The sequence below is a fragment of the Pogona vitticeps genome, chromosome 1, assembly GCF_051106095.1.
Source record: "Pogona vitticeps strain Pit_001003342236 chromosome 1, PviZW2.1, whole genome shotgun sequence".
In the NCBI taxonomy this organism is placed as follows: Eukaryota; Metazoa; Chordata; class Lepidosauria; order Squamata; family Agamidae; genus Pogona; species Pogona vitticeps.
In genome coordinates, this window is record NC_135783.1 from 302,664,299 (window position 1) to 302,728,078 (window position 63,780).

General features: G+C 40.4%; 1 protein-coding gene across 1 annotated transcript; it reads left to right on the plus strand.

The window, feature by feature from the left end:
- The first annotated feature begins 14,192 nt into the window (after positions 1-14,192).
- On the plus strand, positions 14,193-51,835 carry RHOV (ras homolog family member V). The gene is made up of 3 exons (XM_072986264.2): positions 14,193-15,533; positions 32,074-32,132; positions 33,070-51,835. Exons 1-3 carry the CDS (start codon positions 15,305-15,307, stop codon positions 33,508-33,510), a joined length of 729 nt encoding a protein of 242 aa, XP_072842365.2. The 5' UTR covers positions 14,193-15,304; the 3' UTR covers positions 33,511-51,835.
- The last annotated feature ends 11,945 nt before the right edge of the window (positions 51,836-63,780 follow it).

Below are 63,780 nucleotides of genomic sequence, written 5' to 3' on the forward strand. Positions count from 1 at the left end.
CAGTGGTTGCTGAGGTCTCCAGGCTTAAAAGGAAGGTCCCTTCAAATTCCAGATGCAGGGAAGGGGGATCAGGAGACAGGCGTCTAGTTGTCTCTTTGCTCCCAGAAGCATCTGATGGGGCCACTGAGAGATCCAGGATGCTGGACTGAGATGGGCCCTTGGCCTAATCCAGCAGGGCTCCTCTTAGGTTCTTATGCGGTTTTACTATTTTCCCGTGTGTGCAGATATGGGGAGAAAAATGTGTCTAATTTTCTATATTTTAGACACAGACTGGGTTTTAGCAAATTAAAGTTTTGTGTAGCACAACAGCAGTTTAAGGAAACTCTTATGAGAAGCATAATTCTCTTGAATAATTGAAATATAATATCTATGTACAGCAGGGGTGAGCAACGTCTGTTGCCCCTGGTCTCAATTTTTGCTGCAAAGTCTGTAAGTTGCAAAGTCCACCTCCTTCTTCTTCCCAAAGCGGCTAGAATTCTAATTCTGGTTTTCAAAAAGAGTTATTTTGTGTGTGTGTGTGTGTGCGCGCGCGCATGCTCAGTAATGCCAAAGGGCCCTGTAGATATTTTGTAAGGTAAATCCCTACACCTGGAAGAGCAGTTGTTCACATTCTTTTCACCAGGAATCTTCTGAAGTTTTAAATTTCTGGTCAAATTCCTTTGTGTGTTGCAGTAGAAGTACAGAGATCCACAGAGCAGATGTGACAGGGTTCGTCACTAGGGTATGGCAGTTCCTTGATTTTTGATATGGGGGGAAATGGAGAGGTCGAGTTCTTTGGAATAGAAATTTGATTAACAGCTTTAATGGATTTGTCAGCAACAACTTCTGCAGGTGTGCAAAGGTGGCCTCCAGTTAACAACAAACAGAGCTATCAGTCATTTCAGGAGCAGGAAAGGGGAAGGAAGCAATTTTTACTGGTGAGCTATAGGGCGAAATTGGAGGTAAAGGAAAGATGTGTCAGTTCTCTGTCAAACTTGGTCATAAGCACTCACTGTGAGGTGTGTGTGTGTTTGTGTGTGCGTTTTTGGCACAAGCCCATGGTGAGGGTAACAGCAGTGATATGCCCAAAGAGATACAGTACAGTTATCCAGATGTCTTAATCATGTGAGAGGTAGTTGTGATAATAGGCAGTAGGGGGACCACTATGGAAGAAACCCTCATCAGATCCCACTGTCCTGGGCATTTATTTATTTATTTATTTATTTATTTATTTATTTATTTATTTATTTATTTATTTATTTATTTATCATTAGGACATAGAACCTGTTGTTAATTTATTTGAATCCCACCACTGCATATACATATATATGAGAAAAAGACCCTTTGGGGGAGAAGGAAGTCTCTGCTATCTGAGAAGGGATAACTTTACCCCATTAAAATGCTTTTTATGCAAACATGGTGGGGTGGTGATTTCTCAAGTTACTTGGCTATTATAAAAGTGACTCAAAAGAGGTTGGGAACCATTTATCAGTATCATCTGATTCTTCATTGCTAATTTTGCCCACTAGGTGGCAACATCATCATTATGTGCTGGGACGTCAATACTGTACTGAGTTTCGGTGATCCTTTTCAGGGTTTTGTTGTTGTTTTTAAGGTAGGGAGTACTCAGAAGTGATTTACCATTCCTTTCTTGGGGGCAACCTGGCTGTGCAGCTTGCCCATGGCAAGGAGGCACAGTGAGAAATCGACCTCTCAACTTCTGATTCCACAACCACTGAACTACATCTACCAAGAGAGTATCAAAGATTCCTGCCTACTTTTGGAGTAAATTTTGGCTTCCACTTGAAGCAACACAGACTTCATATGGGTGATTGTGGAAGGGGATTTAGATTTTTAAAAATTCTTCAATAAATGTTGCTTTAATTCCAGGAACAATTTATCGTTTAGCAAAGGCAATCCCAAGATAGAATACATAAATTTATATTTTAAAAAGCATAAGTAATTAAACAGAAGTATACAAATTATAAAATCAGCAAGTATCTTCCCCCATCAGTTAAAAAAAAAACAGACTATAGATTTAACACTGATGCAGGCAAACAGGACATTTGAATACCCCAGAGGCACATTATATTGAAGAATTCACTCAGAATTATATAAGAAAGGTAGGTATTTTATGACATTGCCACTTAAAGAACTATCAGCATTGGCTGCTTGACCCATTCCATGTCCAAGTAAGGGCTTACAAGTTGCTTCTTGATCTACCTTATGCCCATTTGGAAACATTCTGATCTGATCCCTGTCCAGGTTTGGGCCAGCATTTGTATGTTCCCAGAAATCCAGGGAAAATCCCATTCCTGCAAACAGCTGTGGCTTGGGTATGGGTTACACAACACCATCAGAATTGTTTCTGGTACAATTATTTGCCAATCTTAAGGCCGGAGAATACAAGAAAAAGAAAAGCAAGAGGCAGCTATCAAGCATTTTGGCAATGACACCACCATGCCAACAAGAAAAGAGGACCTAGAGTCATGGAGATCCTAGTGTCCAAACATAAATGACTCAGAATCCATGCTGGAACACAGGTACTTTGTCTGCACACACATCCTACATAGTCCTAGTAGCGTATCAAATTTGGATTTCACAAAGAAGGGGGAGGGGGATGTGAGAATGCAAAGCCCAGGTAGTATGCTCTTTTGGGGAAAGCCCATCACTTTGTGTTGCAGATGTTTTAAAAAATTATGCAGATATGGAATATTACAGCCCAGAGACCTCCTTAGTGACTGGAGTGTGCAGGATAGTCCTTGGATTTCATTGGAAGGTGAAGCCATCAGTCTCCTCATTTGGTACTAGCTCCACGCCTTCCTTATAATGTACTAGTACAGTACTTTGGTTTCCCTTTCCACAATTTGTAATCACTTGACCTATTTTTTATTTTTACATTATTAAGCTTATGAGTGCCAGAATTAACATAAGGGAATTCTCACGTTGCCACTCTGACATGTGAGTGCCCTTGGGCTCTTTACTGTGCCCTGTGGTTGCCTCAAGAACATACAAATAACCCTGATTCACTCTGTATTAACATGTTTGTCCAAAGACATTGCACATCCCTAGCTGTAAAAATTTTCCCCAGGTTTCAACCAGCTACCAAGTACACTTGTTTGTTTGTTTTTAAAGAGGAAAATTGATTGCATTTTTGCCACTTTTTGGCCCCAACTAATATAACCCCTGGGGACTGAAAAGTATCTCTGTGTATTTGTGCACATACGCATGTGTGCAACATGATGCTGAGGAGCAGAAGTGGCGTGTTGCTTATTATTTGATTGGATTGAGTTAAGCTGTGAAAGATAATGGTGTGATAAATCAGCATGAACTGCTTCCCTTTCACTAATTAGACTATAATTAAGCATCTGGCTGGCAAAGAAGATTCAATCTTATCTCAAGAAATGTGTTTCAGGTTCACCATATCCAATTATTTTGACATTTTTGCCCATTTTTTTCCAACTTGGTCATCTCCAGAAATTCCATAATCCTGCAAATGCAGTCCAACACAGCAGTTATAAGCCAATACATCTAGATGGTATCTAGAGATTGTCCATCTCTGGGTGTCCTTTTGTCCTTGGCTCCACCCACACTGGTTTCCATGCCCTCTACCCCACCAATCACAAGTAAAGGTCTGCCTTGCCTAAACTGAAGCATGAAAATGATCTTACCTATTTTTTGCCTTCAGTCAGATCATTTCAAGGAACACTCACCACTCGCCACAATGTTTAAGGAATTAAGACTTTGTTATAGGTTCAGTCTATTTGTTGTGGGGCTTAGTCAAAATCGCTTCCATTGGTGGTTTTTCAGGCCCAAATTGCCTTCTCTAGGGAGATTTCTTTAAAAGACCTCTTTCCAATGTTTATCCAATCAGTTTAGAGTGGCATATAGCATATGGTTACACTGAATGTCACAGAAGATATTTACTTTTTTGCCGTTTTATTGAGAGCAACATGGCGAGGTGCAAAGAGAGAGATGGTAGATTTAAACATATTTTTAATGGGTCATGAAAGACCTGGTTGTTCTAAGCTGCTTTTAAATTTATGTATGAGTGTTTTATTATCCAATTGGAGATAGAAAATGGAGGAAAACAGTGTTGAGTACTAGCAAATAGGGCCAGCCACACCACTGGACAGAATTTAGCCATTACGTCAGGCAGCCGGTCCGGAGAGAGGCTGCAACAACATGATGAGGATAGAGCCGTGTGGCCTGAATCCTGCCCCTGTGCTCTCCTGCCTTCAGGTGCTGTGGAAAATGCTGTCCTATGACCAGTGTTGAAGAAAAAGAATCAGTTTCCAGACCATGTTTCTGAAAAAGGAAGTGATATGTGCCTTTTTTTTTTTTTTTGGCTCAGATAGTCTCTGTTAGGGCTGGCATCTTTCCAAAAGAAACAGCTGAAGCTTCTTTGATTACTGCTAGAGAAATCATTACTTGCTGGATGGTCATCAATCATGCTAAACATACAGAATCTTTAGCATGATGTCAACATATTTAATCTTGCCTAATAAGTTGATATATAAGCAACTGTCTGCATGAACCCTTCCTATCATGTAGTTTGATGCTGGTTTGAGATACTGTTTTTTTCTGAACCTGAGAAGCATGGTTTCTTAATCTGGACATAATGGGAAATGATTTTTATTTAACTTTTATTTTTATTCAAGCCTTCTGGGATTAATCATGGTGTGCTAAAGAGAGAAAAACGGGCTCATATAGACATAAATCCAAATTATCTCTTCTGTCTGTTTCCCTTTCATCTTTGAGGCAATTATTTTCTCATTACCAGAATAGTGACTGGTATGGAATCCACCACATGCACACACTGGCCACAGGCAATGACACAACTGTTACCTGGGATTCAGGAAGCCTCTGGTCACTTCTGAAAATCAAGCTGGATTCCATCAGCATTAACTTCTTTTTATCTGTCTCCATTCTTTACTCAAAGGTTTACAAGAGGTCAATTTACAAGGCAAAATTATGTGGTCAGTCTACTCAAGAACGACAGGATTATGTCTTATCAATCATTTCCTTATACGCTGGCCAGTGGTGCAACTCCTGGTTCGTTACTTACAAATTTTTGGTCCTCTGGTTTCTCTTCTTGGTAGGTTTTAGATAATTCCAGCTGCAGAATCAGGGAACTGTGTGCATTATGTGTCATCATGTCACTTCCAAATTTGGTGACTCTAATAGGGTTTTCAAGGTTTGTGAGATGTTCAAGGAGTGGCTTACCATTGCCAACTTCAACCCTCTGTGAAGTTCCATGACCAAGTTGGGATTTAAACTGAGGTCTTTTGAGTCTTAGTTTGACACTCTATCCACTATACCACTCTGGGTCTCATCATGCAATTTCTCCACCTCATTCATGGACGTTTATGGGGAACCTAAATATCTATGGCCTTTATTTTGTATACATTTCTTTTCCTATTGCTTCCATCACTTTTTTTCCTTTCCTTTCCCTTTCTTTCCTTTTCTAGAACTAAACCCTTTAAGGAGGGAAATGCTGAACAGCCTTCTATTCTAGAAGTTCTTTTTTCAGCAAGGCCCCTGACCTCTTCCTCCCCAGTGCATGTGACCTCCAGGAACAAAAGTCACCAACATTATCTCGTATCCTTTGCAGTCCATGGCCTTTGGCCCCATATTGGTTACAAAACAAACTTTTCTCAGTGTTCACAGATTGTATGATCTGCTCAGTGCTCGGAAAAGTTATTTGTTTTTTTCCGGATTACAGCTTCCAGAATCACCCAGCCTACAAACTATGGATGTGTCATTAAATGATCTATAGTGGAAAACCAGCAGTGCCACAGTGGTTAAAGTTTTGGACTGGGGGGATTCTCAAGTCATGAGAATTACTGGATCACTTTGAACTAGCCATAACCTACTTCATAGGCTTCTTGTAAAGACAAAGTGGAGGAGGGAAAGTGAAATATAAATATAAATAAATCTACTGTAATCCTAATCCTAGTCATGGTTTGGCCACAAAAACCTATGTCACAACAAATCTCTTAGTCTTTAACATACTGCAAGCCTTTTTATTTGTTTGATGTCTGGATACGCCACTTCTCAAAAGTGGTGGACATCTCATATATATCTCCCCTTTTTATAACTCTTTGTTACTCAGTTTTATTTTTGGTTATATTTTTGGCCCATTGCCGCCATCCTGAGTGTTTAGCTGTGTAGTTCTTTTTATATTTAATATTTTTATAATTCTATATGTGTGAGTTGGATGTGGTGTGGTTATGTTCTTGATGTTTATTTTACTGTTGGAAACCACCCAGAGTAGATATAGAACTAGATGTAGCAGTATGTATGTACGTAGAAATTAATTAATTACATAATTAATTGTTTTATTTAAAAAAATTAACTTATATGCTGCCCATACCACCCAAAGGTCTCTGGGTGACTTATAACATTAAAATACAATAAAAAGACAAAACAATTAAAATGCAATTAAAATATATACTCTAAAAATTGCCATCAGGACCCATAGTTGATATTATTTCAATTAAAAGCCTTCTGGAGCAGGAAGGTTTTGACCTGGCGCTGAAAAGTCATCAGCGTTGGCGCCAGACAAATCTCAGTCAGGAGGGCATTTCATAGTCTGGGGGCAGCTGCCGAAAAGGCTCTTTCTCTATAAGCCATTACATACAGTGGTGCCTCGCTAGACGACAACCTTGTTAAAGAACGAATCCTCATGACAATGAGGTTTCGCGATCGCTATAGCGATTCGCAAAATAGTCATTCCAATGGGGGATTTTCGCTGGACGATGATTTGGTCTGTGCTTTACAGACCGTTTGTTCGCAAGACGATGATTATTACAGCTGATTTTTGGCTCCGCAAAATGGCTTCCCTGTGTTTTTGGGACCCATGCTTCGCAGGACAGCCATTTTAACAGCTGATTGGTGCTTGCAAAATGGCTTCCCTATGGGCGATCTTCACAGGATGACGAGGTATTTTCCCTATTGGAATGCATTAAATAAATAAATAAATAAATGTGGCCCTGCTGTTAGACAGGAACTCCTATCCCCCACCATTGTCTGTTCTGGCTATGACTCATATATGTTGCAGTCCAGCAACATCTGAAAGTTCATGGGTTCTCTATTCCTGTTTGACAAATATTGCCCCTGCTGTAGAGAAGTCTCAGAATTGATAGTAATTGATTTGATAAACAATAGGAAATACTTTCACTGTAGCTGTTCCCATTGTGTCGGGCAAAGGACCTGTTCTTTATGGGTAATTTCTAGTTATGTTCCACTACCAACAGTGTTGTTAATGAAAACCTAGTATCTGGCAAACTAATGCACCAGTAATATCTAAGTAGAAAGACTGCTAAACCTGTGAGGCAGCATTTTTGAAAGAGCCTATGTAGTGTAGTGAATAGAATGCTGGACTTCACAGATGGGGAAGATAGATATTGAAGGAAGTACTGAATACAGAGATGGTAAATTTGTCAGTGTAGCACGCTATCTGATATTGGGAATCCATTATGGTAGGACTTTGGGGGAGGTATACAGAGGTCTACGTTTTACCCAGAAGAACAAAGAGGAGGGCACCAAGAACTCAAGAGAGCTTGTAGTGGCCGACTACATTTCAAAGTGAACTAATACACGCTGTCATCCAAAGAGGTGTCATCCATTGTCATCAATGGAGCCTCAAATTACTTACCTGCACCACTAGTTCCTCCTTATTCTGTGGTGCACAATTCAAAATTCAGGCAAGTGAACACTGGAGTTTGATATTTCAGTGCTTTGGAGCTGAGGTCAAAATTTCAGACTTTCCATCTGCCTGGAATCCACTTTTATCTGTCTGCTAGTGTTACTCCTAGAGGCTAGTAAAAATGCCTCTCCTATTCCTATGAACATGTATATAATCAGTGGAGGGGGAATACTACAAAATGTTATAATTGACAGCCAACATAGAACATTGGGCTTATTTGGATCAAAAGCTGCTGCTCAGCCAGTGAAGATGGTTAATATGTGATTCTAGGCCAGTTGTTGCCTCTCCACTTAACATACTTCATAATGTTGTTGTTTTGTTGTTGTTTATAACTAAAAGGTGGTGTGCAAATATGGCAAATAAATAATTGTAGCTGCACATTCAGAGAGACTTGATCTGGGTGGGGCTGCAACAGTTACTAGCATATTAAGATTCTGAAAAGGATGTTGCTCATTTGCTGCAGAATTTACTGCAAGAGAATCAAGTATAGCTTTCAGCATAATTTCATATTTATTCAAGAGTAAATCTTACCAAGTTCAAGGGTGATTGCTTCTCGGGAATTATGTATACTATTACATGTTCCTTGTGAATAAGTTCCATTGCATTTAGTAAGACCTACTGTTCTTAATAAACTACTGTACATATAAGATTGCATTCTTAAGCCTTCATAGAAGGAGACTTCACAGAATGAGTATCCCACCAGATATTGTTGGAATGCAATGCCCATCAACTCCTGCTATGGTAACTAGTGTTGAAAGATGATGGGAACTGTAGTCCAACAACATCTGGAGATCCATATGTTTCCCCAACCTAGCTCCACAGTTTTCAGTTCTGATTCAGTTCCTGAAGTAGGATATTCTTGGGTTGTGAGGTTTGGAGGAACCCTGAAGGTGTTGTTTGAAAATTCTTTGTGTTCAAGTGAAACTGCACCTGCAGGTTTTAGAACCTGGGAACTCCAACTTATGGGGGTGGGGGAACTGTGGGAACAATTTTTTTATTGCTAATGAATTAATTGCTTGGATTCGGATAATTCCCACAGAAGTTAAGAACTCATTCTATTTGTTGTCAGAAATTTATAGCTTAGTAGTGTGGCAACACAGCCAACAATGTGCTCATTGCAAACCCATGCTTCAAGCAACTGAACAGGGGACATCATGATGCGATCAATACAGAAATTAAGTAGACTATGTAATTGCAAGCAGGAGATGAAGAAGCTGTCTTGACTCTCCCAAGGAAATTTAAACCTAGACTAGGAATGCTGAAAGATCAACAGGTAAGCGCAGTATCTGAACAGGAGAAAATAGAGAGAAGTTGGAAATAGTGTACAGAAGACATACAGAAGATGTAAAAGGAGAACAAATTCCCTATGTGGAGCAAGAAATACCTAGTGTTCAGGGTAGATTCCAAAAAGGAAGAATTACTCAAGGTCATATGGCAAATAGCTGCTGGCTACTGGAGTACACCAAAGAAGTTCAGAAGATCAGTCTATGCTTTATAGAGTACAGCAAAGCCTTGGACAGTATGGATCATTCAAAGCTGTGGATTGTTCTGAAAGAAATAGATGTGCCCCAGCACTTGATTGTCTTGATATGCAACCTGAATTGTGGGCAGGAAGCTACCATCAGGACAGAATACGGAGGCCTAGTGTGGTTTCCTATAGGCAAAGATGTCAGACAAGGGTGCATTTTATCTCCCTATCTGATCAATATTTACACAAAACATATCTTATAGAAAGCAGGACTAGATTCAAATGAAGTGAATATTGGTGGAAGAAACATCAATAATTTAAGATACCATCAACCGTTATATCTTTCTGGCCTGTCTCTCTGGTATGGGACTTGGAGACACTTTCTGTGGTGGCTCTGATCCTTCCTGGAGAGAGCCCAGGAAGTGGTGCTGGGATAATCCTGTTTGACATTCTGGGTGCCAGCCTGTAGGGTTCCTCAGGTTTCTATTTTGTCTCCTAAACTATTTAACACCTACATAAAACCACTGCGAGAAGTTGTCCAAAGTTTTGGGGATCGGTGTCACCAATGTGTGGATGATACCCAACTCTATCTCTCCTTGCCATCTAAATCCGAGGAGACCGTTTCAGCTCTAGATCGGTGTCTGATGTCAATAATGGACTGGATAAGGATGAATACACTGAAACTTAATCCAGACAAGTCAGAGGTGCTCCTGGTCAGTCGAAAGGCTAATCAGGGAATAGGGAAGCAGCCTGTGCTGGATGGGGTTACGCTCCACAGGTGTGCAGCTTGGGAGTGCTCCTAGAGTCATCTCTGATCCTGCATGACCAGACTTCAGCAGTTGCCACGAGTGCCTTTGCACAATTAAAACTAGTGTGTTAACTGTGCTCATTCCTGGAGATGTCTGATCTGTCCACAGAGACACATCCTTAGTTACATCCTGGCTGGATTATTGTAATGCTGTCTATGGAAAGTGTCAGGAAACTTCAGCAACTCCAAAACAGAGCAGCCAGACTGCAGATTGGGGCTGGCAACAGGGATCATATAACCCCACCCCCTTGTTGCTGCAGTTTCACTTCCAATCCATTTCTAGGCTGAATTCAAGGTGTTGGTTCTAACCTATAATGCCTTAAATGGCTTTAGCCCAAGCTATCTCAAAGACCACATTTCCCTTTATGAGCCAGCTCCAGTGTCAAGACCATCAGGGGAGGTCTTCCTCTCAGTCCACCACTTTTACAGGTGTATTTGATGGGTACACAGGAGAGGACCTGCTCTGCGCTGCTCCAAGACTTTGGAACTCCCTCCCACAGGAGGCCAGACTGGCCCCAACTTTGTTGTCCTTCCACAAGCAAGCAAAAACCTTTCTCTTCAGGCAAGCTTTCTCTCAGTTACTCACTGCCTAAGTGGCATTTTAAAACAGATTGTTGTACCCTACTGTTTTTGAATGGCAGAAAGCACCAATGACTTGAAATGACGTTTAGTGAAAATGAAAGAAGAAAGTGCCAAAGCAGTACTGCAGTTGAATGTTAAGAAGGCAAGAATCATGACTAAAGAAGAACTACATAATTTTAGCGTTGATAAAGAAGAAATTGACATTTTGCATATCTTGGTTAAATCATCAATCCAAATGGAGACGGCAGCCAAGAAATCAGAAAGAAGATTGGGACTAAGAAGGGCAGCAATGAAGGAAATGGTAAAGATCATTAAGTGTAGGCATGTGTCATTGGAGACTAAGGCCAATATCATCCACACTGTTGTACTTCTGATCACCATATATGAGTGTGAATGCTGGTCAGTAAAAAAAACTGACAACAAAAAATTGTTGCCAACAACAAAAAAATTGATTCATTTGAAATGTGGTTCTGGATGAGAGCTTAGTAGATATCCCGGACTGCCAGAAGGACAAACAACTGGCTCTTACTGCAAACCCGAACTGTCTCTGGAGGCAAAAAATGGCAAAACTGAAGCTGTGATACTTTACATTATAAGGCAAAATTCTTAAGAAAATCCAGTAATGCTGGAAAAAGTTGAAAGCAGCAGGAAAAAAAAAGGAAAACCAAATACAAGATAGACTGACTCCATCAAGGAATTAACAGGCTAGAGTTTACAAGAGCTGATTGGGGTTATCGAAGACGAGACATTTTGGAGATCACCAATTCATCATCGTTGTTGTTTAGTCATTTAGTCATGTCTGACTCTTCGTGACCCCATGGACCAGAGCACGTCAGGCCCTCCTATCTTCCACTGGCTCCGGGAGTTGTGTCAAATTCATTTTGGTTGCTTCGATGACACTGTCCAACCATCTCATCCTCGGTCGTCCCCTTCTCCTCCTGCCTTCACACTTTCCTAACATTAAGGTCTTTTCCAAGGAGTCTTCTCTTCTCATGAGATGGCCAAATTATCGGAGCCTCAGCTTCAGGATCTGTCCTTCCAGTGAGCATTCAGGGTTGATTTCCTTTAGAATTGATAGGTTTGATCTCCTTGCAGTCCAGGGGACTCTCAAGAGCCTCCTCCAGCACCACAATTCAAAAGCATCAATTCTTTGGTGGTCAGCTTTCTTTATGGTCCAGCTCTCACTTCCATACATCACTACAGGGAAAACCATAGCTTTGACTATTCGGACTTTTGTTGGCAAGGTGATGTCTCTGCTTTTTAAGATGCTGTCAAGGTTTGTCATTGCTTTCCTCCTAAGAAGCAGGCGTCTTTTAATTTCGTGGCTGCTGTCTCCATCTGCAGTTATCATGGAGCCGGGGGGGGTTGGAATCCTCTTTCGAAAGGAGTTTCATGGGCTGTGTTCATATGTCAGTCTCTTTGTCTGACAAGTTTCCTACAGTTGCAGCAATTCAGTACCTGTGATTGTGAAACTAGGAACCCCCATCAATATATTGGAACTACTCAAAGTACAGTCTTGTTATCAACATTATATAGGAGTACATTGACTTCAGTGGGTCTTACTTCTAGGTAGAAATGCATAGGATGTTGGACTGCAGTCTGGATGCACTACTATACAAGTAATGAGGATATACCAAATTAATTACTCCCGCCAGCCTAGCAGTTCGAAAGCATGTAAATACGAGTAGATAAATAGGTACCACCACGGTGGGAAGGTAACAGCATTCTGTGACTAGTCATGCTGACCATGTGACAACGGAAACTGTCTATGGACAAACGCTGACTCTACGGCTTGGAGACGGGCATGAGCACCACGCCCTAGAGTTGGACACGACTGGCCTAAATGTCAAGAGGAACCGTTACCTTTACCTATGCCAAATTAATGTCAGTGGGCCCTCATTCTGAATGTATAGATAGGATTATGTTGTTAGGCTTCATTCCTGTATCTAGTTACCCTACAGTGGTTCTCTGTGGGGCTTGATTCTGAATAGACGGTTACATGGGTTGTGCCTTTAACTTTATTCTCAAGTTATTTGGTGTTCAAGGGAGGTAGCAGAGCTTGGAAAGGTTATATTTCAGATTACAAACACCAGTATCCCCCCAGCCATACTAGGAGATTCTGGTAGTTATAATCCAAGAAGCAACTTTTTTAAGCTCTGAGAAACAGCCTGTCTCTTCTGTTGAGAAAGAAATTGGTTCTTAATGAGCCCAATATTCCTGCCTCCTCTCCTGGTATAAAAATTACAAGAGGCCATTTGAGCCTCCTTCACATATCAGACATATGAAACTCTGTAAACATTTCCTCCCTTTCATCCCCAGAATTTGTTTGTTTGTGTTTAGAGGATGTAGCATGTATGAGATATTCATTGTCCTGTTGCTATGTTCTGTTGGTTGACTGAAGCAACAGCTCCTGATCTTAAGAAATTTCTGTCAGAAATTTTTGTATCACTCTTTTTATGTGGGCCTCATTGGGTGGGGTTCTGAAGGTTAATACTTTTATATTTTGAGAAGCAAAGTTATCAGGACTCTTTTGAAGGACTGACCATTCATGAGTGGGATACTCATGATACCAAATGGTGCAAATGTGTGTGGGAATGTAAACAGCTGCCTACCTGTATTGCTTTCTTCCTTTCCTACCTGTTACCTTTCTGGCACCTTTTGTTCTTTCTCTAAGCTCCTGCTTCTTTACTGCTTCCATCCCTTGAGGGCTTCACATCTCTGCTGCTTCATCTTCATTCTTGCCTCCTGTGTCCTTTCTTCTGACATTTTGAGAGACAGGAAAAGAAAACTTCTTTTGCATAAGAACTACTAGAATCCCACAGCCACATGATAACTGCTGGCTGTGCAATTCTAAAAGTTATAATGCAAAAGCAAATTAAAAATAATAAAAACATAAATTTTCCTTTCTGTGCTCCTTCCCCTTCAGACATATTCACTTATATACCTCATCTCCAGTCATTGTGTTAGGTAAAATCTTACACCCCTCATCTGTATTATCCTCTTACCACTTGTAGTAAGATTATGGAAATGCCATTTAGCTTAGACAACACTCATTCAGAAATGTATTCTGATACAGGTAAAATGTCATTAAGTTTGAAGCAGAACTAGTACCCACAAATAGGAAAAAGTAAGTTGTATTGAAGTTGAATGGAGGACAGCTTGAATAAATTACTTTTTGAACTACTGTACAGCTCTCTGACTCCCATCCATTATGCTGCCTTGGGAGATTATAGAAGTTGTCATTAGAAAAATAAGTTTTCCAAGCTCTGAAATAGAGTTAAGAAGTTTCAGCATATTAAAAATTGCAGATTTCAGATTTTAGACACAGATCCTAAATACGACATGTCGTTGCAAAGATGTTTTCATATATTCCTGAGTAATTTTTCTTTTATTTACTGGAAGTACTTTTAGTCCTATCTGTATCTGGGAAAACCCTGAATTAAAAAAATGTCACTGATAAATATAACACTTGTGTAAATGCCTCTGGGAGCTATTTGACTGACAGGGGATAAAACAGTGAAATAAATGACTCACCTCTTCTCGTTTTGATCTCATTTCTTAATAAAGAGAGTGTATAATAAAACCTTCACCATGCAAGGCACTTGTTGTCAGAAGCAGTGTGTGCAGAAGTAACAGTTTGGGGCAGAGTAATCCCATGGCGATCATGGATTCTGACTATCATGCACAGGGGGATGTGGTGCTGGAGGACAGCTTTGCAGGTACCCAGGACCACTAAAAAGTGGAATGAGTGGGTCTAGATCAATTCAAGCCTGAACTATCTCTGGAGGGGAAAAATGATGAAACTGAGACTATCATCCTTTGGGCACGTCATGAGAAGGCAAGATTCTCAGGAAAAGGCAATAATGCTAGCAAAGGCTGAAGACAGCAGGAAAAGAGGAAGACAAAATATGAGATGGATTGATTCCATGAAATAAATCACAAGCCTTAATTTACAAGAGGTGAACAGGGCTGTTGAGGAGACAGGACATGTTGCAGATGATTCCAAAAATGTCAGACACAGAGCAACAATAAGAGTCCAATAAGGTATCTATGTAGTTCAGTTTTCCCCCCAGAGCTGATTCGAAATGTCTTATGACAGCTCGCAGAAACTTCCTCTCCAAGGTAGTCACTTCAGAAGCCAAGAGGTCAGGACCAGCCCCCTGCAGGTTTGCTGTTTTCTGCCAGAAACGTCTGCGGCCTCACACACTCAGTAACGCAGACACACAAACACACCAGAACACTAAGCCACTCAGTAGCCAGCCCTCCTTTCAAAGAAGTCTGAGGAAAAGTGTAAGTCAAGCATGGAGTTGTGCGTTTGTTTAAACAGGCGTAGTATAGCGTCAGGTTACCAGGAAAGGAGGTGGCCTTATGCAAATCTCAGTGACTGGGTTTAAACAGTAATTTTTAAAACCCCAGACAGGTCGGGGAAGTTTAAGTTAAGAGGGTGGCGTTCCCGCCTCTCTCTGTTGCAACTCTCTCTCTTCTTCCAACTTCAAGATACCTGAGGGATGTCGCTCCAGAAAGAGAGAAACGGCCACTCCTCGTGGAAAACAGGAGTTGACCCTCATTCATGTCTTCTTCCAAAATAGGCGCGTCCTGAAAGGGTGTTTGTTTTGTTTTTGGAGTTGTGGGGCCGAGGGGGCGACGGGGGGGGGAGAGATCAACAGCCAGGAGCATCATTTCTTGCTTCAGTCCCCACAACTTTTCCGAAAGAGGGACCCACTCGGTCCCCCTCTCCGCTCCCTCTCCTCCGGCCATGCCTCCGCAGGAGCGCCTGGATTACTCCCCGACCCTACGAAGAAGAGGTCGAAGAGGCGGCGGCGAGAGCGGCCGCCCCCCCAGCAGAGACCGCAGGAGCTCCGAGCTGGGCATCAAATGTGTCCTCCTCGGAGATGGGGCGGTGGGCAAAACCAGCCTGATCGTCAGCTACACCACCAATGGGTACCCAGACCACTACCAGCCGACAGCCCTGGACACCTTCTCAGGTGAGCAGAACAGAAGCTGGAGAAGTCGTCCCTTGATCGCAGGGATGGGGTCACTTCATCCAGAGCTTGGACAAGGTCCTTTTCTTAAAAGAAACAAACAAAACGAACAAACAACAACAACAACAAAATTCCTGTAATTTTCAGCGCCGGCTCAAGGAGCTATAATCCAAGAAAAGATCCTTTCCAAGCTCTGATTTTACACTAGTGGCTGGTTTGTATTTTGACACTTTGCCGGCATGTTTAACATTGTATTTTATTCTTTACTTTGGTTGTCATGATCTCATTTGCAACGAAAGGTGGGATACAAATGCTTGCATCCATAGGATGGGCAGCAAAACAGCTTGATCCTGCACATGGTTATTTGGAAGGGAAAACCTACTGTTTTTTATGGGACTTATTTCTAAACAAGGATTGCTATATTTCTTTTCCTGACTTGACTGCTTTGTTTTGCTTTGCTTTGCAACATGACAAGTGGCTGTTTAACAAGTGAAGCTTTCCCCAGCAGACTGTACCCACTGAACCCTTTCATGTGTGTGTGTAAGTGAGTGAGAGAGAAAGAGAGAGAAAGAAAGAGGGAGGGGGGAGAGAAAGAGAGAGAGAGATGGCAACCCAATGTGTAATTTCATTTTAAAATAAACCATCTTTGGGGGTCTTTTGTTCTCGGGACAATTTTGAGGTTATAAGCAAGTGTCCTGGAGGCCCCAGTGGCCATGCTGGCTGGGTGATTCTGTTTTTTTTTCCTGAAGTAACTTTGCCAATATAGACCACCAGAATTACAAAATCAACTAGTGGATTGTGAGTCTCTGCTGGATTCATATTTAGTAAAGAATAAATAAATTCATAAGCACTTTAACTCATCCCTTGCTAGTTTCTTCACTGTACAACCCTATGTATGTCTGAGTTCCTTGAAAATTTAGTGAGACCTACTCCCAGATAAATGTATTGATGCCTAACACAGTATTTCAAACAGGAGAGGTAACGTGCAGCCCTCAAAATGTTGTTGGACTACAACTCCCATCACTCCTGCCATAGACCATGATAGTTGGGACTGAGGGGATTTGGAGTTCAACAGTGACCCGTTTCCCCCTTGATGTGCTCATATGCTTTTTTTTTTCAGGATTGTACCACTAAACCCATCTGGCACTGAAATCATTCTTAATAGGTATAAGATGTTGGAGTGGTGGCATGTATACCTCTGTAAAGCATTGGGAGTCTTTACAGAGAGGTTACAGAGGAAATGGGTTTGGCCTCTTACCCGAAACATGGATGGTTTCACTCTCACTGAGCTAACTGTGCAAGCCATCTAGTCTGCTTGACTGGTTTGGGGTGTTTTAATAAGGAGAATAAAAATCAAGGGCTTAAACTGTAGAACAGGAAGATGGAAACAGATGTGTGACATTTTTAAGCAGGGTTAAAAATTCATTTATGAGGATGAAGCTCCAATAACAACGATAGCTTTATGGCTGGTCACTCCCAGAAATTGCAGGGCTGTTGTTTAAGTTACGGTTCTGTAGCTGTTATGGAACAAGATGATGCATGATTCCTGCACTCCTCTAGGTAGTGATATGTTGGGCAGAGTACAGTAATTCCCTTTTTTTTCTTTTTTCAAGTAATACAGCTTATAATAACAATTATGTGTCAACAAGTTAATTCCAGCTTACAGCAACCTTTGCCAGGGTTTCTGAGGTATAAAGTATTCAGAAGTAGTTTACTATCCCCTTCTTCTTGGAGTTGTCCTGGGACTGTGCAGCTTGCCCAAGGCTACACAGGCTGACTCTTCTCCCAAGAAGCACAGTGAGAAATCAAATGCCCAATATCTGATTCCACATCCAGGTGTTTCTGCTTACTGAGCTATAAGCCACTCAGTAGAAAATTTGCATAATAAGTTCACAGCTTTGAAAAGTTACTTTTTAAAAAACTAAAACTTCTACAACCTCTCAGACAATAAAGCCAATCAATAGATTAATCTAGGACAATGGTTCTCAACCTTGGGTAACCCAGCTGTACTTGGACTGCAGTTCCCAGAAACCTTCACCACCAGCTGTGCAGGCCAAGATTTCTGTGAGTTGTAGTTCAGGAACATCTGGAGATCCAAGGCTGGAAACCACTGACCTAGAAGGTTCTGGGAGATGTAGTCCAAAAAGTAACTTTCCTGAGTTTTAATTAGTTAGTGCCTGGTAAATGGTAATCCCCTGCCTAGCCCTTTGAGAAAAAGTAAGAAGCCCTTCAAGAAAAATTGGGGGCACTTGATAAACTGCTAATTATTGTACTTTATTTTGTACAACCTTGTGAGTTTTGTGAATTTATTGTTATGGCCATAGGATGAATTTATGGGGGAAAGTCTAAAACAAAGGTGTTTTTTATTTTAAAGTTTGCTTTATTATTTTAAAGGTAGCTATTTAAACATTAGAACAATCACTCCCAAGAAGGCACAACTTCTGTAGTCTGTCATGTAGTGGTGACTGAACTTCAGTCGTCATTGTCTCCTAGTGTTCTTCAAAGCTTATTAGTCAAAATTTCCCTGCCCCATGACAGAGTTTCTGTCAGTCTGGGTGTATTACTTCTAAGGGTAGGAGGAGAAAGGCACAGCATGAGAGAGAAGTGTGAGAGAGAGCCTCTCCCATTGTCTGTGAATTGCTATAGGGCGAAGCGATTCTCTTTAGAGACATTGGGCAGCTGGTTTATTGAATCTCTGTTGACAGGACAGATGACCATGTGGACTAGATAATCTTTTGAAATTTGGTTCTGAGAGACATTTGTCCGAGAGCTAATAAATACATGTTTAGGCTTCAATCCCATTGATAGTCTCATTGGAGTGGACTCATTGGATCAAAGAGATGGACATAACTGATTACTAACCATTCATCAGTTGAATTGGGTGTGTGTGCTCTATTTGGGACTATGACCTGGATTTAGGTCTTAAGAGTCTCAGAGATAGTACCTGGTTGTATGCTGGAAAAATGAAGAGAATGGCAAGGCAGTTTTTCCAATGTAGAAGGCTCTTGCCCTCAACAGATTTAACACACCACAGGATTGCTTGTCTTCATGGCTGTGACAAACTGTGATTTTGTACTCTGCCCTGCATCTGGAAAGAAAGAAAAATGAAGGCAAGAATGGGACTGAAAAAGACAACAAAGAACCCAGACACAAATCCTTAAAGGTACAAGGTTCCTCAACCTGGTGGAATAATGGCTAGCTTGCAATTGGGTTAGAGGCAGAGACCACTGACATCTTCTTCTCGGGAGACCTGATGGTCAACCTGCATTTCTTTCCCCCACTCCACTCCTCTCCCTCTCCTTCCTATTCATTTCAAATGTTCCCAGAAGCTTGCCTCTTTAAATTTTGGAAATACAGGTGCATCATCTTGTAATACAGCGAAGAAATTGTGAATGTGATGTATAGGGTGGAAGCAACTGGGAGAGCAGGCTATGGTAGAGCTGATGTAACATATTAGCAAAGACCCGGGCTCTGAATCAGCAAGCTCTCCCGCAGGACTAGGGCATGGATTTAGGCTCCAAGATTGGAATAATCTATGTTGTGGTTGGTTTTGGTGGGAGGGGGAGGACAAAACATGTTCTTTCCCTCAGTCGGTAAAATGTACTGGTCCAGCCCTGGGTCTATTGTTTTACTATCATGAAGGTTATAGTTCACATTGCCCCTGTCCTCCTTCCTCAACAGCAGGGTGGTTAGTCTGGGGGATTCCAGACAAGGCCTTATCCATATCCTCATCAGCAGCCATTGTATAATGTGATTTTCCTTATCTGAAGATGGCTTCTCAAGACATGGGAATGGTAGCTAGATTACTTCTTCTGCCGACACCATTTGCAAATGCCTGCTGCTCTACCTCACTGGAACAATCCTTGCAATCTCTTTTCTTAAAATGTTGTTTATTTTCAACACCACTCCAAGGACTCAGGCCAGTAGACAATGCACCCTTATCTCATGTTGTCCCTCAACCTTCTCCTGGCAGCAACCCTGGAAGATATTTACTTATCTAAGGCCACCCAATGAGTTTCATAGGTAAGAAACCATGTGATCCATTTTTCTCATGTCCCCACCCAGCACCATTCAGCATACTACTAATGAGCCCTTAGACTGGGATGTACTATGGATAGAGTCCATCAGAATGCTGTCACCCAGACCCACCTAAGTTAAATGAAAAAAAAGTCTGATTTATGAGCAGGAAGAGGTTTAATTTACAAATCTGAGCAGCTGCTAACTTGTACAAATTCTTCCTGGGCCCTTGCTATGGCCTGTTTTAGTCCACACAAATGAACTGCATAAAACATTGGCCACCAGCTTATTTTAAAATACCACACATATGCAGGAAATTGTGCAAGTATTTTGTTTTTTATACTTTTATGCTGTCTGTCATGTATCTGGGCACACTACAGGGTATGTAACTGGGTATGTCCAAGCATATGACAGCCATCTGAGATGATTGTGGACACCAGTTACACAATTTTGGGTTTACACTCTGCTAGGGTGTGGTTTTAATACTGAGGCAAGATGTAGCACAGATAGGTAAAAAGGTTAAGGTTCCCCTTGACATTTAGTCCAGTTGTGTCCGACTCTAGGGTGCTGTGCTCATCCCCGTTTCCAAGCCATAGAACCAGCGTTTGTCCAAAGACAGTTTCCGTGGTCAAGTGGCCAGCACGACTAGACACAGAACGCCATTACCTTCCCACCGTGGTGGTACCTATTTATCTACTCACATTTTTACATGCTTTCGAACTGCTAGGTTGGCAGGAGCTGGGACAAGCGACGGAAGCTCACTCTGTCATGTGGATTCAATCTTACGACTGCTTGGTCTTCTGAGCACAGAGGCTTCTGCGGTTTAATCCACAGCACCACCACATGAGGGGCTATAATGTAAGATCAGGCTGAATAACATTGATAGCAATGCCATGGAAAATCTGTCAAAATAACCATCACATACTAAAACAAGACATGCTTATAATCATAAGTGACTGGAACACAAAACTAGGGAACAAAGCAGAACCAGATGTTGCTGGATAATTTGACCTAGGGACAGAAATGACGCAGTAGCCTTAGTCATAGAGTTCTGTGGAGCCAACAACCTGTTTATACCAAATACTGTTTCAAACAACCAACCAGACAGCTTTACATGTGGACATCACCAGATGGTCAATATATAAACCAAATAGACTACATATTTGGAAGCAGGAGACGGAGAAGCTGTATTCTCTCAGCCAAAACAAGACCCAGAGCAGATTGTGGTACTGATGATGTATTAACATTAGAGTAAGGCTGAAACAGAACACTAAAATAATGATAGTGCCAACATGCAATTTAAACAACAATCTTGAGGAATTTAAAGTCCACATAAGAAACTAAACTCAACTGACCATAAACCAGGAGAATTATGGATTGAATCCAGATATATCATTAGGGAACAATGCAAAAATTCAATTTCTGGAGTAAAAAAGAAAAGAAAAATCTAGATAGATGATGGAAGAAACATTTATAATTGTAAAGGACAGTCAGGAAGCAAAGGTAAAAGGTGAAAGAAGTAGGGTCAGAATCCTAAATGCAACATTTCAGTGGCTGTCACATAGAGACCAAGAGATTATAATGCTCACTGCAATGAAATAGAAGAGAATAACAAAGGGAAGGGGGAAACAAGAGATCTCTTCCAAGATCCAAGAAATCAAAGGGAAATTTAAAACTAGGCTAGAAATGCTGAAATATCAATAGGCAAACACACTGTCTGGCCAGGAGAAAAGGTGGAAATGGTGTACAGAAGAGATCAAGGGATGACATATTCCTTTGAAGAGGAATCCTATGATGAAGAACCTGCAATTCTAGGAAGCAAAGTGCAAGCTGCTTTGAAAGCACTAGAAAGGAAGAAATATTTTGGGGCAGATGGGATGTCAATAAACTATTTCAATCCACAGAGGTTTAAACTGTCAAAATCTTAACAAGAATATGCCAACAAATATAGAAACCAAAACAATGGCCCATAGATGAGAAACATTCAATGTGAATCCCAGTCTCCAAGAAAGGAGATGCCAAGGAGTGCAGTAACTGTAGAGCCATTGCTTTAATTTTCCATGGAAGCAAAGTGATGCTCAAGATGTTTTAAGAAAGGTTTTTACCTTATATGGTGTGAGAAAAGCCTGATGTTCAGGCTAGATTCTGAAAACTAATAAGTACAGTACTTAAGATCGTATGGCAAATAGCTGCTGGCTACTGGAATGCACCAAATAATTTCACAATAATATCAGTCTGTACTGTACTTTATAGACTATAGTAAAGCCTTGGACTGTATGGATCATTAGAAGCTGTGGGTTGTTCTGAAAGAAACTGATGTTGCCCCAGCACTATATTGTCTCGATATGGAATCTGTATGCAAATCAAACCTGAATTGTATCTTGTCAAAATGGAGGCTGTCATACTTTGGGCACATCATGAGAAGGCAAAATTCACTAGAAAATCCAATAATGCTAGGAAAAGTTGAAGACAACATGAAAAGAGAAAGACCAAGTATAAGATCCTGCTTCAAAGGGCTAGTAATCTGCAAAGGTTTGTGCAGTCATTTGTTCCCTGTAACTGGCCCAAGTCAGCAGTCTTGCTGCAATTTTTTGGACCAGCTAATGTGTTGAAACAGTTTTCAAGGCCAGCCCCATGTAGCTGTGTTAAAGTAATTCAGGGTGAATGTTTCTAAGGTACATGTCACCATAACCAAAACAGCAAACCATATAAAATATTTTGTTTAAAAGAAGCTTTCATAAGCACAGAAAGTGTGTATAAGACTTATCTCCCCCTCCTCTTATAAGATGTATCCATGAATTTTTTTGTGAATATTGTACAAAAGTAGTAATGAGACATGATCTGAAAGTACATAATGCAATCCCCTTGCTGAAGCTAAGGAAGACTGCATCTGATTAGCAGACTAAATGGGAGCGCAGCCGGTGTGTTCGTATATTAATATAAGCCATAGTTTGTGTTAGTTATAGCTTGTTCCTTAAACCCATAAGTATACAATAGATGACCAAGCAAACTATTATTCGAGAATACATTAAACTATTGTTTGTTTTCCCCATTACTGTGAACATAAATGTACTTTGCGTTAATTTCTGTAAAAGAAAGGAAGGATAAAAATAAATTAAGTCAATCCAGGCTTAACTTTATTTAGTATATGTCATGACTGATGAGATGGAAAGATGTTCATTCCAGCACCATAGCATATCCCACCATAAATGATAAGGGATCAGGTAGAGGAATTGGAAAATTGTGGTATTTTCATAGCACTAAACAGCAGATATTTTTCCCACGGGTAACATGCTGAGATCAGAGCTACTGATGCCTGATTGCAGGCAAGTTTTGCTGTTGGGGTCAGTAACTTGCATAAATATTGACCATCACCCACCAAACTATCCTGTTCAGCCTGTTACACGGAAACTTCCCTGCACTGTTTATGGGAGAGGCCAAAGTAAGATTTAGACAAGACAAGCAAGACTTACCAAACTCTAGCAAGTAGAGTAGAGACAAACTTCCTCATACCAGTGCACAGCTATATGCAATTGGATTGACCATACGCCTTTGGGTGCCCTAAAAAGGATAATTCTGCAGCGTTTCACACCCCACTTCTCCCCTTCTCTCTGCTTTTGTGATTCATAATTTGATCCCAGGATATTATTTCTCTCCCAACTATTAGCTCTCTCCTTTTCATTTTTCTTTTCAAATGAACTGGAGTTAGCTAAGGGGGGAGTAAGCAAATGGTAATATATGTTTGTTTGTTTTTCCTTTCACGAGGAAGATGACACTTTGTAGTTCAGGGTAACCAGGAACCTCCTTAATCTGTATTTTCTGCTACTGGAGTAGTTTTTAACCTTCCTTTAGATGGTTGAGGTGCAAACTAGCCATGGTGCACCATGGCACAGACAGTATATTTTTTAAAATACACCAGCACAAAGTGTGCCGTGGACACATTTGTTTCTGGTCTTATCACAGCCTGAGACAGCCTCCTTAATGGTGATGTTTTATTATTATTCAAATGATCTGATTTGGTGCTGGTGGTGTCTTTCAGTGACAATATTATTGCCAAGTCACACCTCTGAGACAGAGGTCCAGAGCCTCACTTTCACTGAGTGAAGCTGTAGACCTCTTCCTCATAGTGACAATCCAGTACCCTAATAAGTAACAGGATCCGGACTAGAAACCATGGACCAGCAGGATTTAAGCTGCAAGGATTATCAAGAAGGTCTATATCTTTCAGATTTCTCACTTTGATCCTGATGCTATTTAACTTCAAAAGGTTCATGAAATGAACGTTTTCTGCCCTCCCTTTTCCATGAAGAAAATGGATTCTGTGAAAAGCCTCCGTGACGGGTCAAGCAGGGCACCTGAACAAAGTGAGGTGGGGCACAGAAGGAGGTTATGGCTACCCTTTCTTCCATGAATTTCTTTAGGTTAACTTGTCTTAGGATCTAAGTCTGTTTGGGGTGACTCTTCCCCAACCCCACCTCAGCAACATCTCCTGCCTTGTCCCACAGGGTCCAAAAAATTCCCTTGTCCCTTTCTGGAGGCTCTCGGTACATTAAGTGACTGCAGAAGAAAGGAAAGGGACATGGAGCAAAGCCTGCAGCTCTGCTGTCCATATTAGTGATACGTGGATCCAGATTCTAGTCCCCTCTAAACCTTGAAACTCTTTAGCTGACTTTGGGTCGATTACTCTCAGTTAGCCTATCTCACTGGCCATGGTGTAGTGGTAAAACTGGAAGCACAGGTGGTCATCTTGACATCCCCCGTAAGTACCTCACTCCACGAGAGAGTACCAACATACAGGCTGCAGGGTTGGCATACATGAACAATGTAGAATCAGACTTTTTGTAAAGATAATGGTTCTGAATTGCCAATTGAAGATCAAACTATAACAAATCATAACAGGAAGAGCTTGCAGCAATATGCTGTTTCTAGGAAAATCAATTTCTCTTTAAGCTAGGTAAGATGAAATGGAACTGAGATACCTGATGGGGTGGCAGACAATGTTACAGTCACTGCTACTCAGTCCTGAGGTGTGGACCCTGCACATAAGATGTTTTTGTGGATTAAAATGAGAGCAATGTATACTGCTTTGAGCTTGCTGAAGGAAAGGCAGGATGTAAACACAACAGCAACACACAAGGAACATCATGGTAAAGGGTCTGCTCTACTGGGTAAAATGCTGTGTGGGTTAGCTATGTTCTAATCATGTGGGAATGGCAAGTGCTTTTAAATGAAGCTCCAGGAGGGAAATGCCCAATTATATCTTGAAGATCAAGCCTGAATCTAAGCACCTCTTTTGATCAGCAATGGGTTTATTTTCTTTCTCTGTGGTTAAGATACAGTGGTAACAAGCTCAGTTGTTTCTCAATCACAAGGAAGAGATAACTTTCATATTCGCTGCCCCCAGTGGCTGAACAGGCATCGTAGAATCTCTCGTAGCAAGCAAAATGTTCATGGGGGTCCAAAGTATTGGGAGCTACAGTGTGCAGCCCCGCTTCCATGCTATGCATAGGAGGCAACAGTGTTTTCAGCCATTTGGTCCTGACCCCAAGATATTTGTAGCCAGAAGAAGAGTCCAACTAGCCATCTCATTCTAAAGTCTTTCAACTGGTAGAATAGGACACAAATTAAATACTGCTGTTGAAGTCAGTGGTGGTTGTTGTTTTTGTCTGTTCTTTCTTTCTTTCTTTCTTTCTTTCTTTCTTTCTTTCTTTCTTTCTTTCTTTCTTTCTTTCTTTCTTTCTTTCTTTCTTTGATGTTACATTTACTGTATGTGCTGTCTTTCCACCAAAAAGGTCAAGTTGGAATGCACAGTTTCCTTCTCCCTATTTTATCCTCACAACAACCTTGTGAAGTAGGTTAGACTGATTGAGTTTGACTGGTCCAAAGCAACATCACGCCGTTTCATGGCCAAGTGGTGACTTGAACCCAACTCCAACACCCTGGCCTCTAGACTGTGATTAGGATTGTCAAGTCTATAGCTTCCCATTTCCTGACATGACTTGAGATACCAGGGGTTTCCCGTGGGTGGAGCAGACAGTGGTTATGGGAGAGTGGAACTGTTTGGGCCAGTTTGTTGAGGGGAATCCAGATAAAATTGAGGTAAATGAGGTCTCATCACTACCCAGAGCTGGCGAAAGGAGACATTTTTGGCAGCTAGGAAAGTGGCAAAATGTATCCAGCATCTGCAGTGATTGTTTTCCTTCCTGTGGACTAGGGCTTGCATCCCCCACAGCCAAGAAAGCTCACAAGTTGTGATGCTGATCCGCCATTCTCTGTTCTGTTCCACGTGGCACAACAGATCCAAGTACATACAGTCACAAATTCTAAATCTACCCTTTTGGTGTGCCAATACAGACATCATCTTGCTGAGTGGGTGAGCTCTGCCATCATAAAGTAATGAACCAAGAATAAGTTTCTAGGCTTTAATGCGAATAAATCCTCTTCTTTCACCTGTCCTGAGATTTCTCCCCACCCTTGGAGACCCAGAGAAGCATAGCAATTCCCTAGGACTCCAGACAGGACCGTAAGACCTGTCAACCAAAGCTATAATGGCTATGTACATACAATGTTATGTTTTTCTTTGTAGTGAGACCTGTGCAGCCAGCATTATGAATGTGCAAGCACTTTATATTTATATCAGAGTTTTCATGCCACTACTATCTTGAGTTATTATGGTTCTTTGCTTCTCCTGTCAGCTGTTCTAACATCCTATCTATATTTGACAAGGCCTAGGACTGGAAATCCTAGGCACAAATCTGTCTGTAATCTTACTCTTCTTATGAGTTTTAATATCATATTTGTTTAATGCTTTTACTATTGTAACACTTTATTTGGTTTTTAACTTTGCTTCTCCTCAGGCAGGCAGGCAGGCAGGCAGATAGCTAGCTAGCTAGCTAGCTAGCTAGCTAGCTAGCTAGCTAGCTAGCTAGCTAGATAGATAGATAGCTAGCTAGCTAGCTAGCTAGCTAGCTAGCTAGATAGATAGATAGATAGATAGATAGATAGATAGATAGATAGATAGATAGATAGATAAAGCAAGCAAGCAAGCAAGCAAGCAAGCAAGCAAGCAAGCAAGCAAGCAAGCAACTGTGTGGTAGTAGTTGGACTAGGACTCAGGAGACCTGGGTGTAAATCTTTACTTGGCCTCAAAGCTCACTAGGTGACCTTCCTTGTAATGGAAAAAGTTTCCATAAATTACCTCAAGTGTAATATACAATTTAGCATAATTTGTTCCCTTCTAGTAAATGGGTTCCAACCTAGTTAGCATCCTTTATTGCCTGCCTTGACACTGTTGGAAACTAAATATCTCCTCACTGTATAGTTCCAGTGTACCTGGGCAAATTTGGTAGCTGGCTAGTCTAAATATTCTTCAGCCTTGTGCCAGGTCCTTCAGTTAATTTTTGCAGACAATTTTAGATGTAAGCAACAGGATAATACTTAGAGTAGAACATCTGAAACTATTGAGACATAATGGGTAATTGCATTGACATATATAATATTTACTTAAGATCCCTTGATTTAAATTACTCTCTTCCATTTAGATCTAATCTACTATTGTGTATTAAAACTGCAATGAGCATATAGGCTTCTTGGTTTTATACATTCTGTATACAGTATTCTTTATTTTTCCCATATTCCAGAATGCAACTCTTATATAGAAGCTTGGTCATTGCAGTAATGATCCATCTTAAAGTAAGAACAAGGCAAATATAACAAATACCAGAGATACAAAAATTGATCCTTCCTCCCTGATGATTCAGCTATGTATTGCAATTATGCCATAGCACCCAGGTTCCCAATAAAATTAGTTGTATATTTTTTCCGTCCAAGCTCTCCTATGACCAACATCTCTGTCCCTGCAGCTGAACCAACTAGTTCTTAGCATTACATGACATGAACACTGCTTTTGTGACTCTTTAAACAAGAATTTTATTTGTTTTTTTAAATTAAATGTTATTTTCCTTCTTCTAAATCACCGAGAAGAGAAGGGAAGGTTTAATGTCCAGACTGTATCAGTTATTACTGTGACAGGGCTCTGTTTTCACTGAAGAGAAACATGAGGGGGGCAGTTTGACTGATTGGGGTGGGTGGGGCCTTAATGAAAGGCCCAGAGGAAGCAAACCTTGTTTTGATCAGTAAATCACTACAAATCTTAAAGCCAGTCATTTTGTGCCCCCTCTCATTTGCCTGCTAATGACATAAATCCTGGGAAAAGATTAACCCTGCCTTCTTAGATGATAAAGATTATCTACCCCACCCCTTGAGTAAAAGGCTGAGCGGCAATATAACTTGTTGGTGTGAAGTACCCACTGCTGTTACCTTTAGCACAGGATGTCTCCTTTCCTCCATTACACACTCATGCTAATTATGCACACTCTCTTTATCTATTTATATCCCAGCCTCTCTCCTTCCATTGGTTTCTCAGTTACCCCCTAAATTTCCATAAAAGTTGAGGAAACATAATTGCTCAGTGCGCCACTCCGCAAGTGCATACTTGTCCTAGGCAAGATGGACTTTTGTTGTTGTTTTTCTCAGCTTATTCCCTGGAAAAAACAACAACAGTAATTTAAGAAATGTATATGACCAGACAGATGTTACTGGCAAAAAAAAAGGCAATGGCTTGACATGATTAATTGAGAAGGTTTAAAGAAGAAAGTGCAAAAGCAGGATTGCAGCTGAACATTAGGAAGATAAAAAATCATTATAGAATTATATTACTTTAACGTTGACAAGAAAGAAATAGAAATAGTTAAAGATTTTCGGTACCTGGCTTGAGTCATCATCAATTTAAATGAAAACTGCAGCCAAGAAAACAGAAAAAGATTCATTTTGTGTAGTTTCACCTGTATAACTCAAACTTGCACAAGTGGTCACAAAATTCTCTTCAAATTGGAAGTCATATCCAGTAAACAGTTCTGTAGCAACAGTTGTGCAACTCTACTCCATTGGGCAATCAGACATATAATACAGATTGCTTGGGTATACAGTAACTCTCTGTGAAATTCTGAAGGCACACTTTACACTATACCAAATGCAATAGCATTTTAGCTATAGACTCAGAAAGGTAGCTATGAAGGAACTAGAAAATAATTTTAAGTGTACGTACTGCTCTTTAGGTTCTATGGCACTGTTGCAAATGCAATGAACTTTAAAAAATTTGAAAAGATGCTACAAAATATACGCCCTTGAATTCCATTCACCCAATTTGCAAGATAAAGAATTGTTTTTTGAAGAAATAAAGTATGTGAATATCTCTTTAATACAAAATGGGCCAGAAACAAAGTCGCAAATTTCTTTATCACTCGAGGCTGGAGACCAAAACACAAAGAAAACAGCCCCAGAAGTACAATATTTTAAGCCCTAAATTAAGGCGATGGGTCTGTATGATATTCCAGGGGTGGAAGGTGGTATAGGTAAAGGTTCCCCTCGACATTTTTAGTTCAGTTGTGTCTGACTCTAGGGGGGCGGTGCTCATCCCATTTTTCAAGCCGTAGAGCCAGCGCTTGTCTGAAGACAGTTTCCGTTGTCACAGGGCCAGCGTGACTAGGGGACGCCTTTTTACCTTCCCACCTAGATGGTACCTATTTATCTACTCGTATTTACATGCTTTCGAACTGCTAGGTTGGCGAGGAGCTGGGGCAAAGCGACGGGAGCTCACTCCGTCACGTGGATTTGATCTTATGACTGCTGGTCTTCTGACCCTGCAGCACAGGCTTCTGCAGTTTAGCCCACACAGCCACCACGCCCCTTCTGAAGGTGGTATAGCTCTTGCCTTTTGCAGCTCGTACTGAATCACAGCCCTTTCTTAAGATTTCTGGACTGAACCAAACTCCTATGTCATAGGAGTTTCAAAAGGATATATTGCAGGAGATGAGGATCAGGATTATCTATGCTATGATATTCCCAACTGTCATGCACAGATGTAAAAACTGGATAGTGAAGAAAGCTGAAAGGAAGATCAGCTTGTTTGAAATGTAGTGTTGGAGTGCTGAAAGATCTCTTATAGATTTATTGGTTTAGAAATCTCTAATGAAAGACTGTCCACCACCTTTTGAGATTGTCTGTTGCACTGTTGAACACCTCTTACCATCAGGAAGTTTCAGATGAACATAAAAATGAGCTATCTTTTGAGAGTAAGAGGATTTTAATGATGTCATGGAGGCAACAATTTGAAAATTTGGACCATGCTGTACCAAGTCAGTCCAGGTCATGCTAGCTAGGAGATTTTTAATGGCTGGGTCCAAAAACAGAACATATCCAAGCTCTGTGAAAAACCTAGAGAGAGCCTTTTATGAGACAAGTACAGTACATAGGTCTTACCAAAGTCCTAGCCAGGTTTTTCCAGGGCTTTTCTTGCAAGCAACGAGTGTGTGCCTTTTAGCACAGCACTGCGGTTTCTCAGATGGAAATTTGTAATAGTCCATATGCTGTCTTCCAGGAAAACCCATCTCTGTTATTGACATTCTCACTGAGGAATTGCTGATAACCTTTCATGGAATTTCAGTGTTTAAGTGTAACATAGAAAACCCAGTTCTTCCTTTCCTTCCTTTGTCAGTCTCCCTTAGCCTTAAGAAATGCTTGAGACAGATGTTGTTAACAAAAATAAATTAAATTCTACCCTTGTATCTTCGTGCCCGTTCTTCTTCTTCTTCTTCTATTTGATTCCATTCCTAAAAGCATATTCGGCATCTGCTGCTGAATTTTGTTGCTCCAGATCCTACAGTAACTCAGATAGTTGGCACGTTATGTCTGCTGTCCTTCAAGTAGCCACCAATAGCCAGTGTTGGAAGGAAAAAAAAAAGGATTGTAGGGCTTGTTGCATTTAAGGCAGCTTCCGTCAATAGTAGTTTAGTCACAATTAGAGGAGCAGCATGTGAACATTACCATTGGGATGCTGGTGGCATTTGGGACACTGATGTTAATGAGATATTTGTGTAATAAGGAACTTCTGCTTTCAAATGTATTAAGTCATGGGATTTACGATCACCAATGGAATTATACTCATGTGCCAGCATTGCAGAAAATGTGAATAAAATAATGAAAGCTGTCAGACAGGGATATTTCCACTGAGGTGTTGTTTTGCCACGCCAGGAATCTTTCCTTTTCTGACACTACTGTCACCGTAGTGTTGGTGCAAACATAGTATGAATTCATTGCCAGCAGAACTGTTCCATTTTTGGCAGTGAACAACTCTGGAGATTTGCAGTAGATCTTTCCACCTCTTCATCAGCATGACAGAGAGAACTCTCGTCCTTCAGACAGCTGCTTCTTCGGAAGCGTGTCTGCGTAAGAAATAGTGAAAAACAAATACACAGATTGCCACAGCTGAGGGCTGAATGTGTATTTATTGTGTTGTATGTTATGCCACAAGCAGATCTTGGTCCAAGGATTTTGATCACTCCATGGTGCCTAGCCAGCATAAGCAAGCTTTATAAATAATAACTCTGTGTAGGTAGGAGTGCACATGTGTGTATTCCCACGCACGTGTGCCTATGTATACACATATACTGCATATATTAGCAGTAGGATCAAAGATGCACTCACACTTGAAGACTGCAGTGTATTTATCTCTTGTCTAAATATGTGGAGAGATTAATCCAAATATTTGGCATATAACTGGCAGGATTACATTTTACTAAGCATTAACAGGGAAGATGAAATCTGGATCCAAATCATTTGCAAAGACTGCCATCTCCTTTTGGGTCCCCTTCCATTATTGCACCCCTGATCACTCAAAGTATAATAAAAATGGTATTCACACAATAAAGCAAAAGCTACTTTTCATGTTTCTGTTGGTAAGTACATACCTGCTTCCTGCACAGTTCATGTGCACAGTGTATTTTCATTTTCAGATGAACAGTTCCGTAGCTACCCAGAAGCCAAGGAAGGTGTTTTGAATATCTGCTGAACCATTTTATGTGGACACCTCACAAAAAATGAACTGAAAAACCTAAGGAATCACAGTGCCTCTGGTAACTTTGTAGCCTGTGTACATGATGATCAGTACATGTACCAAAGATGGAAGTATGGAAAAAAAAATCTGGTTGATTATTATTTTTCACGTGGTGGAATCATGTCTTGCTTCGCACACTGCATGGCCTGAGATGATCCCACAATTGCCTGTTCATAATGTAAATGGGTGAGCAGAGGCAATGAACCAATAGAGGTTAAAGTTGTTGGCATGTGGAGACTGTATGGTTTTAAATCTGCCTTGGATACACACTGGATTTCCTTTCAAAGTCTGTAATGTGTTTTTTCTTAGTCTGTAGACAATCTGCTTGTTAACTAGGAAAGGGTATTATGGGTGTCAGTGACATACTAAGAGCAGGACAGGTACTAGCAGAACTAGGGGAGAAACTGCTCTCTTTTTTTACTGTAACTCCCAGAATCTCCCAGCCAGCATGCCAGCAGCCATGTTGACTGGAGAATGGTGGTGTGGTAGTCCAAGAAAGTAACTTTTCCAGGCTCTCAGTGTTAGTGAATGTACTTTATCATCCTCATCCCTCCTCTCTTTCCCTCTTTGCAGTCCAGGTCCTGGTAGATGGTGCACCAGTCCGTATCCAGTTATGGGACACTGCAGGACAGGTGAGCTCCCCATGCAGCTTTGATGAAATGCCAAAACAATGCTAGGAAGAAGGTGGTGGAAATCTAGAAATAAGAGTGAAGTGAGGGGGAAATGGGTGAGAATAAATCTTAACATAGTATACGCCAAGCACAGAAAACCATTGAAATGCATGAAGTCCATAACACTTGCAACAATTCTGTATGGTAAGCTGATCTTAACATCTTTGTATGGCATATAAGGAGTGCATCATTGCTCTCAGCATGTCTATGATGAGTTGATGCTACAGGTGGCATTTGAACTGGCTTTCTAGCAAATGAAATGTACTGAAACATACATTTTGCAGCTGGGGTCCTTAAAAATGTGATATACATCTATTCTCGGGGGCACATATTTTCCTCAAAAGAAGCCTCCTGACCATTCGTTTTCTTCCTTTGGGTCCTTCAGGAATGTTTTCTTTTTGCTTGAGGTGGTACTTCTTTTAGTGGACCTTAAAGTCTGCCCTTTTTCTTAGTCTGAGTTTGCCTGAACCTGTCATTAAAGGAAGTTACCGAAGGGCTTTATTTCCCCTTTTTAAAAAACCTATGAGGCTCAAGCACTTTGTTGGTTTCATGAAATTTGCTGGAGAAAGACTGCCAACTCCTGGTTTTATGGTGGAGATGTGCAACTGGGCCTCTTTTGAGATATTTCTGGACTGCATTTTTCAGAATTCCTTAGCTGAGGTGATGTCACCTGGGCTGCTGGGAAGAACAGGCCAGAAACATCTAGGAAGCCACAGTTGTCCTCCCCTGTTTTAGAACTTTGTGGGGAACAGAAAGTTGCTTTATTTTATAAGAAGCTGCTAGCTATGTAGAAAAAACAACAAAGAATATTAGAGTCCACTGAAGTTTATTTGGCAAAAGTTTTTTTGGGGCTGAATCTGTCCCAAACTGATATCTATATCTCTTTTTTCTTCTGCAGGAAGACTTTGACTGCCTCCGTTCGCTCTGCTATCCTGACACGGATGTCTTCCTGGTCTGCTTCAGTGTTGTAAATCCCACATCGTTCCAAAACATTATAGAAAAATGGATTCCTGAAATACGAACTCACAATCCCCAAACTCCAGTGGTGCTGGTGGGAACACAGGCTGACCTACGTGATGATGTCAACGTGCTGATCAGCTTGGACCATTACCATGTAAAGCCTGTGCCAAGAGCTCAGGCTGAAGGCCTGGCAGAGAAAATCCGGGCCCAGACTTATGTAGAGTGCTCTGCCCTAACTCAAAAGAACCTGAAGGAGGTTTTTGATACAGCCATTGTCAGTGCAGTTGAACACAAGGCACATCAGGAAAAGAAAATGACAGCCAAGGGAATCAAGACCCTCTCCAAATGCAGATGGAAGAAATTCTTCTGCTTTGTCTGAAGTTACTTTGGCCTACAAACCAGAACTGGATCTCAGAGCTTTTCCCAGAGAGGGTGAAGTGACTAAGTAACAGCTATAGCAATGAGAGCACTGAATATCAAGGTGACTTGGAATCCCAGCTCTTGTGGAGCTGTGGCAGACTTTCCTGGAAGACAGGAAGTGGAACTGTGAAGCATCAGGCCACTGAATGGTCTTGTGTAGCCTTGAAGAAACAGAGATGGTTTGCTCAGTGCTGAATGAAGACCTTTTGCTACCTGAGCCCTTGGGATTCTGTAGGGCAGGGTACGTTGTATGAAGGAGCACCAGTTGTATCTCTCTCCCCTAAAAGGGCAGAACCTTTCTGAGTGAAACTGTGTGAAAAGACCTTGGTGATTCCACAAAGTCAGTGTGATACAGAGCTGATTCTGAAGCAACATTTGAATCCCATCTGATGAATTTTTCTGAAGTGTTCCCCCAAATCTGTTTATGGAAAACATACTTAGTATTCTGAGGGGAAACAGTAAGCGGGTTTCAGGAGGAATGTAGGGCCCTACTGATGGGATAATTCCTGGATAAACTCCATGCGCAATCCATTCTGATGTAACATTTTCATACTGTTGCAAATGGCCACTTTCACCCGGGTGCTTCTGGATGATGCTTTTAATGTACAGTCCTCTTACTTCAAACAAGATGGAGGGGGAGGTGCATACACTACCAGCTCACACAAATTCTTTAGATCCGACCTGGAAGTAGAGACGGTCCTCCGAGAAACAGAACACCTGGGCCATAAGCATGTCAAAGTCAAAAGTATACTTGAATCACTTTATCATAATGTTTATTTGAAATATTATCTGCTGAAATGTTAAAAGGCATCAATTCTCAATCTTTGTCTTTGAATTCACTCCACGTAAAGAGCAGGTACAAATGTTTTCAATGGAGTATCAGGAAAAAAGAGACCAGGGATATATATAAAATAATCCCCACTGTAGAAAATGTGACTTTCAGGGCTTACAATGGAATGTTTGGTTCAGGCATGATAACCAGTCGTTGACTTAGAACCTAATCTACCTCACAGGATTGTAGCAAGGAGGGAAAAGCTTATTGTAATCCACTCTGATATCTTCAGAGAGAATAGAGGGAGGTAAAATCTGCCAGAGGGACTGAAAGCTATGGTGGCTTCCAAGGGATTTTCTAGGAAGAGAAAATAGTCCAGTAGCTGACAAAGAACTTTTTGTGTAATACTTGGCATAGTGATCTAGACCAGTGATTCCCAACCTTGGCTCCCTAGATGTTTTTGGACTATGACTCCCAGAAATCCTAGCCAGTACAGCTAGTGCTGAAGGCTTTGGGGAGTTTTAACCCAAGGACACCTGATGTAGACAGCTACCACTGAACTTAAGGAAACTCATACTTAAAAGATCATGGAAAGAAAGAGGAAATAAAAGGTTGCCATTTTCTGTCAAAAGAAATTATGTTGTAGTGGATCACTTCTGGAGTTTAAATGGCCCATTTAAGATGAATGTAGTGATGCTGAAAGAAATGTAAGAGAATTTCACCTTTGTGTAAGACAGATATTGTAAAAGGGAAGAGAAAGGCATGGAATGAAAGTGGAAAAGAGAAGAAGGCAGAAGTATGTGAAAAAAAGAAGCAGGGGAAGAAAATAAGTAAAAAAAGGCAGAAGGAAGTTAGGTAGGAAGGAGGGAAATTAAAGAAGTAAGAAGAGCAAAAAAGAAAGACAGAAGCGAGGATTAATAATATTTACATGGTTCAGATATTGCTGGCAGGTGATGTTTTGAATTCTAGGAAACCCTTAGTGAGCTTACTTATTGATTGAGTCCTACCTCAGATTTAAATGAAGGAAGATGCCCTGGAAGTAGGGATATAGAGTTGGCATGGAAAAGCAAGGAGAGACTGTACTTCGCCCTGCATTTATGAAAACACTGATCTTGTTTCCTTTGGATAAGGAAGGAAACTAGGAATTGTATCGCAGCTACCATCACAAAGGTCGCTGGACCAGCAGTAGTCCCACACAGGGGTAAGGATGGAACATTGCATCGTCACTCAAACCTGAACCCCAATATAAAAAACAAGAGTGGCTGTAAGTCCTTCAATTTGTGTGAGCTAGAGGGGAACAAAGGAAGTACACTGTATTTACGTGCATTACTATATTTTCATTAGGTTGTGTTCCAAATTATGTACAAATCTGGCATGAAGATAATATAGGGTTGTGGACACACCCTGCCCTGTAGCTCCCACAGCTCTTACTCCTGATGTTGGTGGGATTATTATTAAGTCTCTGAACTCTTATTATAAAAAACAAATTCCACTGAATGTTCTTAGGTGGCTCCCTACAATCTATAACTCTCAATTTTCAGGATTCCTGAGGGTGGGGAAGCATCTAAGCACCATCAATCGAGTACACTCAGCCATCTTCCGATAGATCCTTAAATGGAATGTGGAAAGGTTGAATGGAATAGGCAAGGCCCTATTTATGTTGTGATCCTTGAGACAGGACTGACACACATGGCCCTACATTCCCTTCTTGCATTATTTCCACAGCACAAAGTGTGAATAGGGCTTATGTGCCTTGTGAACCTAAAACTGGAAGTGTGAATATTCTGGAACTCACCAATTACTCAAATGCCAGGCTTCAGGAAGTATTGATGAGTAGCTGAAAGATGATGATCTTTGCTTGTTTGAATTATGCTATGAACTGTATGTGAATCATGAATCTTATGGCCATTTTACATGTGATGATAGAAACAACATATTCAATGTGTAGAGTAGCAGCCAAAGCAGGTGTTGATGGGCACATGTGACAAACCATGCACTCACTGATAGGTAAATGTACACACACGGAATGGTTCTTGTGCATCACTATTCCCAGATTTGACACACTTCAGTTTTGCTTTGTCATTAAAAATGTTGCATGTTGGGTCTTTATGCATTTCCATTGTGCACAGGGCAATTGTCCTGGAGCGAACCTGAACATAAAGAGAGCCTTACTGCATGTTGAGGAACAAATCTCAAAGGAAGAGCCAACAGCAGAATTTCACTTGAACTGTGCTTCCTCTTCTGTGGTACTAAATGAGGAATTAATGGATAATATGTTGCATCATTGTATGGACTGCAAGGAATTCTTTCTTGAGACCATATTCCTCCATTGCCCTAGAGACTGTGTGTTTTATTTTGTTGAAAATCAATAAATACTTGTGTTTTGTTTGTGCTTGGATGTCATTTGTGGATTATTTTCTCAATGGCACAGAACAGCCTTTCCTGTGTCATTATCACCTTTGTATAAGCATCTTTTCTTTCAGAAGATCCAGGGATGAATATGCAGGGTAACTTGCAGGAGGACAGCAACTGTGCAAAGCGGAGAGTGCATGGTTTCCCAAAATGGTGACAGAGGAAGGATGCTGCACACTGAAGGTTGCCCATATTCCTAAAATTGATGATGCTGTATAGCATCCCCAGTGCAGTTCATAGCTCTTTGTTTTCCTCATTCATGCTCCCCACCCTCACAAGTCCAGAAACACATAAATATCTGCAAAAATCCAAGAACAATTCCATCTATGCCATTTCCAAATAAGCTCGGGGTGGGGCAGTCCCGATCTCTACAGCAACTATTCAGATACAAATCAGATGGGCTGAAACTCACACACCCATAATTTCAACCTTCTAGATTTATCCGGAACGGAGTGCAAATAATAGTGAGGAAGCCACTACATGATGGTGTTGGGGGGGGGGGACATATGGGATTTCCTAAGCTTTTTAAATCCTGTAGTTGTTGAATTGTAAAAATATTTGTTTCATTACGACCATGATTTTTAACTTCTTTGTACTTGCCAGATGAGACTAGACTTTTTGGACAAAGATACATAACATCACAAACACACACTTCTCTATAGAATCTTTCTAAAATACCTCCTAAAAGTATTCAAGAATGCTTTGCTGTTTGATTTCCTTGAAGCACTAAGGAATACATGACAATTTCTTCTGGCATCTGCCCAAACATTTCCTGTGAAGATTGTTCTTTGCACTCATCAATAGTGGGGCTCATCAACAGAAACTTTAAAACAAATTTGTACTTTGAAACAAGGGTAATAAACTTCAGGCTTATGAGATCTACCTTAGGAGTTTCCTTAAACTCCAAGATCCGCCAAGCAGGGCCTTGTGCAAAAGACAAACAAACAGAATTAAACCTCATATTAGGGGTTTCTAGAATTCTTTGATTCTATAATAACTGTTATTAGGCCCTAAAGGCACAACACTTTCTCCAAGTTTTCAGGGTCACAAACTCTCATCACCACTATCCTCAGTCAGGCATTATGTTACAAAAGGTATGGATGGAAGAGGAATGGAGAAAAGCAAAAAGCTAAATGCAGAAACAGACCAGGTCTTATATTATTTTCTGATTTGTTTCTGGGAGAATGAGAACAGCAGCTAATATTCAAAAATGTCTCCCTCAGATGACGTCATCATAGCATTGAAGTGCAATAGAAAGTAGCTGCTGTCCTGGCTGAGAAGAGGGACAGGAGTGATTTGATCCTTGCTGCAGACATAAAGTCCAACTATGAATTCTAGCAAATTCTAGCCTGCCTGTTTTTGCTTTTTTGCCTCTTCCTTTCTCTCATTCCTGCCCAGCCCCTCAAACATCACATCTGGATATTCATGAGAACAGCACTGGGAATACCATTTTAGCTCAGTGATTTGGGCCTCTGACTGCAGAACCAGAGGTCGGGCATTTGATTCCCCACTGTGCTCCTTGAGAAGGGTTGGACTGGATGATCCATAGGATCCCTTCCACCTCTGCAGTTCTAAGATGTTGATGAAGATTATTCCTTTTCTCATTGGTTTAAAAAAAGGTATTACCCTAACATGAAATCTGGATTTTGAACCTTGTTTATTGGTCATATCATTGAACATATAATGGCTGCTTATATGTTCTACTGAAAATTAAAGAATCTTGAGGTCAGGTATAGCAAATAATAAAATGGGTGAAAGTATTGTGGCCCTTTAAAGATTAGCAGGTGTATTTCAGGTGCAAGCTTGTATGGCTTATAATCCACTTCCTCTATGTATAATTCATAAACATTTACATTGAAACTTCCTCTATGTATAATTCATAAAAGTTCACATTGAAAAAAGGTCTTTAAGATGCAACAATGCATTTGTTTTTGTTTTTATTATCCTTTTTATTCATAGATGTTGAAACAAATGAACATGAAAACTGCCTGCTGCTGTAAGAGTCAGGAATGGGTTCTCAGCATTCTAAATGAATAGATCTCATATCCTTCCACACACAAAAACCACTCCTGTTTATTCCCCACAGCTTTCTTCATTTCAGCTATCTGGGGTGTGGAATAGTCATTTTGTTCTTGTTAAACAATTGGGAGTCAGGAAATCCTTGCTTATAAACAGTGCCTCACACAGAGTTCTACCTGTTGAGCCATATCTACTTTACACCTGCCCTAAAAAATAACAGCAAGGTGCTGATTCTGCAAGTTTATTCCAATAATTTAAAAAGCTTGAAAAATGGTGGTTTAAAATAATATTAAAAACAGAAGTGTTCAAGCAACACTGCTTGATCCAGTATGATTACAAAGTATTCTTGCAGAAGAAACAAGTGCAACAAGAGTATTTTCTGAAACACTTGATTCAGTTAAGATATTTGTTGGTAACTATTATCCCTAGCAAGCAGGTGCAAATATATTTTAAAAAAAAGATTGCTGGGCTGGGAATGAGCATTAGCCTATTTGATCAGGCAACTAGTTAACATTAGCATCTTGTCTACCGCAAAAATAAACAGGAATCTTGTGGCACCTTAGAGAGTAAAATAGGCCTGGGAAATCTCAGCAGGGATGAACATCACTTTTTAGACCTATCAGCTTGCAGTGAGGCAGCACTTCTAAGGGGGATGGGCTAAAGGGGAGAAATGCGCTCACAGAGATTAATTTGGAACTTTATTTATTTAAATACAGCAGTTATGCTTTACAAAACTTGCTGCAATAGGGGGTTTTTTTGGCAATAAAAATTTTGTTCTTTTTTAAAAAAACACACACACACATTTTTTAAAAAACTGAAAATATTACCCTCATGGTCTTGAGTGGCTGTGTTGTCCATCCCAGGCTATACCACAGTTCACTTCATCAGATGCATGTCTGTGTTTAGAATTTTGATTATACGTGTAATCTCATAACATTAGCAGAGTAAGGAGATATTAGTTTGCATAGACACTATGACACTGAGAGAGTAAAGTATCAGCTTAGTATATTTACATTTATACAGAGAGAATAGACGTTCATCTGGCAGCATTACATGACATGATACAACACACAGCATAGGAAAAAATGATCTGACTTACAGCAAAGAAAATGTCCCCTTTACACATGACTTATGTACAGTTCTGGGACCAATCAGAAAATACATTACTTCATTTTCAGTTACACAAAGTTTTCATCATGTACCACAGCTGTACAACATTAAGTCTCAAACCTTGGTAACTACACCTGAATACAATCAGTACAATGACTCAGGTAAAAGCCATTTGACATTTAATCATGCAACATTTATATTTAATACATATTCATATCAAAATCTCAATAGTCTGTCCTTAGCTGTTGAGCATTTATTCACATCGTTGTAGAGGCAGAAGCAAGGAGCAAGGCCTTGTACAACACAGCGTACAACTAGATGGCTAAACAGTCACAGGCTGGATTGTCCTATGCAGGTTTGCTTTGAGATGCAGTGTGTCATTCAGGGCAGTTTCAAACATGCCACATTTCAAGTATCCATATTTAGTCCACTCCATCCTTTCAAAGGAAAGACAAAAAGAAAAAGCAAAAAGGAAAGATGTCCCTGCTTGTCTTCTCCTGTTCCCTCTCTGTGGGGAATTGGGAGCAATTTAAAAAAATGTATTTACCAGTAGAGTAGTGCTGAATGGGCTTGCCAAGCAACCAATTCAGTGCTGGACAACATGGGCATTTTTTAAAAGTAACTTTGCATTGTCTTCTGTCTTCCCCTCTGCGGGAGAGTGGGAGGAAGCTTTCTTAATAAATGCTTAGATCATGCAGTAGCTAAGTTGAAAGTGACAGCCACTTTGGTTCAGTCCCACCAATCACATATTTTGGAACCAAAACAAAACAGAGCAATCTTATACACACCAAAAAACAAAAGCAGCAGCCCTGACAGGGACCCAAAAATGTGCAGGTAGGCAAAGAGGGTCTGGTTTGTGATTCCCCATCATATGGTTGCTGGAAAAAGGAGCAAACCAGCCCTTGCCTAAACCAGAAGAAACTTCAGACAAATCCCCACTGATTGCACCCATACTGATTGTAACTTGACCTTTCTAGAGTTTATTTAAAATTTGATTTCATTAACTTTGATGATAAAATGCATAGTTTGATAGACTTTTGATCTGGACTTACTAAACAGTGGGTTGGCTTTTGTTTATGTACTTAAAAATACTGAAAGACTATTCCTTTTCATTCATATCTCACCTAACACTTACAGATGTTCTAAGCACAAGGCACTGCTCTGAGTATCTTTACGAGTATTTAGCAGTTACTGATTTTTCTGTCTTCAGTCTGTCTAGTCCTCTGTTTTAACTCCAGTTCACTTCTATTTATTACCTCTTTCAGCACTTAGTAGCAAAATCACTGTAAAGGCATTAACTTCAAAAAAATCATGATTTCACAGCAAATTACTAGGACACTACTAAAACAGACCTCAGCTAAGCAATGTAAGTCTACTGTAACCAGTGTGTCAAATTACAGTCTGCCTTGCTCTTGTTTAATTTTTCAAATAAAACAATGATCAAAATTGTTACATCAAAACTATCACCTTACATCATACCTCTAGATTTTATAACACTGCACACCAAAGGTATTCACAAATCTTTGCACTACAATACTAAAATAATACAAATTTATAACAACAGAACTATGAAATATACATATGATCTTTACTCCACTTAAACTCAAGTACTCAGGCAACAATAATATAGCATTCAGAAACCTTTAGCATAAAAACAATATGCTTACATTCATGTTTCTGAATCTTTGTAACAGTTCACACAAATAGTATCCAGATACTGTACTTTGCTCTTCATATAGTGACTTTAGCAGCAAATACCACAACTTTTGTATTCACATATGATATGGGTTGAATGCTTGTAATAAATAGTTCAGTTTCTCTGTTATACCCACTTTCTTTAAAAGAGGCTGTCAATATCTTTCTCTTATGTCTTTCTCTAAGTGACACTGAAGCACACTGTGAGCCAGATCACTGAGGGGATAACTCTCAAAGTGGATGTAATGACTCATTTTAAAAATCCAAATTTTGGAAACATTTGAACAGGTTTTGCAACCAAACGTTTCCATTCCCAGATGACCTTCACTCCTCTGCAGATCTAAGGCAGCCTTTCTTATGTTAGATTATTTATTCTGAACCATCCTTAGATATATCAGTCCGAAGATCTTTTTTTGCACAATTCAGTTCTGATTAAATAAACTGGGATAAACTTTGAGACTCCAAAGAACAAACAGAAAAATTGGGTTTGGACACTTGCAATTTTCTTAAGATCTGCAAAGCCCTATATTTCTGCACCATAAATTAGCATGGGCATTACTTTTGCTTTAAAGATTTTTAGGATTGAATTTAAACTACCTGGATAACTATGGCTTAAAAATTAATTAAAGATTGCATGCTAGCCACTGCTTTTAATTCATATCTCTTTATTTGCGGTGCCCAAGATCCTAAAGCTGAGTACGTAATTGAAGTCTGCTGTAACCAGTTTTTCTCTTGATCTGACAAGTTACAGCATGCCTTGCTCTTGTTTTTGTTTAATGTTTCAAACCAAAGGAAATCCACAGTGATAGATTTTGGAGCTGCTGGGTCATCTGTTGCTCAGCTCCCAAGACTGACAGATGAGAACCAAGGTTATGGAAATGGCTCTGGCTGGAAGCAATAGCGAAATGACTGCAAAAGAACTATTGTGGCAATTAATTACAAATGGCATTTTCCTTTGTGAATGCAACAAAGATTTTAATTATACAATCTTCTCATCTGCCTTGAAACTTTCATCAGAGGTCTGTTATATTACTGTCAGTATTTAATTAGAATTTGGATGGATGGATGGATGGATGGATGGATGGATGGATGGATGGATGGATGGATGGATGGATGGATAGATAGATAGATAGATAGATAGATAGATAGATAGATAGATAGATAGATAGATAGATAGATAGATAGATAGATAGATAGATAGATAGATAGATAGATAGATAGATAGATAGATAGATAGATAGATAGATAGATAGATAGATAGATAGATAGATAGATAGATAGATAGATAGATAGATGTTTTACACTGCTCTGCAATCTAATCTGATGGATGGCAACACAGTACCATTTTAAATAATGAAGCCTAAATAATGTTTAGGGGAATACTGTATCAGCAGAAATGAATCCTGAGAAAAATAACTGAGGAATTAACAGTTTTTCAGTTGTTCCATATAGTAGTGATTCCTTCTTTACTTTTCACACTGTTCACATATAAGATCCCAGGTCTCATGGCACCAGCTAAACTCCCAGGGAATCACTAGGTTTCTTCAGCTCTTTAGGAAATGATATAAGCCTCGGGACAAGCAGAGCTAGAGGAGGGAAAAGTTTGGCTCTTATGTGTGAGATAGTTTTAAATTCTGGGGCCCCATTTCTACTTATGACCAGCTGGTGTCTCATTTGTTCAATATGAAGGGGGTTTTGTATGTGTTGGCTTGCACCATGTTAGTCAGAATTGGCAGGAAGATGCTGGGGAAGGAATTGATGGGCACTTGCACTTGGGCCCATTGTGATAACTGGGGCAAAACAAAAGCAGCAGTAACAGCCTAAGGCCTGAATATAAACAGCATGTTAAGTAAATAAATAGATCAATATATGTTACCCTGAGATTCTTTGTGGATGAAGGACAGTTTGCAGATTAAAACAAAAATGTGTCATACAGTGGACCCTTGACTTACAGACGGCTTGACTTACAGACTTTTTGAGTTACAGACTTCTCTGGCCGCAAAATTTAGGTTTGACTTGCAGACTGAGATTTGACTTACAGACCAGAAAAAAACCAAAATGGAACAAAAACGGCCTGTTACGGGATTAATCGGTTTTCAATGCACTGTAGGTCAATGGAGACTTGACTTACAGACTTTTTGACTTGAGAACCGCCTTCCAATACGGATTAAGTTCTCAAGTCAAGACCCCACTATATCTTATCAACTTGGAACTTACAGTGACCCTAATACTGCTTTCATGGTAACTACGGTACACAGGTAGTGACTACACAGGTGTTTAGTCCACTGCAGCAATGGGCTGGGTTGCTTCTAAAAACAGTGATCAGCCAATATCTTTGCTGGAGTGAACCAGCCCACCCCCAGAATGATTCTACCCACACCTTCTACCTGGCCCCTGTCAAGGGCTTCTTGCTTGCTTGCTTGCTTGTTTGTTTATTTGTAGAATGTTTTGGTTCATTTCCAGCAATCACTGGAAACAAACAAAAAGTGAGTCTTCCCCTTTCAGTCTGTTCTGTGAAGAAGGTGGCAGAAACAGGCTCAGCAGATCTTGCTGTTACTATGGGGCTGCTTCAAGGATGGAACCTGATGCATACAGAGCAGGCAAAACTGGATGTCCCTTTGATCCTCGTACCTTTATCTGGCAACCTCACATGATCCTCTGGACAGTTAGGTAAGGAGGGCACCTCTGTGGTTGCTTGGGATTGTGAATCGTGAAGGCAAATTTATGTATTCAGCATTTGTGCACCCAAATATGCACATGTTATTTGCACAAAACATGTCCAAAGCACTCTTGCCTATTTGAAATTTCTATTCAAATGAGGTTTGGTGACAAAAATTTGGAGGGATTGTCAAATGAGGGTCCCCAGCTGTGAGAGGCAGGCTTGAATGGAGACTGGGTAGTGTCTTCTGTCTTGGCACTCCTTTAATACACCTAAAATAAATTCAGTTCCTTAGCCCCCTACCCCACCCCAGAGCTGAGAAAGTGTTTAATTTGCCAATATCCTGATGTACTGTAGCTCTCTCCTTAAACCACTTCAAGATACTAGCAAATTGACAGTGGGCTCTGATGGACCAAATAGGTTCCTTTGAGGTCTCTATAGTATTTGGATGGGAGGATCACACCCAGTGGCATGCCAGACCTCCTGGTAACCCTACTTAACCAATCTAAATAGAGAGAAAGGCAACCTAAAATAAAACAAATAAAAATCCAACCTGCTCCAAAACAGGTGTGTAGACAAACAGATATTTAAGAAGTAATTTTATAATTCACACACACAGTGCATTTCCATGACTTGGGGGGGGGGGGAGTCAAACCTAGGTCTCCTAAGTCCTTATCTATCACCCTATATGATACACCATACTGGGTAGCAGCCAATATTAATCAAAACAAAAATACATAATTTTTAACTGACATACATGGTGAATGTCAAACAATTCTACTACTTTTCCCTCAGTAATAAATGCTAAATCACCGCCTATCCACGCAACAGTTGTCAAATCTATTTCCCATGGTGAGAAGCCTTCACACAAAATACACATATCTGTTGTAGACTTCAGCCATTCTATCTCCTTCCTGAAATACAGACATCCTTTAAAGGTTTAGGTTCACTTCCTCAGTTTCCAGCTGGCACTACTACCCTTTTCTGCTTCTTAGGGAATACCAAGTATTGTTCCAGTTGTGAGTTTCCCCTCCCTAATGGGAGGTGTGGCTCAGCTTTGAAAATCCCTAGGAAGATTTATACTTCCTGCTGCCTTTGTTTAAATCCCATTTACAATGCACAACAACCTGGAAATGTCAGTGTTAACCAGCCACTACATCTCAATTGATAATTTTGATGAGACCACAGGGAACTTAACTTAACCACTCTAATTACTCTGACCTTTAGAGAAAAATGCACTTGTTTTTAACAGGGATGCTACCAATCTAATTCAACAACAGCCAACACTGCTGCTTAAAAAAAAAAAATCAAGACATAGCAAGTGCAGTAGAGGTGAAGTGTTTAATCTTTTCCAAATGTCTTTTCAACCCTGACTCATTTTCTGTCTTTTCTGTATGATTCAGATTGATGAAACATTTGAATGGACATGAAAATTTGAAATTTGTAATGCTCTTTTCATTTGTCCTAATTCAATTACTGTCCCTTACTTGTTACATAGAACTATCATTGCCCTGTGATGTGCTTTACCTTATTTATAGATTTATTAATTGATTATTTATTTAAAACATTTTTATCCCAACTTTCTCCTTAGAAAGGACCCAAGGAGCCTTACATCATTAAAAGACAATATTTGAAGCTAAAAACGGTAAGTATAGAAATACTAAAAAAGATCAAGCAAAAACCACACTAAAAACAGTAAACAAGTGACTTTAGGTGACTTCGGGAGTAATTCAGTTGATGTGTTTATATGTGTTCACACTCCATTTCCACTCAATTGCCAAGGTGTGTCTTGATTTATTAACATTTGCCTGTTAGTTACATTCTCCAATTGGAATTTTATCTGCACAACAACCCTGAGAAGGTCAGGCACATACAGGGGGGGGGGGGAAATAACTGGCCCAAAGTAATTCTAATTTCCAAAGTCAGTGAGAATTAAAACTTGGATTTTCCATGTCATAGGCCAACACCAACCTCGTCTACATGATTACATTAAAGATAGGTCTTTGAGTTCCACTAGACACTAGCCAGGAAACAAACAAAAAAAGGAACAAAGCTTACACGATATATGAACAGGTCGTTAGATACAAGAGGCACATGGAATCTGAGTGTTCAGTGCCTTATCCCTTCCTGATCCATCTGCTTCTTAAGTGATGAAGAAAATGCCTCATTCTCAAGAAGGGAAGGTGGAGACAGTTGGAGATGAATGCACAGTGGAAGGGCAGAGTGAGGCAAGAGGTGGTCCAAATTTTGAGTGACTTGAGTGGGCCAGAGATGGAAGTGTTGGTCAGGCAGGGAAAGGGGAAAGGAGGCATCAAAGATGGCTGTCCGATGAAGTGAAAAAGAATTTTGATATCCTAATGAGAGGAGGGAGAGGAGAAGATCATTCAGTTGAAGGTGAGGGAACGGAAGGGCTGACCCAGGACACCCCACAAACAGCTGACATTCCTGGAATTCAGCTCGAAAGATAGGACAGTGTAGCCTCACATCACACACAGTCTTGATGACTTCTTGTTTGCTGGGCCTGCTGGATCTTCCACCTGCACTGAGTGGGTGCAGGTATTCCGGGCCATAGCTGATGAGCTAGGAATTCCTTTGGCAGAGGAAGAAGATGAAAGGCCAGCTACTCATCTGATACTTCTGGAACTTCAGCTTGACACTGTGACAGGTACATCAGGAAACGCCAACAGAGAAGGTTTGGGGCCTTAGTGAGGGTTGCAGCAGTTGGGTGCAAGGAAGATGTGCACACTTAGGATCCCACAGAGTGGAAGCACCAGGCAGTGTGCTCTGCGCACAACTCAGCCGGGCCATCTCAGGGATATGGGTATGCCATTGTCACATATGCATCACCAGAGGAATTAAAGAGGATTTGAAGGTGTGAATGGATTTCTTGGAACATTTTGTTGGCATCTCTCTTTGGCAGACCATAAGAGATTGTGGGGATGTGTTGCAGGTCCACGTTGATTCTGCAGATGGCATAGGATTTGGAGTTTATCTGATGGGTTGGTGGTATGTGCAGCAATGGCCAGAGTATGGGAGAGGGTGAGCCATTTGCAGGTATCTCACCTCTCTTGGATTTTTCCCATATTGGTCACCATGCATATTTGGTGGGACATCCTTAGAGACCACCACGTCAGATTTACATATGACAATTTGGCAGTAGTCAGGTAATCACTAGACAGACGTCATGGCGGCATTGCCCATGCATTGTCTCAGTTACAGGAGGGCAGGTTCTACAGTCTGGCTTCAGAGGCTCAGAGAATACTGGAGTCATTCCTGACAGAGCCACAGGATTTTGGACTCATAATTCAGGGAGTATTAAACTCAGTGGCACCTAATACCCTTAAGGCTTATAATGCAGTGGGGGCAATGTACCTGGAGTATGACAGAGCCAATGGGTGCTTCGTTACATGATGGCTCTGTGGGGCAAGGGGCAAGCCCCCAGGAGAATAGCAACACACATAGGGCTCTGCCCAGATGTGTTGTTCAGTTTATGAGGCTAGAATGTTCTAGGCAGCCTTCACATTGACCTTTTTTAGGTGAGCAAAGGTCATGATGGCTTCAGCCAGAGAGAGATCTAGGCAGGAGCTGGAAGTTGGGAATGTCCCATTTGCAAGGGATACGGTTCACATAGTTATAAGGCAGAACAAAATGGAACAGAGGAGTGAGAGGATGCACCTAAGTGTCCACCGGTCCACAACTTCAGGCCCCTGCCCAGTAACAACTTTGAAGGAATTTTTTTTGGAGTGCCCAATCCTGGTGAGTTACTTGTTCACCAATGTTGATCATACTCCACTTACAAGTTTCTGATTTGCAGGAGTTTTCCAGGCTGCATTGGCTGACGTTAACTCTCACACAAACATGGGGTTCTTTACAGCAACATCTGCTGCCCTTTGTGCCTGCACATATAATGGCTATAGGTCAATGGAGACCAGGAGCATTCAAAACTGCAGGCAGAGGCTCACGATTATATTTTGTTCAGTTTCAGCTCTGTCAAGAACAGTGTGCATATGTGAGTGCGGCATTGTCCATGGGGCTGGAGAGTATGTCACAGTAACTAGGCGGGGAACTCCCTTGTGCCTTGAGAGGTCATTTCGTGTTACATGGCTGGCCCCACATGGAATGCAGTGGCGATTGTTGCTACTGATATAGTTGGGAGAAAATGACCTGGTGGAGAAAAGGGGGCTGGACATTTTACATGCAGCAAGGAAAGATTTATTTCAGTTAAGGGCACCCTTCCCAGAGACATCCACCTGGTAAACAGAATGGTTACAATGGATGCATTCCACGTATGCATAGATGGTGATTTGGTTGCACAATATTCTTGGTGCCTTATGTGATTGGTTGCAACTGGAGTAGTTCTGGTGGGAGGCAGTGGGGTCACCCACCAGCCCCTGTGGTGGTTTGAGGCATGTAGATGAATTGAATCAAATGGGGGGAGGGCTTTTCTTCTTGCTGTGGCCCCCAGCCAGTCTACTAGGCTGTGAATGGGGGGGGGGGTTTGCCTGTAGACATAAATAGAGACAGCCCAGGCTGGAGTAATCATTCTGCTTTGGACCTTCCCTCATCCACCCTCCCTAGACTAGTTATTGTCATTTAGTTCTGCAATAGAAGTTGGTGTTGAGCTTGTGGTTATTATTTGTAACAGCTTTGTTGGAAGCATGAGGATGAATCATGTCAAAAGGTGGGAGGATTGGGCAGGTCCTTGACTTTCTCTGGTGATTCCCCTTCAATGGTGGATGGTGGAGAGCCATGACTCAGGAGACTGCAAACTCTGTGCTCTGTAGTGGCAGCCAGGGCCATACAGTGGTTAACTCCAGTTCCAGTCACCTTGATTCACCATCAGCTGCTCTACCCAATAATGTCATGGCCTGTTTTTACTTCCAGAAGGTTCTTTCATGCTCCCTAGGCCCATCACGATCTAGCTTGGATGCTAAAAACAATTACTACAGAAGAACCATACAACTTTATTTTTGACAATGAAGAAATTGAAATGGTTAAAGATTTTGCATACCTTCATCCATCAATCCAAATGGAGACAGTAGTGAAGAAACCTAAGAAGACAGAGACTTGGAAAGGTAGCAATGAAGGAACTACAAAGGATCACCAGGCATGAGGGCATATCACTAGAAACCAAGACCAAGCTCATTTGTTTGAAATATGGTGCTAGAGGAGAGTTTCTACATGCCCCGGATTTCCAGAAAAACAAATAAGTGGGTCAGGGATCAAATCAAGCCTGAACTTTCTCTAGAAGCAAAAATGATGAAATTGAGGTGGTTATACTTTGAGTACATCATGAGAAGAGAAGACTAGTTGGAGAGGACAATAATGCTGGGAGTTGAAGGCAGCAGGAAGAGAAGAAAAGTGAATCTGAGATGGATTGACTCTGTAAACGAAGTAATAGTCTTGAGTTTACAAGAGCTGAACAGGGATTTTAAAAACAGGACATTTCACAAGTTACTCATTCATAAGGTCGCCATGGGTCGGAGGTAACTTGACGGCATGTAACAACAACAGTTTCAGAATTGGTTATTAAAAAGAACTAAAGGGCATTTCTCTGTTAAAGACAACACAACACGTTTGTAAGAGACACAACAACAAATTACATTTGTGGGCAGAATGCTAAAGATAATGGCAACCTGGCTGCCAAAAAGTAATCGATAATGTAATTAGTTCCTTCAGAATGTGACATCCTGCTTTGCGCTCTCCCTAATTAAAAGGCTGAGAGGGAGAGGGAGAATTGTTACGAATTCTTCGCTAACTAGGGCCTTGGGCCCAGCCCTTAATAATCTTTTCACTGAACTAAGTTAACTCAGCCCATTAGTTATATTAGGTCAAAAGTGAGAGGTCAACAGGTGACTAGCTTATTTTATACAATTTGTAGTGTGGCTCTAATCTCAAGAAGGACAATGAAGAGATTTCTTTTGCTTTTGTTTTCTTTTTATTTAAAAAAGCCATCTCATCTTGCTCTCAGCGCCTACTAAATAAAAACCTGCTTACTCATGTAAACTGTGGGTCCCTTTTGCTCTAGACAAAAGTTCCCAACAGGATGACAAATGCTGTATTGTTCTGTCCCTGTGAAGGCCCGTTGTGCAACTGGATGAGGAAAGGGAGGGAGTTGGGGAAGGAGGAAAATGATTCACCTTGCCCCAGACATCTGCTGCATCATGTGATACCCGTTCCCAGGCTGACACCATGCCCTGTCCTTGTGGGAGCTGCAGTGCTTCATGTTGAAACTGGTCTAACCAGTCTTGGAAGAGAAAGATCAGCTGGGAGGACCTCTCTTCCTTTCTTCCAGCCACGTCCCTCTCCCTACCCCAACCCCAGGAGAGACTGTGTTGTGAACCTGAAACGCCGCATGCGGTTTTACCTCTGACTGAGATGCATCGGGCGTGTGAAATTTGGCTCCCAAACAAGTTTCACCACATGTCACTGAGCCAAGGTTTTCTTTCCCATGAGATAATCCTGGGAGGGGCAGAAAAAATCTATTAAAATTGAAATACAATGAAATGAATGGCTTCCCAGGGGTTACTGTAAATCTCTCCCGCCTGCTTTTCTCAAAGAGACTAGAAGTGTATGAAACTGCTCCTGGGTTTTTGGCAAAGTGGCTAAGACTATATGTACACTACAGTCACACTAAACAACGAGCAAACCAGAGTTGCCAAGAGTCCATTGGTTCAAACAGACTTCATGACCAAATGCTGTGGGATTTGTTCCGCTTTTAAAATGGCTGAATTCGAAGGTTTTTTTTTTACTGACCACATGACACAAAGACTGAGTGGAATTGCTCCAGCCCTTTTTTGCTCCCCAAGTGGCTTTTTTTACTTTGCCACTCAGGGGCTTTTAATTTTTCCAAGCCAGAGTGATTTGAATTGGCTTTTTCCCCATGTGTTTTGTTGTGATATGTTCTTGTAAAGACAGGGACATACCTGTAGTCAGTGTATGTTGGTGGCATAGGTAGTTGGGGTGTGATGTTCAGGACCAGGGAAACACCCCTCCACACTCTCTCCTCTACCCCAGTTGTCCCCTGAGGTATTTTTTTTTCAAAATTTCTTACATATATGAGATTAGCACTAGATCACCCTAGTTATTGTTATTTCATGTATTTACGTCCCCATCATTTTCCTCTTGGTTTGGCAGAAGTTAGGCCAGAGCAAGGAAGGACTGGCAGAGGCAGGACCAGAGGAAGGAAGGAAAGAAAGGGGTCTGTGGACTGAAATGTAAATTGCATCACATAGTGATGATGAACTCCTGAATCCATCCACAGTCTTACTACAATTTCAAACTTAATAAATACAGGCTGCAAATCGAATTGCAGCTAAGGCAAATTTATTTATTTATTTATTTGATTCATACCCCACCTATCTGGACCACTGGACCACTCTAGGCGGCTAATTACTCCAGTTCAGCTTTCCACTGTAGTGCACTCATACTTTACTTACTTAATAGAATGTCCAAAGAGCCAGATGATCATATGGCTCCAATTCTGAACCCGGTATCTTTGGATTTTCCTGGTTCAGGAAGTGTGTGTGATACCCTTATTGCTGACTTTAAAATAAGGTTTTTGAAACATTCTGCTTCTACTTGGCTTTCCGTGGCTTTAATCTGACTTTCCCCCATTGCCTGCTGCTGCTTTAATTGTTGATCTGTTCTTGTTGCAATGTCCCTAAAAAGCATCATGCAAATACATTTTTAAAAGTATTTGCATTATATACTTGATTTATGGAGCCTAGGATAGATACTTCTGACCAGCAACCTAACACATTATTGATATAATCACTTGGGAACTCAGCTGTTTATTCATTCCACTGCCTGCTTAGCCACTTGACTGCCAGTCTACTGCACACATGCAGATGACATCAATAAATCTGGCCTTATCATTTGAGACAAACAAACACAGCATCCAAGGGCAAAAAGACCTCACTCTGCAATAGTCAAACATTTATAAAGGCCATTTTCTTTACCATTCTGTCAAGTGATGAGAACTTTACCCCATAGCAGGTACAGATATGTGGTGCAATGTGAAGCGACATGGTTATCTAAACCCACCCATTATGAAAGAGTGGGAAATACAGTGGGATGGCTTAAATGATCTCATGGACACATGGCTTATAGGTTACAAGCATCATTCCAGCATGCTCCACCCAGGCACTCTCATTGCAAGAGAAGCAGTTTTGCTCCACAGTTTGCTCAGCATATTGTCTCACAGGCTCTCCCTCCCTCAACAAATCAGTAAAAGAATAGGTTTCTGTAGTCTGGCTCTCGGCCATGAATCATTCTGAACAGTAAAATCCCACATATGGACCAAATGCTTTAAACAAGAAGGGAAAACAGAAGATAGTTACATCTACCAACATTATTCCCCACCAGTAGAGGAGGATGGACTATTTGCAGATAGAAAATATTGATGATACCTGACTTCCTTTCAACTTCCAGAGTACTGACTAACTAGGCTGCTTGTTTTTTAAATCCATTTTAGTATTTGCATAATCACTGTTCTTAGCTTTAATATTCTCTTTTAATTAGAGGTGAACATGAATTGTTGGTTTGGTGGTTTGTGCCCATTAGTACATTGCCTGCACAAGGGTTCTGCAGTTCCCAGCCCTCGCTGCTCCAGGGGACCCCAGTTTGCCTGCCCTGCCTCCTTTGGGGTGCTGCCTCTGAGTGGACGCCTGCTGGGAAGGCAGGACTGGGAAGTGCCAGACATCTGTTCAAACGATATATGAACCAGCATGAATCACCAAACCGGCGATTTGTGCCAATCTCTATTTTTAATAATGTAACCTGTCTTGGATAATTTTAAGGAGAAAGGTTGGGGGGGGGGCGATAAATAAATAAATAAATAAATAAATAAATAAATAAATAAATAAATAAATAAATAAATAAATAAATAAATAAATGTTCACATTAATTGTTATCAACAAAACTGCTTTCCTCAGTTTTGTGGACAACGGGTGAGAAAAAGCTCAAGGCAATAAGAAAGAATAAACAAAATGAATGCAACATTACTTCCTAATTTCATTTAATGAATAATGGTGGTAACATAAGACTCCTCTTTAAAGCTCCATTCTCCATGCTTTTCATGTTCAATAATGCTGTGTTTGCCTCTTACCAAAACTGGTGGGAGAAATATGACAGACAGGACAATACCTGGGGACACTTTTAGTATACCTTCCAGTTCACCAAAAGCCCAATTTGGAGGATGATTTTCATTGTGTCTGCAGAAATATGTTGCAATCAGAGGCTGCAGAAATACAATACTAAGTATGGTCAGGAAAAGAGCCTGATCTGAGCTTTCAACCTTCCTCTCCAGTGAGCTGATAGAAGTGCCCCAGGCAGTTCAATGACGCACTTGCACACCTTAGCTCATTGCTTTCATGAGAACAGGCTTCTGAGAGAAGTGAAGAGAAAGAGTCAGTGAGACTCTCCCAGGACTTCAGTCACTGTCAGCATTCACAACACAGATTTCATAAGATAATCCAAAAGCCTTTAATAACAGCAAAGATCTACCTTTAAAAAAACCTTCAATAATCATGCCAGAAAGTACAGTCAACCGGAGGACAAACACACACAAGTCAACTCTCTATGAACCCAGAGCTTGGGAAAATTACTTTTCTGAGCTAAGAAAAAAATTGGCTAAATGTTCCTTGGAACTGTATTCTTAAAAAGTAGTTTTCCAAGCTCTGTGTGAATTCATCAGCTTTGTTCAGATAGAGAGAGGTCGCTCTGAGAAACAGATCAAACCACTTCAGATGCCCATAGACATCCACATACAAAAAATAGCCATCTGATTCATTCATAGAAGCAAATTTCTGGCAATATGTTTGTATCATTTAAAAGGCAATCTGTCTGGACTGTGGATCATTAAAAAGTTACAAATAAGGCAAAGGCTGTTTGCTTGCCTACATTCATTCTCCTATTTTGCTGGTGCGAATTGAGTCCATTATCCTATACATATCATCTTGTCCAATTTTGGGACTTTTTTTCAAACTCCCATGTTTAAGCCGACTAGATAGGCGGGATATAAATAAATAAATAAATAAATAAATAAATAAATAAATAAATAAATAAATAAATAAATAAATAAATAAATAAATAAATAAATAAATAGTATCCTTGCTGGGTCAAGAATTCTGTAGAAATTATTTGTATCTTTTCAGCAGTCCACTGAAGGGATTGCCTAACCCAGAACTTTGCATTTTTTGTTTTTTTATGGAAATCCAACACACTTTGGATTAGGTATTTGCTGTGATACAACAGGAGAGTCCATTTCCCACTACAGGCTTGAGTTAATATGCTAGGAATACTAGGCTTTCTCAGCTTTACCATAAAATGCTTTCACACATGCAGCCAACATAATCCAGCCCCCTCAATTACAGAGTTTAGAACAGTTGCCTTTTTAATAAGGCATGTTGGTTGTGGAATTATGAGAAGTGTAGTCACAAGGATTGGAAGTTGTTCATGATTTCGTGTACCTTGCCTCAACGATCTCTGACATCTTCTCTCTAGATGTCGAGCTGGATAAATGCATTGGCAAAGCAGCTACCGTATCCTCTAGATTCACAAAGAGAGTATGGCTTAATAAGAAGCTGACGGCATATACCAAGATCCAGGTCTATAGGGCCTGTGTCCTGAGCACACTCCTGTACTGCAGTGAGTCCTGGACCCTTTCTGCATGGCAGGAGAGGAAGCTGAACATGTTCCATATGCGTTGCCTCTGATGCATTTTTGGTATCACCAGGCAGGACAAAGTTCCAAACAGAGTAGTCCTAGAACGAGCTGGAATTTTTAGCATGCACAGATTACTGAAACAGTGACATCTACGTTGGCTCGGGCATGCCGTGAGAATGGCTGATGGTTGGATTCCAAAAGATCTCCTGTATGGAGAATTAGTAGAGGGAAATTGCCCCAGAGGGAGACCACAGCTGCGATACAAGGATATCTGCAAGCAGGATCTGAAGACCTTAGGAATGGACCTCAACAGATGGGAAACTCTGACATTGGAGCGTTCAGCCTGGAGGTAGGCGTCGCATCATGGCATCTCCCATTTTGAAGAGACCCTTGTCCAACACGCTGCGGCAAAGAGGCAGTCCCAAAACCAGCAAAATCAGGGAGCTGGACAGGAGACAGATTGCATTTGTCTTCAGTGTGGAAGGGATTGTCACTCTCGAATTGGCCTTCTTAGCCGCACTAGATGCTGTTCCAAGACCTCTGTTCAGAGCACATTACCATAGTCTCTCCAGACTGAAGGATGCCTACATAATGATGAGTCCAAAAAACTTTTTTTTCATGCTCTGCTCAATACTTTCCCATCAGCCTGCAGTATCAGTGGCAATGATTATTGGATTCCTCCAGATTGTGGCACCAGTCAGCCTTGCAGAAGTTTCCCTAGGAGCCCACAATAAGGGCTAAAGCTAATTCACATATTTATGGCACATTGGCAATGCAGAGCAAGTCATTCTAGTTGTGCTCTTTAATAAGCGTACAAGCTCCTGATTTTCATTATCACTTTGCTGATGTGGTGATGCCCTTGCAAGGTATGGTCTGCTCTTGACTTGCTTGCTGTGATATTATCATCTCTAACAAGGTAAAATTATTACAGTTCTGAGGACCTAACCAAGAAACTTTCAACAGTAGATAAACAGTAGCCTTCCAAAGTAATCTCTACCTATTTGCAGGTAGGAAAACAGTGTGTGGTTGGGTAGGGGAAGGATATAGTTGAACATTCTGCAGGTACTGGACAACATTTGGATGGCACAGGGTACAAACATCCTCAGAAAACCAAATTTGGCTCACTGAATGGTGAAGGGATTGCTGCCGAGGAACAAAGCAAAAAACCCTAGAAGGTGAAAGAACTATATCCTTTGCTTTGATCAACAAAGGCAATACATGTTGGATAAACATTCAGCTACAGGGATTTCAGAAAAGTGACATGAGCAGAATACTAGAATTATGCCTTCCCCTGGACTTTTTAAACTGTGTCTCCACCTCTGCTTACGTTGTGTACTTGTAAATAAAATCAAACAGCATTTTTTTTAAAAAAGTGTGCTACTTACATACTGCCCAACAGCACTCAAAGTACTCTCTGGGCAGTTTGCAATTTAATTATGCAGGCTACACATTCTCATCCCTCTCCTTGCAATCTAGGTACTCAGTTTACTGACCTCGGAAGGATGGAAGGCTGAGTGAACCTTGAGCCAACTACTTTCAGTTGAACCTGGGTCATAAGCAGAGTTTTGGCTGCCGTACTGTAGTTTAACTACTGCACCACAAGGCTAAAATGTCAGTAAGTTTCCAGTGACAACCTTCCAAAGAAAACCAAACCTGGTTTTTTGTGCTGCACCCAGGATGTTTAACCACTCAGTGGAAGTGGTAGTAAGTATAACAGCACACTTATTATATCAAGTTTTTAATGGCTGTATGTTTTTAGGAAGCAAGCATAGACAACTTTTCTGAGCTGATGGAAGGTAGTGACTGAGAAAAAGAGCTAAGAGGAGAAATTCCCCTGCTTACATCTCAGCTTCACAAAGCATTTACTGAATAGGGAAGCCGCTGCCTTTCACACTCAGCCCTCCAGCTGTAATATACCAGGAAGTAAGAATAGTGGCAAACCTTGTGAATATTGCTGACAAGCTTTGAGCCTTTATGAACAGTGTAATAGAAGTAGGAAGTGCTGGGATTAAGTATGTGACAAAAGCAGGATGATTCACCTGGCATCCTTTGGTTTTTCCTCTCTCCTCCTTCTTGAAAGAGTGGCAGTAAATAAGTAGGGGATAGGAACAGGAATACCCATAAACAGAAGGAATGGAGAATAAATGCATTGTCTGATCAATAGCATTCAGATGCATTTTGTTTTCTTATACACAAACCTTATACTGTATCTGCATGTTTGAACTATCTCTTCATTTCCTTTTTCTCAAAATGCTGCACTTCAGCTTTTTCTGGGTCAATTAACCATAAAGGTTTTCCATTTTGGTCAATCTAAGAAAGTACAGGTATCATGGAAGGATGGGGGAAGGGAAGGTCATTTTGGCCTAAAATTTAGTATGAATGGAAAAGTTAAGCTTTTTTGCTGTCTCTCCATGCAGAAAGAAGGAAAAAATGGTTTCCTTGTCTCACTCATTTAAAAGGAAAAAAATAATCAGCACTCAAGTCTCCTCAGCAGAAAGCGGACAGGTTACGTGCTCCCTTCTGACTGCTCACCTAACTTGAATGGTATTTATGAGAGTGAGCAGTGTCATTTGAGTTCAAATCTGTCCTCCTTGCCCTGTTATTATGTCCCATCAAGTCACCTTCCTCTAAGAGTGACCCTGTGCATTAATAACCTACAGAAGCCTCTGCTATTACCAGCCCTGCTTGGCTTTCGCAAATTAAAGGTGGTGATTTCGTTTATCGAGTCAATCCACCTCATATCAGGTATTTCCTATGGCCTTCACCTTCCCCCGGTATCATGGTCTTTTCCAAGGAGTTTTCATGATATGTCCATGGTAGGATGGACTCAGTTTAAACTAGTTCAGTGAAAGTTCAGGTTCAATTTGATCTTGAACACACTTATTTGTATTTCTAGAAGTCCATGATGTTCCTGAAGCTCTCTTTCAAGACCACATTTCAAATGAGTTGTTTGTGTGTGTTTTTTTCTCCTAACAGCTTTCATGGTCCTGCTTTCTTTTCCATACACAGGAGCTGGGAATATCATAGTATAGATGACCTTCACCTTGATGTCCAGTAATAGATCTTTACTCTGATGCAGTGGTTCCCAACCTTTTGTTCCCAGATGTTTTTGGATTAAAACTCCCAGAAGCCTTCACCACTTGCCATGCTGGCCAGGATTTCTGAAAGATGTAGTCCGAGAACATCCTGAGACCCAAGGTTGGAAGCCATCGCTCAGAAGGATCTTTTTTAGTTCCCTCCTACTCCTCTTCCAAGTCCCAGTCTTTCTTCTCACTTTTTGACTGTAGTCTCTCCATTTTGGTTGAAGACGGAACCAAGGCATAGAAAATATTTAATGATGTTGACTTTTTCACTGTCACTACTGAGGTTTCTAATTCCTCTGTAGTCACTACCTTTGTCTTTTTAATGTTCAACTGTAATCCTGTCTTTGCACTTTCTTTTTTAAACTTCATGGGTGGTTATTTCAAGTCATAGGTAATAGATATGCCAATAGATATCTGCATATCTTGGATTATGGATACAACTATCAATTTTCACTCACTCTGAATGCAGCAGTTTTTAATGTGATATTTTCCACATATACACAGGAAGATAAAATACACCATTGTGTTTGAGACCTTTGCCAACTACAGTGGGGTCTCTACTTAAGAACTTAATCCGTACTGGAAGGTGGTTCTCAAGTTGAAAAGTTCTTATGTTGAATCTGCATTTCCCATAGGAATGCATTGAAAACCATTTAAACCGTATCTGCTCTTTTCCGGCCATAGAAACTACAGTGGAACCTCTACTTAAGAACTTAATCCGTTTTGGAATGGTGTTCTTAAGTTGAAATGTTCTTAAGTTGAAGCAAAATTTCCCATAGGAATGGACTGAAAACCAATTAATCCGTTCTGGCTGTTTTTTTGTTATGTAGAGGTGCGTTCGTACATTAACCAAAGCTGGTTAATACCTACTCTACCACTATGGGGAGAATTTTTTTTTAACCTAAGATGACCTAAGGTTAAAAAAAGAGCAGGAAAGGTTTTTTTCCTGTTCTTATCTTGGATTTCTGTTCTCAAGTAAAAGCAAAATTTAGCAAATGGAGCTGTTCTTAAGTTGGATTGTTCTTAAGTAGGGACGTTCTTAAGTAGAGCCCCCACTGTAAAACCATTCTGTTTCCCCATATTATATACTATGTGTCATTTTATGCTTATGTTGCGCATCCAGTGATATCAATATGTATAACTGTCTGTTTGGTTACCTAAAACATCTACTGGCAATAAACAATTTTTTGGCTTCACAAAATTCTGTGAACTGCTTTCCTGCTTCGTTTCTGACCCCTAGGCCAACTTCTCATATGATGTTTAGTTTGGCTTTATTTATTTCTTTTGCATTTCAGTCACTCTTTATCAGTACATCCTGTTTTGATGTGTGCTCAAATTCTTCCTGGACACCTAGATAACAATTTTTAATTTCTTCTTCTTCGGCCTTTTCAGTTGGAGCCTAGACAGGAATGATGTTTATGTTCATAGGCCTGCCATGATACCTCCTAATAAATAATACCATGTTCCCCCGAAAATAAGACAGGGTCTTATATTAATATTTGCTCAAAAAAAAAAAAAAAAGAGAGAGAGAGAGAGAGAGAAATTAGGGCTCATTTTCAGGGGATGTTTTATTTTACAGTCATGTCATCTTCTGGTTGCTGCACAATGCTGGACAATGGTGGAGGGCAGGGTTTCACTTAACTAGGGCTTATTTTGGGGGTAGGGGTTATATGACGAGCATCCTGAAAAATCATACTAGGGCTTATTTTCAGGTTAGGTCTTATTTTCGGGAAAACAGGGTATTGGGTCAGACTTTACATTATAGTCTCTGACCGCCTGTGCTGTATCTTACCTCACTGTTACAGCCATTCTTCTTCTTCTCCTTAGTTTGTGGTTTTGAGAGATATACTTCATAATAAGCTGATTGAAACTTGCATTCCTCCATCCAACATGGCATCCATCTGATAAATGGATCACTGGATTCGTATGATGAAATGGGCTACAATTTGCAAAAAAAGTATGCTAAACAAAATTTCAAAGGGCCTATATATTTTGCTGCAATCGATTGATTAATTGAGTGATTGATTGATTGATTGGACTTATACCCCATCCATCTAATGGCAAGCCACTACTCTGGGCGGCTACAAAAGAAATAAAAATACACACACAGAAACAAAATTAAAAACAATGAACATGAAAAAGAGTGAAATCCTAACCCAAACCCCATTATCTAACAGAAATCACAAACTCCCAGGATGGCAGAAATAGAGGCAACTAATTAAATACAAAACAGTAAACAATCAACATAGAACAATCACATTGTTACCAAAAAATTATATGACAAAGGAGCTTTCAAAGGCTGGGGTGAAAAGCCAGCTTTTGAATTGCTTACTAAAGCTAAGGAGGGTGAAGACCTAATGCACCTCCACTGGAAAGGAGTTCCATAGCAAGGCAGCCACTACTGAGAAGGCCCAGTTTCTGGTTGATGATTTCTGAGCCTCTCTTGAAGTGGCCACCTGCAAAGTTTGGAAGGTGCAGCTGGGATGGGAGGTCACTTCTGAGGAAACAGTTTTGATTCCAACTTCGGATTACTCTTTCAAGGGTTTTCTAGGTAGAGAGTGTTGGAGTTTTGTTTGCAACCTTGCATGCTGTCTGTGATTTGTGTGACTGGGAGGCAGTTTTCTGGGCTCAGGTGATTGTCTATTTAGGACTAACCAATTGTTCTTTCCAGCCTGTATTTCAAAGAGAGCCCTGCCTCTACTGAGTGTTTTCCCACTCTCTCTCCTGAGTTGGTGGCAACTGTTTTGTTTGCTGTTGATCTGTTCTGTTGGTTGCTAGGTATTTGTGCAGTAAAGGAAGCAGTATACACAAGTTTCAAGAAACTGTAAGTAAATAATTTTTTTCTCTCCTACAAATGGCTCAGAGTGAGTTATTGAAGCTTTATGTGCCAGTTAAGGAGAAAGGGGTGGTCCATCTGGAGAACTTGAAGCTATTCTCCTCTTCTACTATTCTTCTATTGCAGAGCAAAATGGAATTTTACCAGAAACTGAAAATTCTGCAACAAAGAATACTAAAAAATAGTTTACCATTCCCTTCTTTTGGTGGCACTCTGGGACTGTGCAGCTTGCCCATGGCTCCACAGGCTAACTCGTCTCCCGGAAGGAACTGTGGAGAACTGAACTCCCAACCATTCCTCACTCAGTGATCTATCCAGCCTTCAACCATTAAAACGAAGTATGATTGCCCTGAAATACAGGTTTCATCCTTTTAGTTTCATTTTGTATCATTATTGGGGTGTGGATAAAGCAGAGCATTCTTGGAAATTATAATGTGAATGTGCCTAAAAGCAAAACCTTTATTAGAAATTGTTTTGTTTTTAGTTTTATTAGAGTTTCTTAATATGCCAAAGCAATATATGCATGCAATTTGAAGACTAGAATGACCCCAACATCCTCTAAGATGATAGATTCATGTAAACAATGATTAACATTGGAGAATTCAGAATCTAGACCACACACACCCTTTTTTGGAGGTGCCACTTCCTAATTATAGTTTTAGCTCAATGGTAGAGCACATGCTTCACATTCAGACGTCAACAGATGGGAAAGGCACATGGTAGAAACAGAGGCTGCAACACTTTCAGTTGGTTCAAGGAGAAGTATTTGGGCCTCTATTTCCACCATCTGTCTAAAGGGACCCATCGCCAGCAGCTTCACACATCTACCACAAGAATGAATGATTAAGATTAGATTTTGGTTGTTTGTCTAGTTGCGTCATCAGACTCAAAGAATGGAATTACCTTCTGAAATCTAGAAGAAGGGAATGACATTATAAAATCTATTTTGGTGTTTCAGCTTATAGCATTAACTGGATGTGGCCACTTCTCTCTCTTTAGCAGCAACAGTGAAGTTCTATGTACCTGAGTCATCAATTGCTGGAAGCCACTAGTGTTACTTTATGTATCTTTAATGGCCCCAAGCCAGAGACAGGTAAATGTTATGCATCATTTCCCCTGGGGGGAATGAAAAGTATTTGAGGGGAATGTTTCCTCTCACAAAGAAGAACGTTCATCATCTGGTGGCCATTGGCATAGTTCCATTGAAAATAAAAGGATATCACAGGGATATGTGCATAGCCAATGCCAAGAAAAACATCAAGAAAAAATGATTCGTGAAATATATTTTTATTAAAGATACTTAGAGGAAAAGATGGTGTTGAAAGTACTGAAGGAATTTTAGTTGGAAGTGAAAATGGAGGTCTATTCTCTCCACAAAAAAAGAGCAGAAGAGGAATATGAGCTGTTAATATCTAAACTTAAAGCTGTAGAATTCTAAAACAATCATAGTACCAAAATATAATTTAAATAGCATCACATGAGAGTTTAAAGACTATGGAAAGAAAAGATTTATATTATTGAACTTAATTAACCATGAACCAGAGGAACTGTGAGCTAAAACCAGAGGTGTTGACTGGAATCCTGTTGCTTAGCATAGTAACTTGCACTACAGTAAGTATATTGAATTAGTTTGATGACAGCTCCTCCATAAGTTCCACTGAGTAAAATGGGTCTGCTATGGTAATTTGCAATTAGAGTAGGCTCATTTGAATCAATGGAACATAGAGAGGAAATTATCAAATTCCCACTGATTAGTGGGCCTACTCTAATGCAACTTATTATGCTAAGCAATAGGATTTCAACCGTTACCACAGAAGAATGCAAAAATATTATGCCCATAATCAATAGAAAAGGAAAGCCTCAACAGATGCTGAAACTCTGTACAATAATTGTTAATGAGTAGTGAGAAACAGAAGAAAGAATGGAAAGAAATAGTATCAGAATGCTAAATGTAGCTTCTTGACATTGTGCACATAGGGAGAAGAAGAACTGTTATAATAATCACTGCAAAGTAATAGAAGACGACAGCAAAACAGGAAAAACAAGATATGTCTTCCCCATAAGATTCAATATATCACAGGAAAATTTCAATAAATATTAGTTTTACTGGTAGAAACTAACCAGAAAACTATATTATCTGATCAGGACAAAATAAGAAAGGATGGAACCAGCATACTTTAGAACTACTGTATATAGAAAAGATGCAAGGATAACAGATTCCTTCAAAGAAATAGCCTTTAGTGAAGAACCTGCAATTTTAGAAAATAAAGTAAAATCTACCACCAAACCACTTGGAAGAAATAAACCATCTAGAGTAGACGCAATACCAATAGTGCTAATTCAAGCAACAAGTTCCTAACAAGAATATATCAGCAAACATGGGAAAGAAAACCAGGGCCCATACTTATTTAAGGTATATTACTTTCTTAATGTTTATTTTTAGACTTAATTTATTACACTAAAAAGGCCTTTAAGTAGGTCTTTTTTTAAAAAACCACACCCGATTGCAGTACTCCTTAAACCTAAAGACAAGCTAGTATAATTTTCTTAATATTGCACCAAGTAGTTTGCCTAAGACCAGTTAATGAGTTTGAAGCCAAAATGAGAGTGAAACTAGGTAGGGATTTCCCTTAGTCACTGCATCACACCTGCTTGGAGCACCTACTCCTATGAGTCAATATCAATGAACCAGGATTGTCATATTGTTTTGATTTCAAGCACTTCGTTATAAGAACTCTCACTGAAGGATTCTGAAGACACCAAGATGCCCTTTCTTATCATTTTCAGATGCATGCGTTCTCCATACTAAAATACATTTTTAAAAAACAACTGGATCACTTATTTTCACTCCAATAGAAGTATTTTTTCCTGTTAACTCTTTTTGTATTTGATTTATATATATATATTTTATATTTCTTAAACTACAACATAAATATAAACATAAAATACATAAACCAAAATACAAATCGTGTGTG

Coding starts and splice junctions, on each gene's coding strand:
- RHOV (XM_072986264.2), top strand. CDS start 15,305: ATGCCTCCGCAGGAGCGCCTGGATTACTCCCCGACCCTACGAAGAAGA. Junction 15,534..32,073: donor AGCCCTGGACACCTTCTCAG/GTGAGCAGAACA, acceptor CCCTCTTTGCAG/TCCAGGTCCTGGTAGATGGT. Junction 32,133..33,069: donor TATGGGACACTGCAGGACAG/GTGAGCTCCCCA, acceptor TTTCTTCTGCAG/GAAGACTTTGACTGCCTCCG.